Source organism: Pollicipes pollicipes, unplaced genomic scaffold, assembly GCF_011947565.3.
Source record: "Pollicipes pollicipes isolate AB1234 unplaced genomic scaffold, Ppol_2.1 Scaffold_3087;HRSCAF=3621_pilon_pilon_pilon, whole genome shotgun sequence".
Lineage (NCBI taxonomy): Eukaryota > Metazoa > Arthropoda > Thecostraca > Pollicipedomorpha > Pollicipedidae > Pollicipes > Pollicipes pollicipes.
In genome coordinates this window covers 35,419,326-35,489,634 of record NW_023596225.1, presented here as the reverse complement: position 1 = coordinate 35,489,634, position 70,309 = coordinate 35,419,326, and the positions used below count along the sequence as shown (strand labels likewise).

Genomic DNA, 70,309 nt, shown 5'->3' with positions numbered 1-70,309 from the left:
AAATATCTGGCAACCGGTAACTGACTGGTAACTGAAGCGTGGCGCAGGTACCACGTTTGCCGTGTATGTATAATTCTAACTGACGTGGCTAGATTTTTGCGAGAGAATCTTAAGAAATTGTACACTGCATTACACCAACAGCATGTATCGGCTGAAAGCAAACAATTTGGTACATTTCATAGGGGACTGGTAGTATAGTTTCAAGACGCCGCAGATTTCGACACACGGCCTTTCGATTCAGGATCCGGCATGTTACAGGCTGAGCTACTGAGACCACTGGAAGAGCTGTGAAAGTCGGGAATTTCACGGCGTACGGCGCACGAAAATTTGGCTCGGTAAGCCGTGGTAGTTTTGCTTCTCTAGACAAGCAATAAGTAATGGATCGGCTCAAGGCAATTCAACAATATTTCGTTTCGTACCAGGTTCATCGCAGTTGGCTTGGTAGACCTCGACGAACAGCACTGTGAAAAGCAGGCCTTTAACACGTAAGCCCCATGGGCAAGGAGGAAAAGTACGCCGAAGAGTGGTTGTACTACCAACGTACTTCCGTGGGGTCTAACCTTGGGCGGCGCCGGACGGGCGAGGCGATAACGGATGTGGAAGTTGTGGGCTGCTATGTGGATGTTGCAAAAGTGAATCCAGTGAAGCCAGACACCCTCGGCAACCGGCATCGACCGATGCCGACAGCTGACAGCTCACAGGTGTGTCGTGAAATCTACTTTGATGAAAAGTAGGTAGCACGGACAGTTAACAAGAGGTTTACGCATGCAACATTTACGCGCGGATCCACAAATGATTTGTTCACAGCCCAATGGCTGGCCGAGTGGACTGGGTCCGGGCAGGCTTGGTAACTTCAATCCAGGGCATGAACAAATTCGCAGTGATTAAGGGTTGTAATTGTGACTCGCAGGGCCACATGGCTGTGTCGTGTCATGGCTCAACCTCCGTCAGTGAAGTGTTTTGAGTTTGAGATCGGTTTCTTGGCAAGGAGAAAGGGGAGGGGGGCACAAGGATGGCAAGGCGACCTACCAAAAAAAAAAATCGCCGGATATTACCCATTTGCTGATTAGACCACGCTTTTATTGGATATTTTTTATTTTTACCTTCTATAATTGGGGCATTGTGCAGAAGCTACCGTAGAATCAATTTTTCCTGAATTCTGCAGTCAATAAACGGAAACATAACGCGTCAAACAACTTCAGAAGACAAGTCGCCGGTGTTGTTCATTTTATGCTAGGCCAGTAGATTCTTTCTAAGCCGATAAGACCTGATGCTTTGCCAGAGTTTTTCCGGGTTGTAAGGAGATTTTAAGGATCACACGGATGTAAATTGTAGGTAAAACTAGATCAACAGTCTGCAATACCATGGCCAAGCCATTTCTTCCTGAAAGTGTTAAACATTCGGTCAGAATCGATAAGTGATACAAATCATGTAACGTGGTTTTGAGTTTTGTTCAGTTTTGGGCATGCTTGTTCGTAAAGCTTCACAAAAACCTCGACGTCAGGCGTTGCAGTCTCCGTAGACTGCGCGCCGTCGGTCCTACGGCTTACACTAATCTGTGGCTAATGGATGGACGAAAATAATGACGCGTCTGAAAGAAGTGCCTTTAAACGCTTTACAACATCCCATTGATGTCCAAAAGATAGTCCAAACGCATATTGCACATTTTCGATTTTTATTGATGATAAGAATGAGTTGGCCTTGGCAGAGCAATGAAGCGCGATTTCCAAATATAACGGCCGTCAATTGGCTCTCTGTCAATGTTGTGGAAGGTACCATGACGTGATCAAAAAATGACGTGTTAAGAAGCATATTTATTTCACAAAGAAATTGTGTTATCTCAGGCAGTCTTTTCCACCTAAAAGTATTCCAGTAGTAAAGGCAGGGTTTATTTCATCACATCTGATACTTGCTTTGATACCTTCAAATGTGGAACATTCCATTTAACTTAGCATTGGGGAACCTCTGCCCCCCCCCCCCCCCCCCTCCTCCCTGAGAGTACATGAAGTGACGCCCCTGCAGGCGATGCTATTCAATGAGGGAGCGCTTGCTAATTCACAAATCACAATGCTTGCATATGGACTGGCTATGGTTCCAGCAGGTCCGACATATTCAGTTGATGGAACTTCATTGACTTGCGCGCTTGGCGACCTTCATAGAAATGCTTCTTACAGTTTTTTTTGGGAAGAATGCTGGATACAATAAATTGGAACCGCACCTGCGTAGTCTTCTTAAGCCAATCTCCTTCAGTTACACGGATCGAGTCATACACGAAACCGGTTTAAAAATGGACGCCTATGCATTGATTTCATTGCACTTAACAGATCATTCTACATTAAGCGTGCCACTAGCCGTTTTCACGATGGATTAACTCGCTGAAAAGTTTGCAAAAAGTTTTTGGCATGTTTCTACGAAGTCCTAACATGCATTCGACACTCTGGCCAGAGAAAAGATTCTGTTACGCAGTGCCATTAACATGTAATAGGTAAACCACGTAAATCCAACTAACAATAAGTTTACTATATCAAACGGGATCACTCATAGACATTTCTTCATCCCATAGCTTTAGTTCGACCAAATTCTAGGAAATACGTGGCCTGACAATCAGCTATGTGAATCGGTCGAGGGCGTTGGATGCTGGCTGTGTCATTATTGTTTGCATGGGTGCTGTTTGGAGCAGCGCAGGCCTTGAGGATCATTTCATTCAAAGATCATTCAACTTGGATTATGATGGCGTATGTAAGCCCTGTAATCTCTGTAAATACTGTAAGCAATCTCTGAAAGTACTGCAATTAAGCCCTTTAAGCATGATGAGCATAAGTATCTATGCAAGGGGACGATACAAGGATACGAAAATTTGTTCTGTCGTGTCTGCCTCAGAAATGCTACCGAATGTTTTAAAAAAGTTTTGAAAAGTTTTGGTGCAAAGAGATCCAGCGTCTTACCTGCTTATAAAAGCATGATCTTCCTTAAAGCCAGCCATCCGCAACATTATGACAATGGGCGTCTTTTTAAGCAAGCACGTTTTAAATTATTGCGAAACATTGCTAACCGAGTATCGCCGATAAAAAGTGTGAGTTAAGAAAAAACTGAAAGTTTCAAAGACAATTAAAAAGTGCTGCACGCAATCCTTTATGACAACGGCTGTTCTTAGACCTTTGTCAGCAGGTGCATAGGTAGTCACATAAGCATAGCATAAAACACACAAGCATAAGCACGCTGCAAAAAAGACATATGCAAGAGTTCAAACGTCAGGTACTTCGCATAATGTCATGAACATGGGTCTTCATTTTCTGTAATTTGGTAAAAGTCGTGCTGTTTGCACTCCGATAAACCTGAGCTCATAAATGAACACGGGAGAACACAAGTGCGTCCATGATGTGTAGCAGAACATTGCCAGGTAACGCGCGTTTGGCATTTAGGGGAGCGAGAAAGATGTCAAGACAGCAACTCATGACATGCTTGACGCGCAACTCACAGAATGATACAGGACCCATGACTTTAACTAGATTTTTTCACACTATCTGAGCATCGGAGAAATTTATCCGGAAACATGACGGTGTGTAAGATGACTCACGGATCTGGCCATGTTGGGACCTGTCTCCACAAAGTAAAAGTTCCGTTGTCCGCCATTCGTTGAACTTTTCAACGTGCTCAACTGCTCACCTGAAGACCGACGGTCGCCGCTAATGCGGGAAGTGGAGAAGGGCTGTTGGATGCGCTTTCTTGTTCACTAACTTAATGATAACTGGTCCAACGCATTCATTGTGGGGATTTTTTATGATATCCTTTACATATCTCTTCCTTGAAGAACGCCCCGGAACGCGTGGACAAATGGTCTTCGTTCGGATACGCGTGACCGGTTGGTTGCACAAATCGACTTTTATATTTACCAGCACCACTATCTCTCCTATTCTCTGTCAAATGGTGCTGGTGGTGTGCTGTCGTGGTGCTGGATCACTTAGATCCGGTCCCGGCTTGGAACCCACAGACAGTATTTTGTTCGAAATGCAGTGTTGCAGGGTCACCGCTCCTGATCAGGCAGCCTGCGCTCAAAATCCTTAAAATTTGCACCGCACAGTTATTCAAGGACTGCGCTTCCTGGCGCTGAAAACTGTACAATGCTGCAATCTGTGGTTCGATAAATATTGCCTTATTTAAGGTGTGACTGTCGAGCTAGGATCCTGTCTGGCCGATCAAGCCGAAAATGATCTTACTGTTCAGTGTTGGAGTACTACTCGCGCAGGCTACGACCTCGTTCGTGATTAACAGTATCCCAAAGAGATGCGCTTAAAACGTGCTCGATACTGCAACGCAATCATGCAAATCGCTGAGTTTTTATGGGTAATGAAAGTTGCACCATTCCATTCTAATCAAATTTCACTTGGTTAAAAGCGTGGAAGACCAAAAAATGCCTGTGTCTATAAGAACCAACGTCGCTTTTTCCCTTGGAATTTAGTCACGGTTGAACTTAATGACGTCATTGACTGCCATAATGTTCCAAGCTGCTTCCGTCGCACGAGCCACGACTCGGATCGCCATGTTACCAGAATAACAAGCGACCACTGGTTTGTCCGATGTCCGGGAGCACAAAGCCGGCTTCATCAGAGCCGAACCGGTCGGGTCGTCATTCCGCTCGGCAATTAGTGACAGGGCTTGATTTGAAAGCAAAAATCCAGAAAGCGTGCAAGAGGCGAGCCAGCCGCTGAGGAGAAAGCATTGCTCAGGCGCGCTGCACACAGGAAGGGGACCAGCTCACCATGGCCGCCACCATGGCCGCACGTCCGCCTGGCACGGTGACCTTTAGCGGCACCACCCAAGGGGGTGCTGAATTCGACTGCGTCATGATTGGGCCAAGCGCCTCTTCTGCTAAGATCCCCTTACTATGCGCCATTGATGGTGCTAATATGACTCGAGTCCGCAACTTTTGACGACTTTTTCGATTGCGCTGGTGGACGGCTATCGCCGCACCCCCACCCCCCCCCCCCCCCCCCCCCCCCCCCCCAGGATGAGCGGACAGGGGTGGGACTAGGCCAATGTAGCCGGCCAAGGTGACCTTACGCTCAGTGTGCCGCGCCTCGTCCCCAGATGTGACCTGCCGAGGTGGCCTCACGCCCAGTGTACCGCGCCTCGCCCCTCCCCCCTCCCAGAAGCGTCACGCTCTAGCCTCGGACCGGCCTGGCCTCGGTGGAAAATGGTATTGTTCCCTAGTCCACCCGGTCGTTTGCAAGACAGTGTCGATCTAAGACATCATGTGAGCCACATTAGATTGTGCCAGCATATGAAATTCTGTTCGAGGTAGCTCACCGCATACGCAACGCCTATACCAGTTCCGTATATTTGAGAACACATGTTGGTTTGAAGGAGTTATTCATGCAGCCCATTAGTACCATTCAAGTATTCAGAGACATATCTCGTTAGAGGCTAAATAGGATGCATGCCAATTGTTTACAATTCAATTGCTTTATTGCATGCGTTTCAGCTCAAGTTTTCTGGGCGTCTTTATTGTTCTTGTCAATCATTCCTTATCAATGATAAATCACGAGTGATTACGCCTCGTAACGCTACCAAAGACCCGAGTGTGGGGCCAGTAAAACCAGCGCTAACAAAGGACCATAAGCGGCGATATCTCCACGGCCGCGTGGTCAGGGCTGACGCGGACCTGCCGCGGTGAAGGTGAGGCGGGTCACGCCGCTGGCAGTACCGTGTCACGCTCCGCCCCCGCCTGATCAGTGGAGCTCGAGGTTAGAAAGCACACGCCGCTGGTGACGTGTTAGTTCTGGCGACGGCGGCGCGCGCAGACTCGCCGGCGGAGTCTGCTGTGTCAGCGATCTGCCGGCGCCAGCACTGTCACCGCTGATGGTGATGGTTATGAGCGCGGGATTGTCGGAGCACTTCTCCCCGGTGTCTGGCCGCGCCCCGTCTCAAGCTGGAGAAGGCGCCGGTCGGCCTACACGTTGGAGTGGTAGTGTGATGCACCTTCGGCTATCGCCTTGCCGTCTGGGTGACACACTTTGGCGCATGCATGACCAGTACCTTAAATCAGTTTGAATCCGTCTGTCATCCTTCATGCCTTTCTTGCTCTTCTCAGCTTTCGCTTTGCTTTCCTGCTGCTTGAGCTTGTTATTCTCCCATATCCAACTTTTCTATACGTGCCTACGTCTTTGCCTGCCTTCTCTCTTTCTCCCCGCGCTTTGGCCCGACGCCTTACGGCCACAAATCCTTTGCCATACTCCGAGCCCTTAAAGGTCCAGCCTACCCGAGTACCATATATCCAGCCACACAGGTGTACAGGCTGGTGTGCTACGGCTGCATGTTAGTCGTTGATACTGGCCGGTCCAACGAGGTGCTAACGGGGTTATGTTATTCCAAGACGGCGAAAAGGACATCCCTTGGCCCTGTTTTTGTGCTCCTAGCGCGGTTCTCGGACCTAGCCGTTCCCTGTTTGACCCCGGCTCTGGTCGTTGACCGGCGGCTGACCCAGACGACCGACCGACAGCGCCGGCCAGACACCCGGCCATGGCCGGCCTGCTGTATCGGTAAAGTCGCCACTTCCGCCACTGCTGGCAGCCTTTTGTCGAACGCCGCTACGCGACCTTTTTGCCGCGGCGCCTCGACAGACGAGCCGTTTTTGGACCGTGCGAACGTGATGAATCGCCGCGGGGTATTGCACTGTGCCGGCCACACGCGGCCGCCATGTCTCGGAGACAGGCGCTGGTCAGCGGCTGAATGCGCCGCAAGAAGGTCAGTTGCGCGAATTGGGAGGTAATTGGCAATCCACTCTTGTTGTGTGTCACGCGTTCAGAACGATGTGGTTGGCCCTCAAGACTTGCCACACATGCAGTAAAGGCAGCTCATGGGTATCAAAATGTGAAAGACAATTGGGCCTGCGGTGGATGAATCGGTTCGGTAATGGAACGTGGACAGAGACACGCGGCACCAGGTGCATGCTATTGGTAATTATACTTGTTGGGCATGTTGAAGGTATCGGGTCCTTTAACGCCGCAGTCGCCCACTTCAGCTGTCATAGGGTCCGACAGTGCGACAGTTCGCTGCCCGTCCCTTGTCACGCCTGAAATTTGCTTTCTGGCCGCCACTGTGTTTGGCACTTTTGAATGCTTCTCAGTGAGGAGAACGTTTGTCGTTAGGAAGTTTTCCATTTTTCAATGTAATTTTTTATTGGATAGGAGATGCTGACTTTTCAGTTTGCTTAATTTTATATGCGTGACGTGGTGATTGGCACTCGCACCCCTGAGCTATGACATTTTCTTGCATAATTATTTGTGGCATTTGGAGGTAGTATTTTATGCCTGGATATTTTTTCTCGCATCTTTTAGGTCCTCCTTATTGGTACTCCTCTTTCGTTACGTGTCCTAGATCGTCCGCCTCAACTGTAATTTCATACGTTTCCGGAAAATACGATCACCGGGCCAACGATACCATTTCTTTTTTTAAACACTTTTAATTTGCTGCCAGCTTTTTAGACAGGGAGGTGAATAATTTGAGTGCATTGTAATGGACCAGAGGGCTTTTCGTCTCATGTTCCAGTTAGGGTTTGGGTCTAAAACATATGTGCACGTTGGTACTTTTTATCGGAGATCACATAAGGAAGATCCACACATCTATATATTAAAAAAAGAAACTTCGTTCAAACATGTAGTAAGGACAAAGCCGAGGAGGAATATTTATAGCAAGCATTAAGGTGTTCTGATATTGATTAGTTTTGATAGGCGTCTGTCAACTGTATTGGCACATTAAATGCACGAAATTATTTTTTTCGCTTTAGGGTGCTGTATGCAAACGCATCTGAACAATAGCACCAGCGGGAATTGCAGTACCGAGAGCGAGACAAACAGCAGCGATGAGAACTCGAAGTACAACTGGATATGCATAGCCCAGGAGTCAAAGACACTGATCACGTGACAGATTACTGGGACCGCAATATAATTTTAAAAATCTGCTTCGCCTTAACATTTCTAGATGTACAGTGAATGCTATGCGGAAAGGGCAATTCCGCGGGAACACAACAGCTGCACGTCCTGTGTTGAAATCAGAAACATCGGGCGTCGTGGTCCCTCAAATGTATGGAGCGTTCCACCTGTGGTAAAAGGCGGCAATGCCATTATGTTATAACGCGCCTGTCCGAGCCATGCACAATGGCGGCATGTCTGCGACTGAGAACAGCACAGCAACCTGCCTCCTGAATGACCGAACAGCGCCCTCTCCCCCCCCCCTCCCCATCTCCATATTGAACAAGGCCAGGACCACGCAGCAGAAGTGCAATAGGACGCGGCGCAAGGCAAGCATGCCAGTGTAGTTCTGTTTCCCGGGTTGTGGTAAATCGGATGCTACGTCGTGTTTAGCTTTAAGGTGTAATAAAATGGGAACATCGCCAGGATTGTTATTCTGAGCTCCGCACATTGGTATTACATGAAAGGCCAGAAGCGACCGCACATAAATAAAGTAAATGATCCGGCCCATCCCAACAAAATTTCTGGTCGATATTAAGGTGCTTTGTTTTATGCGAAGGCCATCAAATATATTTAAAATCACCCAGTTCCCATAGCCACAGTTGACCGTAGAGCATTACCTCAAAATAACACGTGCTTTTGTTGAAAGCTGAATGGCTGTAATTAGATCTCAAATCTCATCGGTAAACTTTTTTCCTGCGCGGAGGCGCCGACTTATGACACCAAACGCATCGCCGCAAAAGTGCTTTGGCGTCTTCAAATATCATCGGAGCAGCCCGTTGTAGCCAGCGGGCGTCGTCACGTGCGACTTGTCGCACGGTCGTGACCTGGTCCGACCACACACGTCCCCGCCCGAGCGTCGACCCTCGCCGACCATCGCAACACGGACGCTACCTTCCCCAGCTGCTCGCTTCCGGCGCGCCGTCGGCCGGAGGCGACGGAAGGGGCGACCTTGGCGATTGGCGGCCGCCGCCGCACACCTGTCCGGCAGCGGGCGGCCGGCGGCGGGCGTCCGTTCCACGCGGCCGCGGCACGGGGGAGCTGGCGTATAACCGCTGCCCCACATCGGCGGAGACATCGCGGTCCCCGCGCGCCGCAGAATGGGAGCGCGCGGCGCAGCGCACCGCCCGCGCGCGGAGACGCCGCTGGGGAGCGGAGGGCCCGGCCACAGCGCTGGGCGGCGGGGATTGACACTGTATTCCGGAAGGACGTCTGAGTCGTAACAGGCCATGATGAAGCTGGGGCCTGAATGCGGGCTGTTCAACAGTTCTTACCGCACGCACGATCTACAATGAAAGCAATGTGTTCTGGGGCAGCAACATTCAGCATTTGCCGACAGCCAGCGTGCAAGTTGGTTTCTTTCGATTTGGTTGGTTTTTACTGAAGCCCATCTCTAGATGTATAATTGGAGCATGTTTAAGACGTACAGGACAAGCCGTAGTACTAATTAAGTGAGGCAATCGCTGAAATTAACATTTGAACCATAAACAACAGTACGTCAGAACGCGTGAAAGATGGCACGATAAGGAGAATAATGCTTCATCCGTCACTTTCGAAAGTCGCACTTCCTTATGGTACGCCAGGCTCATGATCGAATACAGGAAGCCCGGAGGATAGGGGAATACTATGAAATTTCCTCGTCCCCAAGCCCACCATCGGTTTGATTAAAGCCAAGGCTTATGGTGTCCACGTCGGTGCACGTCTCCAACGCAGCATGAATGACAGCACCGGTATTTCCCATCTCTAGAGCTCCCACGCCTGTCCCGTGCCTGGGAGCCCGAAGACGACCCCGCCCGACCGGTGCGGCTATCCAGATCTCGGGCCGGATCGGGCCGGGCCATAACCCAGGCGCGTCGCCGGCGGGTCACCGTTACAGGCGCCGCTAGCCGGTCTCCACGGGTGGCCGCCGGCGGCGGCGGCGCGCCGGCACGGGCCGCCTGCGGTACTGCTCCCGCCGGTACGGGCCGCCCGAGGTGCTGCTGCCGCCGGTACGGGCCGCCGTCGGTACTGCTGCCGCCTGTACGGGCTGCCCAAGGTGCTGCTCCCGCTGGCCGTGTCACCCGCGGTGCTGCTCCCGCCGGTACGGGCCGCTCGCGGTTCTGCTCCCGTCAGTACGGGCCGCCCGCGGTACTGCTCCCGCCGGTACGGGCCGCCCGCGGTACTGCTCCCGCCGGTACGATCCGCCTGCGGTGCTGCTCCCGCTGGCCGGGCCGCCCGAGGCGCTGCTCCCGCCGGCCGGCAGCCGTTCGGCGAGCCGACGCCGCGCGGACGGGGCTCTCAGTGACGGGAGCCGCGCTGACCGCACGGTGGTGGACGGCTGTCTCAGTGATGACAGCGGGGCTGACCGCGCGGTGGTGGACGGCTGTCTCAGTCATGACAGCCGGGTTGACCGCACAGCTACGCGGGTGTCCGGGGCAGCGGTGGGCGGGAAATTGATCCCTGATCTACGCGACTCTAAGCGTAAGAACCATGACATATTTATATCTAACGCGTGACACTTCAGTGGTTATCATATAATATATCATATCATATCATTGGAATTTTTGATCAGTAACGTCCTGGAAGCTGAAGCGAAAGAGCGGGTCCTTTATGATATCCTAATGTATAGTGTCTATGGTCAAAGTAACTGTGGAAATCGTCTAGCTGCTCCGTTGTTTCCATGCCACAGGCGTTTGTTTCACACCACGTAACGCGGGGACATCCTGTGGGGCTGCAATATTGGCATGACTCTTAACACTGCACGTTTGGAGACTGGACTAAAAGGACCAAATCAGGGTGAAACGGAACGCATCTCTCAATTTGCTCCTCGAGTGGTCTTTGCGGTTGTAAAAGTAGATAATCCTCCAGAATTTCACGTTCTTCATGGAGTAGTTCCGTATTGCTGTTCTGTTCCTTAGGTACAAGGAAGATGGCACGTGTTACTGGGTTTCACCAATTTGTTTCCGCTCTGGCAGGCAGCGAGTCAGATTAAATGGCAGTGACAGTGGGCGGCAAAAATAGGCGCCGCGAATTGTCTGCACGTGTTGGAAGTTATTCTAACTCCAACCATCCCGACTCTGCTGTCGTGACCTGTACGTTACCGTCTCTGCTTCTACTAGAGTGGAAGAGGTCAAATTACGGTGGCGGATGTCGGAGGTACTGCTTGCTAATCACGGCGGCTCGGTATATGTATTGCTCTAATCTTTGTTTTCTGTCTGATTTTTAACCCCGAGCCGACGGGTGGGGAAGTCCGTCGGAGCTGGTTTTTTGTACGGTATTCAGCTCGCCGCCAAAAGCCGCCACTGTATTGAAAGCTTCATGCCTTGGAGCGGAGCGAGCATGAAGGGAAGCGCCTTGGTTCGACACTTATGGTCTTGGTTTTCTGGCACACAGTTTGGTCGCTTTGGTTGTGCGACTTGGCCGCCTTGGTCCTTGGAAGCCCTTAGCTTCAAGCACTCAGGGAAATCACAAAGGACTTCCGAATAAACTAAGAAATAGGTCCCTCCGCAAAGAAGCTCTGCCTAGCGCCAACGCATGAAGCCAGGTCAGGTCAGACCTGATCAGAGGGCCAAAAGAAGATGTGCCTCAGAGAAAAAGTTGTGCCTCTTGCTCCGAGCCGAATCATATGCGTGGCGTCAGATGGAGAGCATTACGTCTCACATGCTCCCGTCTATGTAGCTGCAGAACAAAAAAGGTCTTCGCCACGGGTGTGGAAACCATAAAGACTACTTGCCGAACATGGTGTCATTGTTTTTCAGTGGGGTAACGGTGTTCTGGTGCCACGCGTGTAACATTCTTCGTGTCACGCTACCGTGGCAGAGGTCATTTTGCAATACCCACGTATGCAATCCTGGGACACGCTATCGTTTGAAATGCCTACCAGCTCGCGTCCAGTGCCTTTTTGCGGCCTTCGAGCTTGTTGGAATAGTTCCAGACCAAATGCTACGCCGTGCTGTGAGCACCATGCAGTGGTTTTACCACATTCTCTCTTGGGCCGTGATGCGTGGTTTCCCAGGTGTTTCATTCACTTGGCGCGCATCACATGCGGTACAATATTCTACAGTGGTTTGCTCAATGGCGTCTTCTGACCAGATTTGTACTCGATTTAAATCTTTTGCTCTGGCTCTGGATCGGCTGACAGGTGACTCACAAATGATGACACACAGATGAAACAGATGACATGACTTATAGCCGTTTCATTTTTGTTCAGCTCAATTCAGACTCATTGCTTATGTTGAATTAGATGGCTCATGACCCATACGGCTTGCCAAATCAAACATGCGATTCAGTTCTGGATTGTTGCGCTATGGCTCGTGAGCCATGTCACACATTTATGTACAGATGCATATATATATATATATATATATATATATATATGTATATATGCATATAAATGAGATGGAAAGTAGGTACAAACAGCCTAGTAGCAAGTTTGTACCCTGACCCTAGCAAATGCAGTGCAGCAAGTACCTGTCCTGGAACCTGTCACCAACCAGCTCAGCTCTGGGCCAGCACATTGACCTGGCACCCACGATCCAGACCCACCAGTGTACCCCATGTAAGGTGTCTGTGCGCTTAATATCCTCGGGCTGCTGGCTAAAATTTGGCAAACTTTAGGTAATGGCCAACAACATTGTGCTTGTTGCTTAGAAATCACAATAGGAAAATTTTTGCTGTTGCAAAAAGCTGCATAACCAGTGCTGCACGCTGTCCATTTTAATACGGTAAAATGGACTTTTGATTTGTCTGGGGCATGCTGTTTTTCCTCGTGTTACCATCTTAAGTTGCGCCATATAACTCACGCATACGACCTCGTAATGATCGGCCCAGGATCTAGCTCACGAAAGGTATGAAGGATGTGATTCAGCTCATGGCTCAAACCGACATTTTTCCTAACGAGCCGACGTAGCTCGCGGCTCACCAAAAACGATTGCCTCATGAGCCGGTTCACAAGTTGGCTCAAGTGGAACACAAACCTGCTTCTGACCATGCATGGCTAGGGCAAGGGTTGTAAAGAGGTTAACAATACCATGCTCAGGACCATGTAGAGCACATCCTGCACAAGGCATGGCTGAGGAGGCGGAACAGAATGGCTGACTCCTGCTGGGTCACAGCAACCTTCATAAAAGGGATGAGGCCATATCCTCGTAGTCGTTTGGTAATTCTTTCCATGCACCATGGAAAGTATTTGAAAAATTTCCTTGACAAATGGAACAGCGGTGTTTCCTTGGTTCCTGCGGCCATACATTTAAGCAGTATTGATAAATGCGCAGCTATCAGAAACAGGGAAAGCTGCAACTGGAATGATCAGTGGGTGAGTGGGCGGTAGCGCGGCTGGTGCGGTGTCAACACTTAAAGTGAGCCTGATTGTTGTCTCTATCGAGAACCGGAGCACATTGCATTTTAAGGCGGAGCAATCGCCCGGATAAGCGGCTCCCAGAACTCAAGGGAATCCCAAAGCACCCGCGAGTAAACTAAGTGCAAAAGTCTAAGCAGGCCAAGGTCGTGAATCGGGCTCTGCCAAGCACACGCCGATGGGCAGCTGATCGCCACATCGCACGCGCTGCTGGGATGTTTGCTCCAGTTTACGCGCTCCGTTTAATTCAGGGTAACGTGCGCGTGCTGCCCTCAGGCCGATTCGTGCTTTACCGGATCCCGTGTCGAGACGCCCTCGTGTGAGCTTCCCAACCCTCGCCCCCCATCCGACTCGCCCAGCGTTGAGAAGCCCTTGTCATACACGTTTTTTAGTGTCTCGGGTTGTGCGTGCGCTTATGAGCCAGTTCTGCGGAGCGCTGTGCGGGTTCGTTTCATGGTCCTGCGATCTGTAACTGCCTGGCTTTCTCTGTGCCAACTGGGCTCTCGTTAAGCCGAAGCGCGGTCTCCGTCACTGAAGCGATGCAGACGGGCAATGCGGCGACCGAAACCGCAGCTGACTGGCGTGTCGGAGCGTGCCGTGTTCGGAGCCGGGATGATAGCGCTCAGCAACGGCAGACGAGTCCAGAACTGAGCGGATCCCGCGAGAAACGCGACTGGGAGGACAGCTAAAACGCACCGGACCTCACTCGGAGTTCATGATGCCGTCACTCACGTAAAGCCCGTTTCGAACGGTGTCAACCATGCATAGAGTTTGAACCGTGCAAACGACAGTTCGCGACGCCACGAGGTTTCGACCAGACGAGACATTTCAGTTGTACGGTGTCTGGTGTCGGCTATCTGACGCGTTATAATGCGACGGACACGTCGTCAGTTACCTGACACGTGAAAGTGCAGAGGATACGCTTGTCAGTTACCTAACACGTGATAGTGAACTTGATACCCTTGTCAGTTGCCTGACATTCGACAGTGGAGAGGATACGTTTTTGTCGGTTACCTGACACGTGACAGTACACATGATACCCTGTCAGTTCCCTGACACATGATAATGCATTTGATACCCCTTGTCAGTTACCTGACACGTCATAGTGCACGTGATACCCCTGTCAGTTGCCTGCCATACGGCAGTGGAGAGGATACGCCTGTCAGTTGCCTGACACATGATAGCGCACATGATACCCCTGTCAGCTACCTGACACGTGATGGTGCACATAATACCCCTGTCAGTTGCCTGACACGTGGAGGTGCATAGGACACGTGCCCGGTGATGTCAGGCCGCTCGGAGGAAAATGTCAGGAGCAGCGTCAGGCCTGCCATACCACAGGAAGCCCCACTCCCTCAACGCGCTGCGTCCACTTGAGAAAATTAACCTACCACCAAGGGTAGTGGAATAAACGCACGCGAGCTGCATAATTCGGCGCTTTGGTCGTGATTATCTAATTGCTATTAAGATCACTTTGACGACGTTATAACGTCATAAGCTTGACATTCAGTAAACGTCTTGTACGGGATTAACACTTGGTAGCGTAAACGTAATCGTAAGAGGAGCATATATAATATGATCTGCCCTCTGTAATCACTTCTCACTGTGGAGCACTGCCTAAACCATGTAATGTGCACTGCACAGGAGGCATGCGAAGTACATCAGCACGCTCCTACGGGCCGCAAACCTGAACAGGCTCGTCGTCCCTCGAAAGCCCCCAGTCCACGGAAGTGTGCCAGGAACAGTTCTCGTAATGGAACGTTAATGGAACGTAACTGAGCTTTTGGTGTTAATTAAATACACAAGACGCATAACACTACTGTAGCGATGTACTTGATTGTATTCAACGCTATGTAATTGCCTCAGGCGTATTAAGTGCCCGTCCGTGCAAACGTGACCAGAAGCCTTTTTGCAGGTGCCCAACTGAAAGCTTAAGCGCCTCGTCTTCCAGGAAACCCTTTGTCGCGTCGATGGAATGGGATTTAGTCTTTACAAAAACGGGCATCCGGTGATTAGGCGGGCTGGCCTAAAGCAGAACGACGCCGGGAATCTGGTCGCATACTTGCCCCAGATGCATGGGTATTCGTACTGCGTCTTCCTTTAAATCATGCGGCTGTCTGGAGAAAGACAAATCTATTTCAAAAATAAGCCTGTGCCCATCATGAACTAAAACAATAGACAGCGTCATTACGTTACGAGGGATCATAGGACACCATCAAGTTCGGCGCGGTTCCAGCCCTCTTGGTTCGGTTGCCTTTGCTCCGAAGTAACTTGAGGTGGCATTGCCTGACAAGATTTAAGGTGAAGGCCCCTGACTAAAAGTTTATTTCCTCACGTCGCAATGAGAACATTGTGCGTTAGCACGTCAAGTCCGGACTCGCGTTAATTTCGGCTCGACGTAACGTGAATAAACGTTGTGAGGTGTGTTCACTGGTTGTTCTTCACTGGATGTCTCGGGTGATCATGCTCCGGACTGAACTACCAAAGCATTCGCCGCCACCCCCGCCCGTTTCACATAAACACTGAAGATGCCGCCGCTTGAGAGGGGCGACGCCGGCCTCGCCTCACCTGACGGCGTCGTCGTCCCGGGCCGGCAAGCTTCGCTGCGGTCTCTCGCTGGCGGGCTCGGCCGATGCGTCGCTGCTCCAACCTGTCCTCGCTCTCCGCCAGGGTCCGGGGTCAGGGGTCACGTACGGCGTGCGGAGGCCGGGGCGCGTGTCGCACGTCTCGGCGGCACGTGGCGACTGGCGGTGGCACGCGCCGCGGCGCCAGGCGGACCGCGGCGCCGTCGTGGCCCGTCGAGCACGACCGGCCACGCCAGGCCGACGCCGAAAAGAAAAGGTGAAACTGGAGCGCCGCCGCCTGTTGAGCCATCAAGCCCCCGCGGGTCGCCGGGCCCCGGCCGCGGCGCCGTGTGAAACCAGCGGCCGCTCGGCTGGAGCGGAGCGGGCCTCCCGCCGGTGCCCCCCCCCCCCCCCCCGCTGACCCGACCTGGGGCAACGGAGCAGGCGGTCCGCCTGCGGCCCGTGGCTGACGATGACCTGGAGCAGCGGAGCTGGCGGTCCGCCAATGCCCCCCTCCCCCCCCCCAGCGCCTAACGCTGACCTGGATGGCTTCTTGGGGTGACGGCTGTTGGAGCGGCGCGGGACCGGGTGAGCAGAAGGATCGAGAAACGTCTCCCGTCTCCTCTTCCTACGCAGTTTCCAGAGAAAAGTGTGACATGCTGAATGTAGGCCGAAGACAGCGGCAGGGCCGTCTCCGAAGACTCGGGACCCTCTCCCCAGGCTGCCACCACCCATGGCGGTGACCGTTGATTACGATCGGCGACGTGCGCCGTGGTCCGCAGATCCAGTGAAGGCTCCCCGTCCACAGGGCCTTGCAGTCTGCACGCCTCCTGGCAGAACGCGGCACGACTGAGCGTCTCCATGCTGGAAATGGGAGAGCTAGAGACGCACGACGTGGAGAGGCGTGTAGAATTCCCTATTGGCCAACATCCCGAGCGAGGAAACCTTTCGTGGCAGACCCGAACAAGGTTCAGGTAGTCATGCTCGTTAGGCGTTGGCTGGTTTTGAAATCGTCGCCATGCCCAGACACATGAAAGTCGCTGAGTGGATTGTATACAAAGCAGGTAAAAGGCCGAAATGATGCTTGTTCGCGGGGTTTTCAGCGGAGAAAGGTTCTGTTACATGCATTTCGTAACCAGCTGCCGGTGCCGATGCGTCAGCATGCGTTCTACATTTGATGACGAACCGACCCTTCAAGCGACCAAGCTATGGACCAGCGGTAGTGGTGACATTTTCTACAATCGCTTGGGGAGGGGGTGGGGGAGGCTGAACACGTGCTGAGCAAACCAGGTTGACCTAGCCTTCTCCCCAAAAATCCCTTATTTGTTCTGGATTTCGGTCACTTTAAATTGCGTCGTCAATATAAAAATGAAAGCAAATGCTTTGCAAATATTTCGTCGATACCAAACTTTCTTTGCTGCGAAGGATTCCATCCAAGGCGATGTGAGGCTACATTTTTGTGGAAAGCTTAAAATAGCGTTTTCATTACAGAAAAAAACATAATAATTCGAGCGTTTGTGAGAAACGAAAACAATTGTCATTCATCGTTCATTGAAGGTGCCCAAAGGGATGAAAACGACTTTTTGTAGAATGGCATGGCCTGACATGCATGGCCCACACTGAATTCTTAATGTTTCAGGTCGATTAGTTGGAGTTTTCGTGTAGAAAAGGCGATCCCCAGCACATCAAGAGGTAGTGGTTAAGCGACGGCATGAAAAGGATCCATTATATTGAAGAAACTCGATATTTTAAAGCTGTTCTCATGGTCAGATTTGTTCGCAAAAGTAGATCAGCACCACCACAATAGTTCTTTCACTCTCGAAGAAACCGCACAAAATGTGTTCATTCCATTCTTCGACACCTTTTTTGTGGTACAGCCAGGTGGAAAACACACCGTCGTCATGTACTTTTAATTGTTCCGTTCCGCAAAGTACTTTATTCCGTCCCGTAGCTCAGCTAGTCAGAGCATCTGCCTTCCGATTCACAGACCTGTGCCGGGGTGGGCCCGAACCACTTAAGCCTGTCGTTATTTGTCCCCGAATGGGACAGCTTACGGCCAGTGGCAGAGGCCGTGCCAACCGTAAGGTAGCGTCAGAGGGCTGGATGGACTGTGCCGAGCATTGCGGCACGTTAAACTTGCGCCGCACAGTTCTGCCGTTGACCCGGGATTTTGTGATTGGGCCAGGGCTCACCAAACGCTACTCAGCGTGGGTGCTTATCCCAAAAATGCGTCCCAGTAAAGGGTTTGTGCTAATCTTAAAACAAACTCATAGCCGCCCCAATAATGCTGCAGCAAATTTCACACGCCTCATGGCTACCAAGAAAGCAGTTCTCACATCACAAACGGGAATACGGCGTGTACATCTTCTGGTCCTTAGTCACGTGAACTTTGACGTGCTAAACTAGTCCTTCTTTCGCGTGTGAACGGATACCTGGAGCACTGCGTGACGTTTCCCGATTGTACTGCAAGTTCTCGGTTTAACAATACATCAAGATTGCAAAGATGTAAACAGCGTGAAACAGACCGTGTCTTTGTGAAACTACCGTTTATGCAAGGTGACCCAGAGAAAAGCTAACGCACGTTTGACCGAACAACAAGTGTTTTTCTCGTACAATCAAGACTGCAGTGTCGTTAGAGCGATCATTTCGTGGCAAAGCGTAACAAGAAAATAGTGATCGTCATCAGTGATCTTACATTCATCAGATCACGATTCCACAGAAGGAAGCTGTTTGAGGGCGAGACAGAGTATCGTGTCAACGCCAGCTCAGACCGCTACATCGCAGCCGCACTGACACCCTTCGAGGCGGGCCAGGAATGCCTTCGTGGGATCGAATGGCGCGAGGAGTGACTCCAGCATGACAGGCCAACACCGCACACGGCTCGGGCTCCACTGGATTGGTTCGAGAATAATTTCGCTTGAATGCATGTCAGCTTAAGACTGCTGTGCTTTGGCGTCTCACGCAACCGCTCTGTCGCCCCCTAGGCGTCACGCTGCGGGGTAACCTTATGAACCATGTCAACACGGACAAGTCAGCAAACTTCGAAAAATTCAAGGCCACCTGAGACATTCCACGACAAATGGACGGGGGCATAAGCCCAGCATTTAATATTTAGATGATAATTCCTCCAGAGGGCTGTCTTACGCCCTGAATCTAGTGGTGCGATTTTAAGGAAGGTCAGAGAAATGGCTGAAGAGCTATATATAGCCTCGGGAATTCTTAAAAGGTAGCTAACAAAGGCATCTTTAATAGCCTATAACGTGATCAACAGTTATCGAAATTGCAAAAATACTCCGCACTGCTAGGCTTGCAATTGGACAGTGCATACTTTGGCTATTTTCAAATTTTCTTCACCTAATTTTCATAACGGTGACAACGTGATCAAAAGTCACATTATCTATTTTGACCTTTTGGAGATTTGCTATGTCATTTTGTTGAATGCAGAATTAGCACCTATTTTTCATCACAAGAAGAAATGAAAAAAATTGTCACATCTTTCCAAACAAGGCGGGCTTTCGCTATGGCTCCAAGCGTACTCATTCTGATATTTGTATGAGATGTAATATTGCTGAAGCAAAAGCCATTGTTATCGAGCATGTTATAAGGTGAGAGATGTATCATTTGAACGCATGTCCTACAGGTATACAAAAGTTTCTGGATAGGGGGGGGGGGGTCCCTGACTCCCGGCAAAACTGAGCATAGATTTCCCTGCGGTAAAATACAAATAAGCAAGGAAGAACCACATGAGGTACAAACATACGAGCATTCACGTTTCTAATTCCTACGAAGAGCACGGCCGCGTTGTTGTTGTTTATTGGAGTTTAGGGGCGCGCCGACTGCGGCGGTCATTTGGCGCCCATAGCACGGCCGCGTGACAATGGCAGTGTCACAAAGCTAGGAAGGGGGGAGGGGGGGCGCAAGCACGGTAGCCTGACGTCGCCATGCGAAGGATTGAACAACATCGCATAGGTTGTATCTTTTGATGCAATGGAAGGAGGATATATGTCAGCATTTCCTCAGACACAGATGGATGGTCAGTAAGCTGTTTTCCAGCCCACTCCTCACGCCGCGAAAATAAAAAGCCACGAAAGCAGTGGGTTGCCACCTCACTTGTCGAGGCACAAACAAAGGGTGCTCCCGTGTACACGGCGAGGAAGAGTCTTCAACTAAAAAAGTCATATGATCTTTTGCCAGAGGCCCCTAAGGCGACAACAGGCCTGCACAGCCCTGACGCAGGCAAGGAGAGGGCAAAGCTGTTTTACGAGTGGGACCAGGTCAGCCGGATGTGTCCGGGCCAAGACGTCGGTGTCACGGTCTGACAACTCAATGGAGCCGAGAGAGAGTGCGAATAGGAATTGTCTGGGGCAACTTGTGTGAAGCGCATGACGTTTACAAGCGGGAACACAAACCCCTTCTATCGGTTCCTTGACATCTGCCGCAGCTCCTCCGAGGCACTGCGTCGTGGCCAGCAGCATTGGTACGCATTCGGTATGTGTGTGCACATATCACCAAAATCGAGTGCTGCCTATATCCGCCACGGTATTCCTGATCTGGAATACCCTGACCTTGATCACGCTATATATGGCACGGAAACACCGTGACTGCGTGATGGGGGGGTGGGGGGGGGGGGCTGTAAGGACTGCCCCGGCGAGGAGAGAGAAACGAACTTTTTTTAGTCATATCCCCTCGTACAAGTCACAGGATAGCAACGAGGACGGTACAATCCCTAATTATAATGTGGATGGTGAGATTATAACAAATAAATAAAAGTACAAAATAGTGGATGAGCACGGATCGCTGTGTATTAGTGGAAATCATCGGCCAAAAGAAGACAGCATGATATCTCTCGCCCAGTAAATCGCAAAACTAACCAGGCACCACTTTGTAGCTGATGGGCAGGGTCAGTACTTTACAGTACGCCACACAAGTGCTACTACCAAGTTCAAGACACAGCCCAAGGCTTCCACTGCCAATCCTCTCAGTGCGCTGTGCACCCGTTCGTAGCATTCTAGCGGGAGGAAGGTGTGCTGTGCCATCAAAGCTACTGTCTCATCTCTGACCGTGCAAAGCATAGCACCGCCATGATGCATGGGTTTCTGCAACGGCTTGTCACAGACCTTCGTGCCAATCCAAGTTTCAGTGTACAAGTGTCAGACCAGGTGTCCAATCTAAAAAATGTGTATTTTACAGGCGGCAGTGCTCAGGAGCGGATCCAGGGGGAGGGTCACGGGCCATTGCACCCTTTAAGCCCTGAAGGGGCCCCTGGGCTTCGAAGGAGTTGAAAGCCGGCGGAACAGATGCATTTCTAAAATACAAAACGTGGCAAAATTGGACATCTTTGAACTACATCTTTGAACTACATAGCAAATTTTAGGCTACCATATTTTACCGGGCAGCTACGACCCACACCAATGAATTTATAGCATGCAGTGTGGACTAGACTGCACCGTAGACGTCGGAACGCTTAAAGAAGTGTCACACAACAAATTTCACAAATAACTAAATGCCATGATTGTTATGCCAGATAGTCATTTACAGCTATTTCTCACTGGTGCACAACCTTACCTAATCGACTAATCTATGCCATTCCGCAAATGAGGCTGTCCAGCTTCCCAAGATTACTCGTCCCTTTCAACATTGTTTCCCCGGGGAAACGGGGAATTTTGGGGTCATTGAGGAGGCATCTGCCTCAACAGCCCACAAAGTAGATGCCAAAATACGACCTGGATATACGCTGGCCGAATTTTAAATCTAAATCGATGGCTCAAGCGCATAAGGCTTTTCATACGCCTAGATTTCGTTGGCTGCTTTAAAAAAGATTTGTTGCAACATTTTAGGATGGCCATCATATGCATGACTGACTGCAAACTGATCGTTCGCAACTGATCGGCTGCATTGCCACATATTTGTGAATCAGAATTACTACTTATTGGTGTGTAAGACATGTTGGACACCTGAACAGTATCTTTTGCCGAATTAGTTTCCATTACACCACAACACCGCAGAAAAAAAAAAACATTTGGAAAGCTGCCTTCCTAAGGCATGAATTGGTCTAACGGATATTCAGTTGCCCACATTCAGCGTAGCCGACTTGATCTGCTCTTGTATGTAGGCAGGGGCGTAGCCAGAGCCTTGTCAAGGGGGCACAGGGTTAGCAAAAGACCCCTGGTGGTCACCGCCCTCCAAAAAACAACAACTCGCCGGCTATAGCTTGCTGCTTAACAGGGGACACGGTTGTCTTCGTTTTATTGCTATTTTTACCTTGTAACAAGAACAGAAACAAAAGCCAAAACCTATCACGAGATCAATTCTGTTTGCATTTGGAAATAAATAAACTGCAGAAATCAGGTGCTGAACGACTACATGGAATAAATCACCGGTAGCCCTAATTTACACTGGTTCAGTGCACTCTTCTAAAACCTATAAAATGCAGAGACTTTGACTGAATTTCTTATCCTAGTGCTACAGACATGTTAAGGACCCCGCGAAGGTGGATTGCAAATCGAAATGGGTCAACAATGTATATTAACATGTCAAAGCCATGTTTGTCTGTATATGTTCAACATTAGGTCGGAATGAAGAAGTGGTACAAACTATGTAACATTCTCTTGAACATGTGCGCCAGCAAATTTTTGCAACAAAAACCTCGACACCAAGCGCTGCAGTCTCCATGAACCGCGTAGCGTCAGTTTAGCGGTTAATACTGAGAAGGAGATCAAAAGAGAAAAGAAAAAGATACGAGGAAGAAGCGTGTGGCATGCAGGAAGAAATCAGATATCGTTGGGAGCTCCGAAGCAAGATATCTCCAGGGTCTTACCAACCCAGGTACAGCGCTTGTGCGCGCAAGCAAAAAGACGCAGTGCCGGGTTTCTTTCCAACTGCAGGCCGGATGGCAAATGACGGTTCCGGCACTGTGAGGAAGACAAAAGACAACAAACATGGCTGATAGCATCGAGAGATGGTCAGCCTTAAACTAATTAGCAATAACACTGAACCGTGGCCAACGGGTGAATGAAAATAATGACGCTTCTGAACGAAGTACGTTTGAACGCTCTACGACACCAAATCTTATATTTCAAGGGTAGCCTGGGCATATATTTCACCTGAGCGATTCTTCAATTGATGATACGAACGGATTGGCCCTCACAACACCACGAAGTGGTACTGGAATCTGGTGGTGGAACTGGAATAGTGGAGGTAGAATCTCCATCTTCGTGTTGCTGTAATTGTTAAACTCGGCACCCGCCGTCTGGTGCTACTAGCAGTGAGCAACGCCGTTCGGTTTTATGAAAGCTGCAACCCAGACCACCACTGCCCTTGCTCCTGAGATTGCAGGGGCCATGTTCAAACCTTTTGATGTGATTTGTTTCAACAATCGTTTCTGCAAAAGAATGAATGCTCCCAGAGAAACACTGGAAGGCCTTGTTCATTTTTAAACTCGCTTCAACCCAGTCTATTCGACAATAATCAGGCTCTTTATTTCCTTGTGGGCAAGAGGCCCCTTGAGTAGAACACTAGGGACACATCACTGTTCCCGGTAAAGGACTGAAGGGCCATTTCGTCCCATCGCAGGGTGTCTTCCGGCTGTCATTCTGGCGACATGGGGCGGGATTCCCTGGTTGATCCGGAGGTCCTTAGAGGGATACATCATAATTCATCGTTCTCCTCCATGACACGGGAGGCCTTCTGACCCGCGCAGTTGGCCCCGGATCAACACAGAAACCCTTAATGATGCAACAACATTCCTGGTCGCCGCAAGTGGTTCAATAAGTGCCACATGGACCCTAGTTCCAGATTTTTTTAATCTTCAGAGTTATTGAGGACCCCCTGAAGTCCTGTAGATTGCAAATTAAAATATGGTCCCAAATGTATATTGGCATAGCTAGCCAATGTTCGTCTTAAAATGTTCAACATTTGGTCAAACTGATTACTGAGAAAAACTAGGCCCTTAGAGGAATAGTATTAGAAGGATTTTGCATGTCTCGGTGACATGGTTTTAAACATGCGCGCTCGCGAATCGTTGCAACAACAGCCTCCACGTCCAGCGTTGCAGTCACCGTGGATCGCGCAGCGTCGGCCCCGCGGCTATGACTCTCAGCGATGGTCAATGGGCAAACGAAAAAGATGAGGCAGCTTGAGAAAGTCGGGTGGTGAGCTAGATAAGTCGGCATGTATGTCTAAGGTAGTAAAAGCTGAGCTAAACGCTTAAGTAAAAAGCCTGACAGTGGGGATGGATAGTTAACATTGCTGCCCCCACCCGCTTTCTTTGAAAAGTGGAAGGGGTCATGGCCGCCTGCCCCCCCCCTCCCAGTTGCTTTGCAGTTCTTCCGAAGTAATTAGCTAGCATACGATGCAAATTTGTCACGAAATTATCTACCTTCCTGAAATTAATAAGCATTACGAACCACGACCGCTTTCGCGACAAACAAGTCCCGCAAAAACATTCTTCACTGAGTCCACATCTCCCAGTCAGCAAGGAACTGAACTGAACTGAACTGAACTCTGAACAAGTTGACTAGAGATGGGCTAAGGCAGGCGCCGACTGTCGTTTCCACCAGGATACCTTTGACTCATCTCATCAGGTCACTCTTTGATGGGTTAGGAGTCAAAGCCGGGGTTCCGCGCTGCGTGAAGATAGGAGTGTCGTGAGCAACTTTACCCGAATTCCAAGACTAATGAATTTGTAGGCCGAATTCTCACTTGCGAGTTGCGTGGACATCATTTTTGGTGGAAATCGCAGGACGCATAATCATCTGCAAAATGTAATCTGCATGAATGACGAGGCGACCTTCCCACTATTGCTGTTCCTTTCATCTAGCCTCAGCAGTGGCAAGCCTACAGCAGTTCGAGTAGTAGGGAATAATAAGGTATGGAGCAGCCCATTACTGTGATAACTGACAGTGAAAAATATGACCAGCCCTTGGGTTTATAGGTAGCAGCCAATCTTTCACCGATTTAAGTATGGGGTTTAGGAATGTAGGATGCCTGTGCCATGTAATATCCTCCGGTTCATTGCTGGGATTTGGCAAACTTAAGTTCAGGATCAACCATATTGTTTGCTGCTTAGAAATTACGATAACGGGCTCTGCGCTGATTTTGCCAACAAAAAGTTTCATGATGATAATGCTGCGTGCTCTTTATTTTAGCACTCTGAAATGTTAATTTGTCTGGGCACGCTGTGTTTCCTTGAATTATCATTTTCATTTCAGCCTCATGACTCACTAGCACGTTGTTAGAAATGTGATCGATTGAATCACACACATTGATGAAGTATGTGATTCAGCTAATGGCTCATGCCGACAAGTTTCCTAATGTCCCGATCTAGCTCACGGCTCACCCTAAAATGATAAAACTCAAGAGCCGATTCATGATTCAGCTCGAGTCGAACACAAGTTCCAAGGGGCTCCTTACCCGGAGAGAAGCAAAGGTTCTCATTATTGCTGAATAGCGTGGGTCGAAATGAGTTCAAAAGTGAACAAAGTCATCCCATATTTGCCTTAGAACGTTCATTCTTTTGCAAAATAGCCTGTTTGAGCCTGCGCGCTTGCAATCTCAGGAGGGAGGATGGGATGGCCGGGGTTGCAGTTTCCGTAAAACCGAACGGCGTTGGTCACTACAAGTACGGGCTACTTGCAGTGACCAGCGCCGTGAGCAGGCGCCCTATTGGCTACTCGCAGTGACCAGCGCCGTGAGCAGGCGCCCTGTTGGCTACTCGCAGTAACCATGCGGCCTATTGGCTACTTGCAGGAACCATGCGGCCGGCGCCGCAAGCGTGACATCAACCACCATAAAATCATGGTTCCGATTGTCTCTCATAATTGGTTTGCACTGTTCGAAAATTAGACTGGGCGTATCTTTTGACAACTTTGAGGTTGTCCTCTGGACAGATTAACAACAACTAAAAATGACGATTCTACCTTTGTTCTTCTAGTTCCACCACCAGATTTCAGCTCCATTTCGTGTTGCTGTTCAAGCCAATCCGTTCTTATCACCAATCCAGAAATCGAGCCGGCGAAATGTACGCCTGGGCTACCTTCCAAATATACAGTCACACACTCGTTAGCCACAGTTCAGCGTTAGTCACGGAACCGGCGACGCGTGGCCGGGGGAGACTGCGACGCCCAGCATCGAGGTTTTGTTGCCTGAAAATTGCGGGAGCGTATGCTCAAAACTACATTACAAAATTTCCATCACTTACCCATTCCGAGTGAACATTGCTTATTTTCAGACAAACGTTTTCCTACGTGATACAAATTGTTGACCTATTTTGATCTACAATCTGAATTCGCTCGTCCTGAATGTCTCTAGAATCCAGGTCAAAATTCTGGCACGGGGTCTGCGTTATATCAGTTTAAAACGAGTAAGCTGGACCATTGTAAAATGAAGAGTGCCGGCGATTTGTTTCAAACAGTCGTTTAACGCATGATTTTGCAGATAGTGTTCTGTCCCAGTTAGAAAGAGTAAAAATGATAAACAACAAAAAAACATACCCTCATTTACAATTGGGTCATATCCGGTGATTTTGTAGGGAAACGGAGAGGGAGAGGGGGACGGAAAGGGAGGAAGAGAGGGAGAGAGAGAGAGAGAGAGAGAGAGAGAGAGAGAGAGAGAGAGAGAGAGAGAGAGAGAGAGAGAGAGAGAGAGAGAGAGAGAGAGAGAGAGAGAGAGAGAGAGAGAGAGAGAGAGAGAGAGAGAGAGAGAGAGAGAGAGAAAGAGAGAGAGAGAGAGAGAGAAAGAGAGAGAGGGTAGATTGCGCCCCGTGCAGCGATAAGCTGATCCCATTGCTGCCGCCAGGCTTGGACCGCTCGCTGAAAGGCCCCCTTTTTAAGCGTGCCAAGCACCACTCGCGATCCGGCTACATCTCCTCCACGGCGACGAAACAGCAACGCTGCGGCTGAAGCCTCATCTTTGGGGAGCGGGACAACTCACAGCGGACCAATTCCTTAATTAGGGGCATCAAGGACGACGATGATGTTGGTACGGCCCAAAATTCGAGTGTTGTAACGCAGTGTGCAGGGGTGTCGTCATGTTAGATCACTTGGCGACCAACGCGCTTCCTGAGAGGAGCGGGGCAGGAGCGCGACAGTGCACACTTGCCGCTTATTTTCGACACTCGCAAGATGCGCCCCACGAATTCGTCCTTGGACGAGACTGACGGTGCCGAGCTTTAGTGCACCGTTCTGAGGTGTTGAATGGACAACAGTCTGCCCAAACGACCGGATATGTGGCGCAGTGGCAGCTGGGGGCCCTAGGTTGACAACGCGCCCGTTCGTATTGCGTTGCAAACGTGAGTTTGGGCCGCGCTAGCGTCATCATTGTTTCCTACCCGGCAACGGCGATTGGTTTCCAGCGATTCCTTCCTCTTCCCAAGGTGCAGTTTAAGCAGCAGGATCACCCTTCGAGATACAGCGTGAGGCGCAAGTGGTGCTTGACAAGCGCCAATAACGGAGCTCACAGGGGCCATTTCAAGCATGGCAGAAGCGCGGAGTGCGGTGTAGCGCTGCACCACGAGCATTTTGATCGCACCTCGTATAAACAGTCCCTTCTATGAATGGTAACTGTTACTCGAACTGCCGACCCCACTCCCGTTCGACACCAGCTGCGCATGTGGGTGGCTCGGCTCGTTTTGTCCGAGCACGCGCCATGACCACCAGCCGTGTCGCAGGCTGGAGCAGCGCTGCCGAACTGGTGCTGCATCAGTCCCACAAAGCGCTCGACGACGGAGGGATGGTGACGTCAGCGACCGCAGGGTTCGCACGCGCCACATCACATCGACGGGAGGAGGGCGGGGGTGACGAAGAGGGGGATGGTGACATCAGCGACCGCAGGGTTCCCACGCGCCCCATCATATCGACGGGAGGAGGGCGGGGGTGACGAAGAGGGGGATGGTGACGTCAGCGACCGCAGGGTTCGCACGCGCCACATCACATCGACGGGAGGAGGGCGGGGGTGACGAAGAGGGGGATGGTGACGTCAGCGACCGCAGGGTTCCCACGCGCCCCATCATACCGACGGAGGAGGGCGGGGGTGACGAAGGGGGGATGGTGACGTCAGCGACCGCAGGGTTCCCACGCACCACCTCACATCGACGGGAGGGATGTTGAAGGGGAGGGCGGGGGGAGTCGGCGACCGCAGGGGTCACACGCGCCGCCTCACACCCCACACAGACGTACAACAGCATTGAACAGCCCGGCCCCGGTAACGGTTTTTTCAGTACCAGCTGCCCATTAACACAGCCATTCCAAGCGTAACATAAATGAAACGCTACGAACGGCTGTGCGCAAGCGCGCAGTGTTCCCATTACTGCCCAAGCATCATTGGAGTTCTTCAAACGTCGTACGAAAAGAGCGTGTTGCATGTCGTAACTTTATATATATCATCGAATATACTCGGGGCAGATATAAATATAAAATACAACGGCTGGTACGAGAACATAATAGAGCATAACACGCAACCCGACCTATCCGACTGGATCGCTCACCGTTCGCCGAACACAGACAACAAACCAAGAATTTCAGAAGCGAACCAGAAGCGCCACCATCAGGGACCACGTGACCCGCCAGCAGGCGGCCGGGCCGCCACAGAGCTCGCCCGTCCCTACGCGACCCTCGCCACGTCTCGGACGCCGCCTGTCGTCCCTAATCTCAGCCAGGCTCCGACGTCGGGCACGCCGCCGTCGCAGCGTGGGCGTCCACGTCCACCTGTCTCGGCACGTACACAAACACGCCTTGTGCGCTAGCGGTAAGTCCAATAAATGCCAGTAAGCTGCTGATGCGCCTGTGAGTTGCATGGATAAAAATCACAACGCGGAAGGCAGCGCCGGCCGACGGCGGCGCTGAGTATTGGGAGGCGCGCGTGCGGCGCCACACCGCCGCCCGAGACGGCGCCGGGGGGAGGCGGCGGCGCCAACGGCACAGGCCGCCGCAGCCGCCGCGCTGACCGACGCCGCGCGTTTGAGCTGGGGCTCGACCGGCGCGGCCCGGCGGCGTCACACGTTGATGACGTCATCCAGCGAGTACGCCTGGTCGAGGATCAGGTTTGGCACGGGCGACGGCGACACGCCGTCAGCGATGCTCGGCTCGCTCGGCGGCGGCCCGTCAACTGAGCTCTCCAGCAGACTCTGTAACGGCCGGGCGGCGAGGAGTCAGCGCCGGGCCCGGCGGTGGCGGGGGCACACACAGCGGCCGGTAGCGTAGCCTCGTGCGGCGCTCCTCACAGAGGTCATCGCCACACGAAAACACAGCCCGGTGGTCGCAGATGGACAACCTCCACCATTCTTACCTCGAGTTCTGCCGACGTTAACCGTTTGGGTTGGCGTTGGGCGCTGGGCGCACCGCTCCCATCTAGCGGCCGAGGCACAAAGCGTTAGTCCCGGATCGGTCCGCCCACAAGCTCCGTCTTCATGCGTTAGGTTCGGTGCTATCGGGCAGCTACATACAACGGCCGACAGGGGGCCAACAAATAAGCGGATAGATACATCAACGCAAACAAACAAAACAAGGACTGACCACGACCCTGCACGGATGTATGCTTACCGGCAGTGCAGCATCCGCACCTTCATCCCCGCGAAATGTGTCCTACCCGCTGTAAAGCGCAACACATCCCAAAAATACAGCAAATAAAAGTTTGATGCAAGCAAACCAAACAAAAAGTAGCGGTTCTGCGCACTATTTAACAAATCGGCAAACTTCGAAAAACACTGACAATCGGAGGAGCTGTAAACGTACATAAATGTACTCGATTTAGAATACTTGGGTCAGCTGTGGCACAGCCCAGTTCAAAATTGTCTGCACTTTGAAATACGTCCATTTCCGGTCAAGACGTTTTCGTCGGTTTGTTCGAGGCATCATGACTTGGACGTTTCGAGAAGGGTGGCCGTGTCCACACGACTCCGGGTCATCAAAGTACAAAGTACAGGGCAAAGTGCATCAAATTCCTTCCGCAACCAGAATGTGCGCGGCAATGCCACTATATACAATACCTATACGCTGAGGCATTCGTCTATGTTCAATTCCCCAAACCACGCCGGTGCCATGTACACACTGTGCGGTGAGGATGTGCCGGTGCCCGTCCGGACACGGACTGCGTGCCGTCGCGTGCGCACGTCACGCCGCCTTGCCTGTTGGCGAGTCGCTAGCGCGGCTCGAGCTGTTAGCTGCGGCGCCGTCTGCCATCTGCCGTCCGGTCCACGAGTCAGAGCTTGGACCGACGTCCGCCGGCGGCGTCTCGTCTCCCGACGTGTTGCCGCCACCTGGTCAAACCCACAACCGCCACGTCACACCGGCGCACTGCCGGAGCTCCGCGTGGGCCAATGCACAAAAACGCAATTCACACTGAGCTCCCCACAGCTCAAGCAAAGCAGCTGCTTATATTCAGGTTGTAAGAAAGCAAGTCCATATGAGAGCTGTTACCGTGGTTATGTGGTGCAACAACTGCACGACCAGCGGGCACATCATCAAGACACAAGTTCGGCGTCTACTGAAATCTGCTGTGACCGAAATCTCCAACTGACATAAGCAGTCCTAAAGATATCCCCTTGTGACTATCAATGCCAGCGGTACACTAACAGAATGCCTGACGCCGCGCGCTACCGACATACCACAAACGTAAACAGGGAACAAAGTCATGCTCACACATCCCACTCTCCAGTACAAACCCGCTCTGTAACCAGAGAAACCAACCAGGAGTCGGGCAGTCGCTCACAGAATTTTCGGCAAACCAAAAACAACACAGACGGCTGGCTGAGGCGGCCTTCAAGCGCGGCACCGCGCTTACGTCCGCGGTCGCTTCCCTTCAAACCCCGTGGCCATCTGAGACCCGCGCTGCAGGTCAGACGGACTTCCTTCCGTGACGGTGGACAAGCAGCCAGAGACAACAGCAAGTCAGCTCCCAACGCATGCTCCGTGGTGTCAACACGCCAGCCAGCACTGGCGTGCTGACAGCACAATGCCAGCACAACACGCAACGCGTTACGCATTAATATAAGGACTCGTGCAACCGCCAGCGGGTGGCGTCCCATTCGAGGTGCAACAGGGCAGATATATCCCTCCTTTTCGAGATACTTCACCTAATTTCGCAATTTTAAACTAGGGTAACCCTGCATAATAGCTTTACCCTTTCTTCCATTTTCTGAACCCGAGCACCCGGCCTGGCACCGGGCGGATCTCGTGCCTGGTGCTGGCAGCGCCAGTGGGCCGCACCGCGCCGTCCGCGGCGCTCGCCACCCGACCACGCCTGCCGCCGGAGCCACTCACCGGAGCAGCGGGTCTCAGTGCGGCCGGCCATGGACTTGGGCCGCGGCTTCGGCCCTAGCGGCGGCGGCTTGGCCAGGCCCGGCACGGGGGACGCCTGCTTAGGCTTACTGGCCAGGCTGGGTTTGGGACCTAGAACAGGCGCGCGGCGCGGTCACAGGCGCGGCTGGTGCCCGGCCAACCCCTCACACACGCGCGCGCACACACGCGGGAGACGAAGCGCACGGCGCGGCCAGCGGGCGACGCGGCGGCCGGCCGGCGGCCAGGCCCCGCACCGGGGACACGGGAGCCGCCGGCCCACACGGCCGGCGGCGAGGCGAGGCGAAAGCGAAGCATGCTCGGGCGCCGAGCTGTAGTCACCGGGCGCTGGGCGTTAGGCGGCGTCACAGAGCCGGGCCGCGCAGCCGGCACTCACTGATCGACGGCGGCCCGTGGTGGCCGGCCGACGGCGACTTGAGCGCGGCGGCCAGGGCGGCGCTGCGACCCTTCACCTCCTGGAGCGGCGAGCGCTCCTCCAGCTCCTCGGGCGTCTGCGGCGGCGGACGGCCGTCAGTCGTCCCGCACGGCACAGCGGCAACAGTCGTCACTGAGGGCGGCGCCTGCCACTCCTACTCGCCACCACGCGCAGCTCTTGGCCATGCTCGACGCCAAACTTATTAAACCCGACTTCGGCGGCGCGCGTGTGATATGCATGCACGTGCCATAATACAACCGGACCGTTTATCAGGATCCCCTTTCCCAAGCCTTGAGCGCCCCCCCCCCCCTCCCCCTCCCTCCCCCACTCACGTGTTTGGGCGTCAGACTGGCGCGCTTCTCCTGTTTGGCGCGCATTTCCGCCAGCAGGTCGGTGCCGGCGAGGCCGGCCGGGCGGCGCAGTGCCGGCTCGGCGCCCTCCTCAGCCGGCGGCACCACCGGAGGCGACAGCAGGTGGTTCAGAAAGCTGTCCGCACTCCCTGCGTCGCGCAGACGGGCGCCGGTCAGTACAGCCGGCCACGCACAGAGCGGCTTCCGTCTCGACGCCAACCAGAGAATACAGAGCCACTCACATGAGTGAACCGCCGCGCGTCGCGGCAGAACGGCCACAGCACCAGCCGCCCGACTATTCAGAGCGGGTATCGTTACACCATGCGGCCGGGAGCGGCCGAGCAGGCGAGAGCGAGGAGTGGATCGGCCCCGGGGGGACGCCACCGGCAGCGGCCGTACGACACCACCATGCGAACTGCCGTCCAGTCACTCGAGCAGCTCCGATGAAAACGAGCGCGACGGGCGATGTCCAGCCATGCGTACCACAAGCGATGTCTATGCCGCCACCAATCAGCACGGTGATTTTCGTTACACAATTGTGACCAGCCAGCCCAGCTGTTCGGTAACTGACACCGGAAGCACCTAAACGGGGCGACCTTTGACGCGACAGCGACGTCCACACGGCCAGAGTGGCCGACGACGGCCTCTCACCGGAGCCGGCCGACGAGTCGCTGTCGGCCGTGTCGGCCGGCTTCCTGGGCTTGGCCGGCTCGCCGCCGTCGCGGTCCTCCCGGCTGCGGGCCACACGATCCGCCGCCAGCTTGCTGAACACTGACGAGATGCCCTTCTTGACACCGCCGCTGCTGAGGACAGGCCGACGCCACCGGTCAGTCAGACACTGCTCGTCTGTGGAATCACGGCAAGGACGGTGGCCAACCGCTCCCAAAACTAGGCCAACATGCGTATAGAACCAAACAGTTGGACCGGCGCGCCGTGAAAAAGCTAGAGCTTTTTGAGACAATCCAAGTCCCGCTATAACATAAGCAAATCAGCAACGCTGTTCAAACATGGGGCAGCGAACTGCGGCAGGGCGCCCCCGAGACGGTAGAACGAAACGGGCCCATTCCGGCCTAAGTACGAGCCCCGGTATGTTCCAAGTGAGACAGAGTGGCGGCCATGGCGTCACCCTCTTCTTCTCGCGGGTGGGCGTCGTCATCGCGGTGGGCGGGCGTGCGCCCGCGCGCGCCCAGCCCAGGTGGGGTGTGGTTGGTCGGCAGACGTGGTCATCAGCTGGTCTGTGGTCAGGTCGCCGGCGGCGCACGTCAGACAACCTAGCCGCACACAGGAGAACAGAGAGAGAGAGGGTCTCGAGACAGAGACGAGACAGAGACAGGAGAGAGAGGACAGGACAGAGACAGAGGAGAACAGAGAACAGAGACAGAGACAGAGAACAGAGAAAGAGACAGAGACAGAGACAGAGACAGAGACAGAGAGACAGAGACAGACAGAGCAGAGACAGAGACAGAGGACAGAGACAGAGACAGAGACAGAGGACAGAGACAGAGACAGAGACAGAGAACAGAGACAGAGACAGAGGACAGAGACAGAGACAGAGACAGAGACAGAGACAGAAGACAGAGACAGAGACAGAGACAGAGACATAGACAGAGAGACAGAGACAGAGACAGAGACAGAGACAGAGACAGAGACAGAGAACAAGACAGGACAAGAAGACATGAGACAGAGACAGAGACAGAAGACAGAGACAGAGACAGAGACAGAGACAGAGACAGAGACAGAGACAGAGACCGAGAGACAGAGACAGAGAGAGAGAGAGAGGAGAGAGAGAGAGAGAGAGAGTATAGAGAGAGAGAGAGAGAGAAGAGAGGAGAGAGAGAGAAGAGAGAGAGAGAGGGAGAGAGAGAGAGAGAGAGAGAGAGAGAGAGAGAGAGAGAGAGAGAGAGAGAGAGAGAGAGAGAGAGAGAGAGAGAGAGAGAGAGAGAGAGAGAGGAGAGAGAGAGAGAGAGAGAGAGAGAGAGAGAGAGAGGAGAGAGAGAGAGAGAGAGAGAGAGAGAGAGAGAGAGAGATAGAGAGAGGAGAGAGAGAGAGAGCACCAGCAGATCAGGCAGATAGCGTGTGCAGCCCGACAACACAAGCACCGCAAACACTATGCGCTGACCGCAAAGCTAAACATAACAGCGAAACGAACACGGGTTTATTTTGCTGCCTCTGGCATTTTGCTCCACTCCACTCCCCGGACCCGTCCGCCGGCCGTCACGCACCGCACCCCGACTGCCAACGATCACACACCAGGAGCCGGGGTGGGGAGCGCCACCAGCGGCGACACGGACTCCAGGCCGTTACTGACCGGGACTCGGAGTCCGGCGAGGTGAGCGGGCTGCTGGGCAGCGAGCGCGCCGGCGGGAAGAACACGTCCAGGCCGGTGTCGACGTCGGCGCCCTCCTCGCCGACCACGGGCCGCGTGGGCGCGCGGCTCTTGGCGCGCCGCGGACGCGCCTTGCCCAGATGACGCAGCTGGTACGCCGAGGCCGGCAGCTCGGCCACCGTGTCGACCTCTGGCGGCGCGGCGCGCACGCACCGGTCAGATCCAGCGGCTCACAGAGCCCTGTTGCAGCCAACGCTCGGACGCAATGGGCATGAAGGTGCGCGCCGGCACGCTTTCGAAACGAGCGTAAACGTAGCAAACGCCTGAGACATGGGCGCGTCCCAAGAATGAGCTTGGCATGGTGTTTCTACTGAGTTTGTGATTGCCGCTTGGGTTGATGGAAGCATGGGCTTAAATCTGACTAACAGGATGTGCGAAACCAGTCCCAGTGTGCGGTATAATCAGTTGATGGTAGTTGCATTAACTTTTTTACTGCACGTCATACACTATCTATCCATGAAAAACTTCGTAAAAGGGTCTTGTGACAACTGACCTCCAAGAATCTTCATTCAGATTTGGCGGAAAGTAACTAATCCAATTTTCATAGGCTTCGAATAGGAATCAGTGCCAATCGCAATCAATGTCAATTGTGCTGCAAAGCTTTGAACACAAAAACAATGAATTCACGTGAAATAACCAAAACATACAGACTAATCATTCGCTTCCACGGTCTAGCTCAACAAGTCAAAGCTAAAAAAAAAACGTTCAAGATAACGAGCCAAGACCGTATAACTGCGTACAACGAGGCTAAAAACGCTAACAGCCGACACATGATGCTCATTGATTTGTTTGCAGCTGGCGTACCAGGCGCGTGCAGTGTCTTGGACGCATCTCTTGCTGTGAATGGCCATTAAGCGCGGGTCACACACGGGGACGACTGGGAACAACCTTCACAACAGCCAAACCAATATTAACAGGCTGCAGAATGCACACATGCACGCGCAGGTGAAGGCACAGTGCAAAAAGAGGCAACACAAACTGAAACAGACCTTGCCTTTCTGTGAACATTCCTCGACTCCAGGTGTAACATGTGATTCACCGCATCAACTTGCACAGATTTCCCTGCCCGTTTAGCCGTGTTTCGTTTCCTGAAGATGTGTCTGCCTTCCCACACGCGCACAGGATCTTCATCAGGCGCAGAGACCCGGCCACCTGGTTGGAGTAGCGACTCTTTTCCCTCTAACCAGCACACCTCCTTCAGAGGAGCACCGACCTTAAGTCCGTAGCCTGCCTCGCTAAATCTCCAATTCGTGCCTAATCAGTCAACCTACCTTCCCAAACGGGGAATGGCTCCCAATCAGTCGGCCTCTCTCTCTCAGCCGGCTCAGGAGCCGCGCAGAGTCCTGGCTTGAGTGCAAAGTCGGCCCACATTCCTCGATGGAGTCACGAGTCGGCCTACACTCCCGGTTTGAGTGTCGAGTCAGCCTACCTTCCTCCGTTGAGTTCAGGCCTCAGGCCCTCTACCGCCGCTGGTGTCCGGAGTTGGCCTATATTCCCGGCCCGAGTCCCCAGCCGGCTTTCCTCCGCCGCTGGTGTCCGGAGTTGGCCTATATTCCCGGCCCGAGTCCCCAGCCGGCTTTCCTCCGCCAGTGGCGTCCGGAGCTGGCCTATATTCCCCGCCCGAGTCCCCAGTCGGCTTTCCTCCGCCAGTGGCGTCCGGAGCTGGCCTATATTCCCCACCCAAGTTCCCAGCCGGCTTTCCTCCGCCAGTGGTGTCCGGAGTTGGCCTATATTCCCCGCCTGAGTCCCCAGTCAGGCTTTCCTCCACCAGTGGTGTCCGGAGCTGGCTTATATTCCCCGCCCGAGTCCCAAGTCTTCCTCCGCCAGTGGTGTCCGGAGCTGGCCTATATTCCCTGCCCGAGTTCCCAGCCGGCTTTCCTCCGCCAGTGGTGTCCGGAGATGCCCTACATTCCCCGCCCGAGTCCCCAGCCGGCTTTCCTCCGCCAGTGGTGTCCGGAGCTGGCCTATATTCCCCGCCCGAGTCCCCAGTCAGCCTTCCTCCGCCGGCAGTGTCCGGAGCTGGCCTACCTTCCTCGGTGGCGTCCAGACTGGGCAGCAGGTCGGGGATGCGCTCGGCAGAGACGCCCTCCACGGAGTCTGCGCCGCACACAGAGTACACTCAGCGGCCGCGTCACGCGCCGCGCCGCGCCGACCAGGCCGGCCGGCGCGCCACGCCAGGCGGCGCGCGCCACCAGCACACGTGCAAACAAAACACGCCTGCCGGCCAGCCCCACACAAAGAAAACCAAACACGACACGTCACTGCAGGTCGGCATGCTGAACCGGAGCATGCGGTAGAAGGGAAGGGGTCCAGAGGCAAGCTCTGGCCAGCGCGGCCAGGTGGCGCTTACTGTACACATCCAGGTTGCAACGGATTGGAAGACCTGGGGAGGAGTCCACGTGCCACTTACTGACGGAGCACGGACACGACGCGTAGTGACAGTGCAGGACAGTGCATTGCAATCGCCACATTAATCAGCGTTGTTTTAAGGACATCTTGTGAGCTGGCTCCCACAGAGCCACAACCTATCGCTGGCGCTCATCTTCACAACCGCGGACATCGCTGCACAGCATGCTGGCATAGGCGGCGAATGTCGTGGGTCAGCCGTTGTTATAGCATTATCATAATCTTCTCGCAACAGATCAGTTCAAGTAACTTTTAGAGTCTATAATCCAGTAACGATGCGGAGAAGCATTATTGCATGGCCTCAATCTCACGATAACCAGCCCAAGTGTCTTCTAAAGTATATAATCCAGGAACGAGACAGAGAAGCGGCACGCGAATGACACGTACCGACAACGGACTTCGGCCGCATCTTCCGGCCCTGAAGGTTTAGCTTCTTGGCATGTAGCTGGGGAGTCGCCTGGAATGTGGTCAGTATTGCGTCAGCACAGGCCGGTAAGTCAACACAGGAAAGGTGTCGCCACTACGATTACATTTCAGATGGTTTCACTTGAAAGCTAAGTGGCTACCCCGGCCATTCTCAATCTGGATGTTATGCTACAAAGTGCCCGTCCACTGTCGTAAGCCGTCCATGTGACGCAATGAGTGCAGGTATCGCAAGAACTTATAAGCTAGTCCTAAAAATGATACCCTGCTACGTTAAAAAATCAAGCAGGCAAGTGAGCTGTGCATAAAAAGAGCAGGTGCGGCCGCCACATGATCTCACCAAATTCAAGTACTCCAGCTTCTGAGCAGCACGCAACAGGAACATTACGTCAACGCAAGGCTTTCATAGATCATGCGCACGATCAGCCATCGCACACCACCATCAGGCATCATTAGACATCGTCGCTCACGGTCAAGTATCACCTTCTCACAGCGCCAGCTCGCACTTAAACAACCGACGCTGAAACATCTACAGCAAAGCCAACTCAGCGCAACAGCTTTTCACCGAGAGCAACCCCAAGCCAGGACCGAGGCTGTCAGCCCCTAGCTCCCAGCCCCCCCCCCCCCCCCCCCCCCCCCCCGACTATTTGGAATGGCGCGGTCTGCATTCCTGGCAGAGCACGCCTGACCCGTTCTTGGCTGGCGGCGCCTCGGTACAACACGAAGGGCCGCGCCAACATTTCGCGTGAGATGCCGCGATGAGGCGGCCGCGGGTGCCGCCGGCATGGCGCGGACAAGGAGTGGACTTCCTGACAGACGTCTGAGTAGCGACAAAAAGCTAATGAAATTCGAGGAGAATTTTATGACAATTTGAACGATAATTTTATTCAATTACGCACAATTTTAGCAATCGCTTCACCTGGTGATTTGTCTACTCATGGCAGCCATTTTCACCTTATACCAACCATTATCCTCCTACCGTCCTACCATTCCTATAGCTTGTATTTTGTTGCATTACAACTTTTCAGCGCGATTAAAGCGCATCGACGCTGCAAGAGTAAGGCGAGGATGGGATATAACAGTGACTGCCCGGATGACCTCCGCAAACGTACCCTAGTACCACGCCGTTATGACCGTGCGCGCACATGGGACAAAACTGCCGCCCAGAGACAGCGTTTGGCCGGCTCAGGGTTAGGGCCGGCCATGGTGAGCTCGTGATTCGCAGTCAGCTCACGTTAGGCCAGCTCCCGGCTGACGGTCCCAGCGCGCGCATATGCTGGCCACATGTTGCGAGCAAGCGGGATGAAGCGGTGTATGTGGATAAGGGCGGGCACATCAATACTACATCAGGCCACGGCCATACCGGTTGGCTAATTCCCCAAACGTCGCTAGGTCTTATAGGTCTCAACGCATCCATCCACAACCATCCACCTTTTGTCAAACTGAGGCTAACGAGGGCTGCACATCTCCACTACCCCCGCCCGGCCGCGCTGCCCACACGGCCGGCGGCGGGCGCGCACTGACCGGCGGCGACGGGTCCGAGCGCTCGCTGCCCACGTCCTCCTTGGAGTGGCTGCTGTCGGCGCCGCCGGCTTCGGCGCCGTCCGGCGGGCGCGGGTGCGACTTCAGCACGTCCGGCGTGCAGGCGCGCTTGCGGCCGGCATCTCCCGTCTGCGGACACGGGGACAGACGCGACCGTCGCAGCGCTTCGCTCTGCCGCACGACCACGCCACGCCCACGACACCCGCCGCAGACTATACCGATAACACGGCGGGTTCATCCCAGGCACACGTGACAGACGATGCCGGAGGGAGGTGAACGGGGCTGTTCGTAATGCCCGGACCTCACGACCCTTCGACAGCCCCCACAGAGGCTCAGCCAAACACTCACCGCCACCCACTAACCCTCGAACCCATTCTAAAAACAGACCACAGCCTTTGTGACAAGGCCCGCAGCCAATCCGAGCGCCCGACTGACCGCCTCCTGCCGCGCCGCCGCCCGCTCACCAGCTCCTGGTAGCTCCTGGTGAGGCTCTCGATGACCTCATCGACGACGCGGTCGCTGACCTGCGCCGCCACGGCCACGTGCAGCTCGTTGACGCGCTCGGCCAGCTCGGAGCCGGCGCGCTGCTGAAGCGCCGAGCGCACCTGGTCGGCCGGCAGCGCCAGCCGCACGCGCTCGGCGCTGGCCGAGCGGATCGCCTGCTGCACGGCCGACAGCAGCACGTGCGGACACTCGGCCTCGGCCGCCTCCAGCATCCGGTCCACGGTCGCCTGGCGAGACGGGCGGGTGGCGCTCAGTCAACGTCCGGTGGGTTCTGGGCGGGTCTTGGTGCTGATACACAGCTACAAAGGCCCCACCCAAACACCCCCACCCCACCCCAGTGCGGCTGACCCACCCCTATGTGTCGGGAAATGACCGAGTGCAGCTGACCCATCCCTATGTGTTGGGCGACGACCGATGCAGCTGACCCATCTTTATTTGTTGGGCAATGACCAAATGCGGCCTACCCACCTCTATGTGTTGGGCGATGACCGAGTGCAGCCGAGCCATTTCTACGTGTTGGGCAATAACCGAGTGTGACCGACCCACCTCTATGTGTTGGGCGATGACCGAGTGCAGCTGCTCGGCCACCTGGCTCAGCTTCAGCTCCACCGGATTGCCGGACGCCTCCCGCTCCATCACGACCGTGTGGAACCGAGCCATGAGCTGGGAACAGACAGGCCAGGTCACCGGCTGGGGACGGACAAGCCGGGTCAGCAGCTGGGGCCGCATCACGACCGCATGGAACCGAGCGATGAGCTGGGGACAGACAAGCCAGGTCACCGGCTGGGGACGAACAGGCCGGGACAGCAGCTGGGGTCGCACAAACGGCCGTCAACGCACAGACAGCCTCAGATGCCGGGGGGAGGGAGCGGGGGATCAGACGCCGACGGGCACACGTCAAGTGCATCAATGCTCGCTGACATCCTGTATTAAGACGAACTGAAATCGGTGCAGCAGACGGGAACACGGATGATGAGGGTAGTCTGAGTCATAGCACGCATTGGAGGTTTGGTATGAAACTGTGGCTAAACCTCCCCCTCACACACACATAAGCGAAAAAAACGCCAAAAAAGGAGCTGCTCTCCAATTAGACTCACTTCCTTCTCAAGGTTGGCGGAGTGGAGCCCTACCCTTCCTACCCCCTCCCCCCCCCCCCCCCCCCCCCCCAACAAACCCACAACCGAATAGAGAATAATCCCTGTACGGCAGCCCCTACCGCAGAGGTGGGCCACAACGGGTAGATTAACGCATGAGAACCTGGGAGCTGTGCAGCACCACCAATCAGCTAACCGCTGAACGGTCATGTGTCGCTCGAGAGCAGGACCAAACACAAATGCCTAACCTGTACGGGGAGAATCACACGCCGCAACGCGCTTCGAGACAGCCAGCGTGATACATCGATGGTTCACGTAGGAACAATTACATCAAGCCAACTGAGCACACCTGGCGCGAGATGTGGCGCATATTGTCCGACACGAAGACAAAACCATCCGCAATCTTGTCTGAGTGAAGATGTTGCAGGTAAACATGTGTGATTAACCGTAACGACAATGCTTGAACAATGGTCTCGCTGCAAGCCAAAGCAGCTCTGCCTAACAAATACTCTGATCACAGGGACACCCGTACCGCATAAACTTCAACGTCATCGCCAGAGATGCACCAGATGATAGGAGTGCACATACAACTCGTCCATCCAACACATACCTTCTCGCAGAACGCGTGTCCACAATGCAGCTTTGGTAAGCGACGCCTCAGCTTCCTCTTTTTCACCTTGCCGTCCTCGCCGCGCTCCACGTCTCGGTGATGCCTCCGAACCTTCTTCCTCACCAGATCGTCACCTTCCGTTCGGCTCTTCTTCAGCTGCGACATGAGCTCGCCCATGCACGACTTGTAGCCGGCGGGCAGTGCGGCGAGCAGCTTCTTCTGGATCGCCAGCGGAGCCTTGCTCTTTTTGGTCGATTCGGCGTCACCTGCCTCGGCTTCACCGGCCGCCGGACACCCGCTAACTTTCACTACCGGACACTTGTCCGTGATCCGTTTCCGAGCGCCACCGCCAGCGACACTTTCTTTCTTAGCTTCGTCGTGCCTGAACCCGTGCCGAGGCGGCCTACCACTGACTTCAGTTTGCTTTGATGGGATCCTCGAATCGCGGTCTTTCTTGACGTCACTGCCCTCCACTGCGCTTTCATCTCGCTCACTGTCTGGTCTTCTATCCTCGTCACTCTCCGAAGGCGTATCGCTGCCGGGTTTGCCGTCGTCACTGTCGGCCTTGTCGTCCTTATCACATTCGTGTCTGACCTTATCACTGTCGGCGTTCGAACCCTCTCCGCTATGCACCTTCTGATCCTTCCCTTTGTCCACCTCCGTATCCTCACCGTCGGTCGAGGAGTCGGGGCTTTCCTTCACGTCGCCGCCACCGGACGAGTCAGCCGCCTTCTCGGTCCCACTCGCGGCGGGCTCGCACCGGTCCGAGTCGTCCTCGGAGTCAGACGACGGCATGACTCGTTGCCGACTCGTTGTCCCGTGCACTGTCTCGCGGGCGGCGGTGGGTCAGAGGGACACGCAGAGCCGACTGCCTCGCAGGCGGCGGTCGGTCAGAGGGCCGCACGGAGCTAACTGCCCGGCAGGCGGCGGTGGGTCAGAGAGCCGCGCGGAGCCGGCTGCCTCGCGGGCGGGGGGTGGGTCAGAGGGCCGCGCGGAGCCGGCTGCCTCGCACGCGGCGGGCGGTCAGAGGACCGCACGGAGCTAACTGCCCGGCAGGCGGCGGTGGGTCAGAGGGCCGCACCGAGCCGACTGCCCGGCAGGCGGCCGGCCGCTGGGCCCAGGCCAGCGTTAAATATAGCCGCCGTCATCACGGCACGGCGGCCGGCACTGCTTATGGCGAGCCCGCGGGGCGCCTCCCACTGGCGGTGACGGAGCGGGCGGCCCAGCCGATCCCGCCCGCGTGCGGCGGCGGCGGTGACCGCCACCGGCTCCGGCGCCCACTGAAGCCTGCGATGAGGCTGGCCCGTGACGGCAGCATGATGTATGACGTCGACCGGCTGCCCCGTCCGCGACGTGACAGCCCCGGCGCGCAGCCGCCGAGGCAGCCATCAATCAACCGTAACGTACGTCAACAAACGGACGCACACCTCTGATGTGCCACCGCTTCTTTTGATGCGCTTCTCGCGCGCCGGGCCGGAGCGAATGCGCTATTCGCGCACAAAAGTCACGCACGAGGAGGGCCCGATATCACTTAACCCACGCTCCACAGAATAGTGCGGTCGCCAGGCCTCCTCGGCGACATGTAGGGACCACGGCTTGGAAGCCGCTCGTCGCCGCCGACCAGCGGCAGGTGCCGGTGGTCGAGACCATCAGCGGCCTGGCTCGGCTCGGCCTGGCGCGGGGGCGGGGCGGGAGGAGGGGAGGGGCGCTGGGCCCGCGCCACGGCGTCACACGGGTAAACACAGCTGGCGCGCTGGCGTCACGCAGACAGCCCCCCCCCCCCCTTCGGAGGTCTGCGTCAGGTGCGGTGACTCGCCCCTCGGAGCCACTTCCCAATCTGCAGGTGTGCTCCCGGGCGAATGTGAGGCTTTGCCGGGCGCCACGTCCGCGGCCGGTGTCGGGCCCAGTCTGGGCGAAATCTGCGCCGTGGGGCTCGGCAAGCGGCCCCACTCCCTTGTTCTGGTGCGGGCTAGGGAATGCATCCTGCCCTGACAGTGACCAAAGGCCCGGTAAAATTGGTTCACACGTGCAGGTGTGTTATTTCTCACCACAAAATCCCTGTGGCCTGACAGGGACATGATCAAAGCAGGATAAAACTTGGAGCACATAAAATGAAATCGATAGTTTAGAGAGACCCGATACCAGTACCATTTATAACCATACGTTTGGGAGAGCATTCACCTTGCTTAAAACGGAGCTGTTTTCTGGGTGTGAACAGCAGGTCTCCTTGGGACAATTAATGGGTCCTACGATCGACTGGCTGCGATGCATATGAACAGTTGCAGCAATTCATTAATGACGGATAATTTGTCACTTAGTGAATGTGACGCAAGCCCATGAATTTTCTAAAAATAATGTTCTACCTAGTAAAAATCCCTGCGCTTCGCAATGGTCTGAAGGTTTTCCAATGGTCTTTTGAGAGGCTCTGGTCGACGGTTTCAAAGCTGATTTACTGGCAACCGGCCTCAACGTTGGTGGTCAAGGTCACAAGTCAACAACAAACCTCGTGACACGAGTGAATGATTGATCAAACGACCTTGCGATGCTTCCTAAAACACCGAATATTCTTGCTATACTTCCCGGACGGTCCGTCGTTCAGAATCTACTCAGTCGATGCATTCATCTTCCGGCCACATGCACGCGGTCGTTATGCCATGATAGTAATAGTGCGCGTCCGCGCCGGGCGCACATGGCACACACCAGATCATAGCGACGCCCGTAAATCAAAATAAGTATAACCAACGCAATCGACGGTGGCCGAGACGTTGGAAGTCAGGACTTTCAAGGTCATGGAAACTGAGTGAGACGCTGTTTACATGGACCGTCGTCTTTCATCCGTATGTTCTAAAGTTAAGTATTAATATCGCGGTCAGTCTAAGACCTGCCTCTGCATCAGCGCTCGTTGGCCGAGCCCTCCAGATGGCCACCACTGACATGATCTCTTGAGCACACGATCTCTTGAGATGGCCACCACTGACATGATCTCCTGAGCACACGATCTCTTGAGATGGCCACCATTGACATGATCTCCTGAGCACACGATCTCTTGAGATGGCCACCATTGACATGATCTCCTGAGCACACGATCTCTTGAGATGGCCACCACTGACATGATCTCCTGAGCACACGGGTCTGTCAGAAGTCGTCCGTCGTTGCCAGTCATCAAGAGAAGACGGGGAGCCTGCCTGACCGGCTCTCCGCCCCGCGTCCCGTTCACACCGCCGCGACTGAGCACACGCCGCTTCCATCCCGCCGGCCAACTGGCACTGCAACCCTCATTCGTCAGATCCCGCCCGTCTGCACCGGTGCACGCTCTGGACGCCGTTCAGCGACGCAGTCCAGAGTCCGCCGCGTCCCTCCGGCCCCAGCGACCGTCCGCCAGCGGTCGCTGCCTCACCTGCTTGCAGCGCTGGGCGTCCTCGCAGACGGCCTCCGCCCGACTCAGCGGCAGCTCGGCCCGCTCGTCGTCCGGCGGCGTCTTCTCGCGCAGCGTGCGCACCTGCTCCCGGATCTGGCCGATCAGCCGGTCCAGCATCTGCTGGGCGCTGCTCAGCAGCAGACCCTGCGGCGGACACGGCGGTCAGCGGCGGCGCCCGGGGGCGCGGGCGGCGGCGCAGGCCACTGCCCTGCGACGACACACTGGCGCCGGGCTGTTGTCGCCGGCCTGACAACACGACACGAGACCGGCCACATCGACCGCGTGGTGTTAAAGAGCAAGCACACCACCGTATCCATATAGCTCATTCCAGTTGCGAGTGGTAAGCATGGCCACCCGTGGGCCGGTGCCGACATGACGCCCCGTGCGCGCCCCCACCTCTGCCACCCGCGCAGCCGAGGTCACGGCCGCGCGACCACCCCCAGCCGGCACCGGCGTCTGTCTGACCTGCTGGAGCCGGAAGGCCTGGCCACTGTGGCGCATCTGCGGCGCCATGTTGCGGTGCAGCAGGTCCTGCAGCCGGCGCCACACCGCCTCCGTCCGATCCGGCGACAGCTTCATGCACGGCGCCAGGTCGTACAGCGGCGCCGGGATGTACTTCAGCGTGTGGTTGCTGCGGCACACGTGTGCACCATCGTGAGAAACGTGTGCACCATCTATCGCTACCCAACTAGCGTGTCGTTACTCTAGCAGAAACGCAATTCATGTGTGCGCAGCGCTGCACATGTCTATATCACGGAACGGCCACTAAAACAGAAAAAAACACATGCCGCTTAAGCCTAGCCTTTATCAACAATCCCGTGCCCACCAAGACTTAAGCAGTCCGCCCCGAGCGCCCATCACCACCGGGGCGGCGGTCGGGCTGGCCGGGCTCACCTCTGCAGGCCGTAGGCGATGTCGGAGAGGCCCTGCAGACTGACGCCGTTCCGGTCGAGGCTGATCTGGCGCAGCCGACAGTTGATCTGCAGCGCCTTGGAGAGCAGCCGGGCGCCCGTGTCGCCCATCAGGTTACCGCTGCCGCCGGCCGACACAGACAGAGCCGGAGTCAGCGGGCCGTGCGGCGCTCACACCGTCGGGGGACGACCGACTGCGGGCGACGCTCACCGGCCGACCGGCCGCTCACCGGCCGGTCGGCCGGGCAGCGGCCGCCCTGCTGCGTCATACACTGCAAGTCTGCCACTGGCCAAGTCGCGGTCCGGTGTCGGCACTGTGTCCCGCTGATGATCTGACCAGACCCCGTCAGCCGTGTCCTGATGATAATCTGACCGGACCCCGTCAGCCGTGTCCCACTGATGGTCTGACCGGACCCCATCAGCCGTGTCCCGCTGATGGTCTGACCAGACCCCGTCAGCCGTGTCCCGCTGATGGTCTAACCAGACCCCGTCAGCCGTGTCCTGATGATAATCTGACCGGACCCCATCAGCCGTGTCCCGCTGATGGTCTAACCAGACCCCGCCAGCCGTGTCCCGCTGATGATCTGACCGGACCCCATCAGCCGTGTCCCGCTGATGGTCTAACCAGACCCCGCCAGCCGTGTCCTGATGATGATCTGACCGGACCCCATCAGCCGTGTCCCGCTGATGGTCTAACCAGACCCCGCCAGCCGTGTCCCGCTGATGATCTGACCGGACCCCATCAGCCGTGTCCCGCTCATGGTCTGACCGGACCCCGCCAGCCGTGTCCTGATGATGATCTGACCGGACCCCGTCAGCCGTGTCCCGCTGATGGACTGACCGGACCCCGTCAGTTGTGTCCCGCTGATGGTCTGACCAGACGCCGTCAGCCGTGTCCGACCCCACCTGATGTCCAGCGTCTGCAAGCAGTTGTTGCTGCCGAGCGCGTTCAGCAGACTGTAGAGGTCGGCCTTCAGCCGCGAGTCGTTGATGTACAGCACCTCCAGCATGCAGTCCTCCTCCTGGCGGCACAGGCGGCACACGATGTCACGGGGTGGGACAGGCGGCCGGCCGGCACAGCGGGGCCCGGGCTCAGCAGCGCGCCGCCTGCATACTGTATTTGTCTCCCCGTCGTGACAGGCACAACCAGGGACACTCAAACACGCCAGCTCCACATCGGGACGGAAAGCACCCGGACCAGGGAGTCACCCATGGCCGAGGGCGAAGTGTTGTGTCTGCTGCCCACGACACACATTATGCGCACTGTTCGGCTCCGCCAAAGGCACCACCAGCACCCTCGAGCGTACCTGAATCATCTGTACCACCGCATCCACCACGTGATGTACGTGCTTGGATTTGGTGTTGGCCATGTTGCGGCCCATCTTGAGGATGCGTACCGACTTGTTGCGGCTGACAGCGGTCACAACGCCGGCCAGGTCCTGCTCCAGGCCTGGCGAGACAACGAGCCGACGACGCTCAGTCGGGCGGGAGGCGAGGAGGCCTCCCGTACCGACACGGACACGGATGAGACAACGGGCCGACGATGCTCAGTCAGGCGGGAGGCGATGAGGCCTCCCGGACCGACAAGGACACAGACGGGCCGGCGGGCCGGCGGCGCTCAGTCGGACGGGAGGCGACATGACATCGGCGGCGGAGGGAGGTCTCCCGCCGCCGCTCGGTCAGACCGGTACGGACACAGGCGACAAACGGCGAAAGCTGCGGCCGATGGAGGCGACTGTTATGTCTGGAGATGACGATGCTGGTAATGATCGGGCTGGAATATGAACATCGCTGACACACATGGCTAACGTCTGATACTATGAGCCCGCCGCGAGACATGGGATGATCATATAAGAACATAAAATTGGCTCAGATCCAGCTGGAAGGGAGCACCACCGCATCACCAACACGGTCCGCGGCACAGACGTACCGTTTTCACTGATGTCCAGCGAGGCGATGCACTTCACGCCGTGGATGCAGGACTCGAGCACGTGCGCGCCGGGCGGGCCCAGACTGTTGGCGCTCAGGTCCAGCTCCACGTCCACCGTAGACTCGTTACAGGCCAGGCCAAGCAGCAGGTTCCTGGCGCGGGAGGACAGGCGAACGTGGCGGCGGCACAGTTTGTCGCTAGCTATCGCGTAGATGAATGACACGGCACCTGACGATAAACCGAGCCCAATCATCCAACACCGATACAAAATGGTACAATAGCTAGTACGAGCATCTTCTGTACAACGGCGAGTGGCGGTCGCGACAATCACTTGGACCGCGACGTCCTGGTAATATGTACGATGCTATTGCCATGCAAGGGCTCGTGCTTGTGACTGGGCGTGTCTATGTCACACCAGGGGCGTCAGAGTCTCTCACTTGAGCGCCTCCAGAGGCATCCGGCAGCTCGAGCAGTTGAGGTATTTGAGCGCGATCGTGCTGGTGAAGAACTGCTTGAACGACGGCGGAATGTCCTTGGACTTCTTGGTGTTGAACACATTCTTGGAGACGTCCAGCCGGGCCAGGTGGGTGGTACACCCCCGCAGGAGGGCGCCGAATATCTGCCCGCAGCGGACCGCCTCACAATACACCCCCGCAGCGGATCACGTCACAATACACCCCCGCAGCGGACCGTGTCACAATACACCCCCGCAGCGGATCACGTCACAATACACCCCCGCAGCGGATCACGTCACAATACACCCCCGCAGCGGATCACGTCACAATACACCCCCGCAGCGGACCATGTCACAATACACCCCCGCAGCGGACCGTGTCACAATACACCCCCGCAGCGGATCACGTCACAATACACCCCCGCAGCGGACCGTGTCACAATACACCCCCGCAGCGGATCACGTCACAATACACCCCCGCAGCGCATCACGTCACAATACACCCCCGCAGCGGACCGTGTCACAATACACCCCCGCAGCGGATCACGTCACAATACACCCCCGCAGCGGATCACGTCACAATACACCCCCGCAGCGGATCAAGTCACAATACACCCCCGCAGCGGACCGTGTCACAATACACCCCCGCAGTGGATCACGTCAAAATACACCCCCGCAGCGGATCACGTCACAATACACCCCCGCAGCGGACCGTGTCACAATACACCCCCGCAGCGGACCGTGTCACAATACACCCCCGCAGCGGACCGTGTCACAATACACCCCCGCAGCGGATCACGTCACAATACACCCCCGCAGCGGACCGTGTCACAATACACCCCCGCAGCGGACCGTGTCACAATACACCCCCGCAGCGGACCGTGTCACAATACACCCCCGCAGCGGATCACGTCACAATACACCCCCGCAGCGGATCACGTCACAATACACCCCCGCAGCGGACCGTGTCACAATACACCCCCGCAGCGGACCGTGCCACAATACACCCCCGCAGCGGATCACGTCACAATACACCCCCGCAGCGGACCGTGTCACAATACACCCCCGCAGCGGACCGTGTCACAATACACCTCCGCAACGGACCGCGCCACAATACATGCTCGCGGCGGACCGTGTCACAATACACCCCCGCAGCGGACCATGTCACAATACATGCCAGCAGCGGACCGCGTCACAATACAAGCTCGCAGCGGACCGCGGCACAGGTGGCCGTCGCATGCCGTGAGTACTTGAGCCCGCTCGTGTCCGCAGTGCCAATTTAACACGCCATGCCAGCTGCACCCGCAGTGCGGTCCGCCAGCCTGTGAAGCCTTCCATTAGCGTGCCGAACACACAAGATTCTTGGTCGTTATGCGTGAGAACGAGGCCCAGACAATGTCCGTCGTACTGGCACATAAGCACGGCGTCATTCCTACATTCGCACGGCGCAGAGTGGGCACCCTGTACGTAGGCAAAACACCAGCTAATAGTCACACGTGACCTTGGAGGCCGACTTTGTGAGCGCTGGTGAAGTCCCAGCGCCGATCGGGGACTCAAGGGACCGCTAGGGGACCACTGTGATGCGGGCCAGGGCAGCGGCTGCGCGCCGCGGTCGACCGGGCGCTGAACACCGCGAGCTGCTGCTCGCTCCGCTCCGGCGAATAGGGGGGTCACACGCCGGTGCAGCCGGGCACAGTGGCTGCACGAAGTAGCCTGCACCCCGGCTGGTGGGGTGAAGCCAGCCGCAGCCGCGCGGCGCTAACCCAGTCCCGGCGTCGGCGGACCGGCCGGCAGCGCCGCCGCTCACTCACCGAGTCCAGCAGCAGGTCGCAGCCGCTGACGTTCAGTGACGTCACGGCGTTGGGCTGCGCCAGGAAGTTGTACAGGTTGGTCACCTCCTCCTTCATGTTGTTGCCGCTGAGGTCGAGCGCCGTCAGCGTGGTGGACATGGTGCGGTTGAGGCTGAGCGCGTGGCAGAGCTGGTTGACGCCCTTGGCCGTCAGGTTGCAGTGGGCGAAGCCGAGCCGCTTCAGGCCCTTGGAGGCCCGGCCGACGGGGCCCGTCAGGTGTGAGGCGCCTGCGGCCGGGGCGAGAGGGCGGCGCGTGAGGGCGGGCCGGCCGACCGCGCCGGCCATACGGCAACGGTGGACGACCGCACCAGGTACAAAAACGGACCGACCGCACTGCCAAAGCACCCAATTCAAGTCATGGCCAGTATGGGATATGCTCCCTTTCGGGTTCGATGTGTCACCCGTATGCAAAACAGTGACGGCGTAAAGTTTACAACTAAATAACTTCGACGGCTCACGCAACTAGGGAGTACGATAAGTAAATCAAGGAGTAACGGTCAACTTAAATAAGTAAAATGTCAACTGATGTGAGTCACCTATGACCATCACAAACCACCATCTGGGGAGCGCGTAGTGCCACCATTGTGTAGAAGAAGTTAACCAGGCAAAGACGTGATCACAAGGAAGCGCAATACTAACAAATCCTTCGCTAAATAACGTTTTGCAAGGGACTATCAATCTAACTACTATTACAATACAATGGGGACTATTGCTATCGTGACCATTGACCTCACATATCCAGAGACAACATGTTTCATGGCTCCTTCGGAAGTACTGTAGGATGAGAGACTAAAGTTATCGAAAGGGTGACGTGAACCTTTCTGTTGCTCTCCAACGAAATGTCATAGAAGCAGATACATTTCCTCTCTCTCCCCCATCAGTCAAGGGTGAAAAAGATTACGTACATACACAGAATGAAACTAACGTTCGCCGCGAATCTCTGACTAACGCAGCGAATCAACAAATATATACAATGTGTCGTAATGTAAATATAAATGTGAGCAAGAAACGTATCACGATTAGTGGCCATAACTGACAAACGCGACATGGTTTTCGAAAAGGTACAAGGAAAGTGGAAGCTACCGAAATGCCAGGCAGATACGAGGCAAATCCTATGAGCAACGGGCCCCATGGGTTGGTGGTACACTTACAGGATCATAAAATCAGCGGCTGAGATACATAGAACTTGCCGACAATGAATATACTGGTATGCCAAAGCATGAATTGGTCATATAGGCCACTAGTCAGCTAGCTTAGCAGCTAAGTGAAGTTTGCATTGACCACGTTGCAGTGATACACAAAATAAACGAAGTTATTCTCGCTTCATTCATGCTCCTCAACGGCAGCCAGGCAGGGCTGCTCCGAAACGACAATGACATCAGCGGACAGCGCTGATGCTCGTAAGTGCGCTGCCACTGATCAGTTCCTCTTTACACAAGCAACTGGCGCGGAGACACAGGCCGCCCTGAACCGGGTTATCCGCCGCGCGTTCATGGACGAGTACGAGCACCTCCGCCACCACATATGCGCTTGCACGCACTATTACGCTCCCAACGACGCACCCACCGCCAGCCTCAACGAAAAGCAACACATAGAGCGGCGTTACGGGAGGCACCCTCTCCGAAGCGGCCGAGCTGCGAGAGATGCGGGCGTTATTCAGTGGTCGGACCGGGAGGCACGTCACGGCCGCTAGACACCACGGCGGCTGGCATGCAACGGCCGGCGACATCGCACGTGTCGGGGCGCCGGCACCGCTGGGGAGTGACCGGGCGCCGGCACCGCTGGGGAGTAACCGGGCGCCGGCACCGCTGGGGAGTGACCGGGCGCCGGCACCGCTGGGGAGTAACTGGGCACCGGCACCGCTGGAGAGTAACCGGGCGCCGGCACCGCTGGGGAGTAGCCGGGCAACGGAACCGCTGGAGAGTAACCGGGCGCCGGCACCGCTGGGGGTGCTCGCCGGTACACCTGACATGCAGCACTCCCTGATTGTCGCGGATATATCCACAACAGCAGATCGGACGATAAACACAACGCTGCTTGTACAGCCCGTTTTCTGCCGCCTGGTTGCGTTCTGATGGCCTTATAAGGCTCGTCCAGCAGGAACATTCCGGATACGGCCACGAGCCGGGCGACACAAAAACAGCATTCAGCGAGCCGGTTTTTTCATGACTGCCTGGACACGCGTCCGTTCCCGCCTGAAAGGAGCCTTCGCCGACTCGGTGATAAGCGACGCCACAGCTGCCCCCATGGACTGACTACACTGCACCAAGCACCGGATCATGCAGGACTACAACAGGGAGGCGCCCAGACTCTGTACAATGACGCCACGAAGCGGGTCACACCCCCACCCGGCTGTGGGGACATGCTCGCCGACATACACCGACACAGCGTCACGACAGTTAGTGGGTGGCGTCCAAACCTGGTGGAGTCTCGGCTATCTTGGCTATGGCAGGTACAAAATGGGCTACACCTAAAAAAAGAGCAGACAGACAAGACGACAGTGAGGTACCCGGGGCGTCACGAACACTGCTCGATCGTGGTCCGCAAGACAGGGGACAGCATGGGACCCACCGCGTCTTGAACAATAGAACACAGACATCTGGATGTCGCATGTCACTGCCAAGAGCTTACATGTCAGTTCCAATATTCCAAGAGCTAACTGAGACACCAAAGAACACCGTCGGAAACATTGCGAGGTAGCACCATGCCATTAACCAGCCATAATACCTCTTGATCTCATGTCAAAAATACCACGACTTTTAGCCATCGTGTTCATAACACCATGCGGGCGCCCTCGATTTCATCCGGGAGTGATTCCGACTTCACAGGCCGCACCGACGGCCCGCTCCGGCTGCTGGTCACGACTCGCGGCATGTTCACACGGCCGGAGCGTCGGGGCCAACACAAAAGAAACAGACCGAGACGGGCTACCAGTCACCAGCATCGCCCGCTACAAAAAAGCGAAACGCCGTCACGGCTGGAAATCCCCTCACGAATGAAAATCACCCGCTCGTATCAGTTAAAAAACTTGACATGCCACAGGCATTGATATTTAAGGGTTATTCCCCATGACGTACACGTCTTCGAACATATGGCGATAACTTACCGCGGGCCACGTGCAAACCATGCATTCCGCGGCGGTGTTTCACAAAAACAGCACCGGAACCGACACGATACCACGGTCCGTGACCGCCGGCCGACCGACTGACAGCTGCCTGTTTCCTCGCGCGTATCTTACAAGAGAAGACATCACACAGGCAGGCGCACAGTTTCACCGTCGCACAACACACCGCCTTTACACAGCGCGGTTTTTTGCCGCCAATTAAGGTACTCCTGCCTGACGGCCTCCCAGCCTTCCGTTCGCCGGGCTATTCCCGACCGACGGCTGGCCACGCGGCCGAAAACCCCTCGCCATGCGCGTGGCATTCGGTACCGACGGACACTCGAACGGCCGCAGGGACTCGACAGCGCTGGGGCTCCAGCACCGCCAGCTGCCACGGGCGTCCCCCTGCGGTACCCGCCCGAGCCGGCCCCAGGGCCGAGGCCGGCCAGCGCAGCGCGGCGCGCTTACCCTTGTCCTCGACGGCGTTGTGCGACACGTCGAGCACGGTCAGCAGCGAGCTGGTGTTGGCCAGCAGCGCCATCGACAGCTTGCCAGCCAGGTCCCTGCGGGCGGAGCGCACCGACATCCTGTCTGCCTGTCTGTTGCCGTCCGATGGCGGAGACGGCTCAGAGGGCCACGCGCCGCGCCGGGCACGAGGCAGTCGGCGGACGATTTGTGATTTGTTTGATTTGTGATTTGTTGTGTGTTCGTTCTGTTTCCAGACGTAATGAAAGAGCCTTGACCATCTTAGTAGTCAATTCGTTCCAAGGAAACAATGTACTTACGTAAACGCGTAACTTAGGAGTTACCCTGCAGTCAGACCTGAGGCATAAGTTCCCACTGATTCCTTGGCCGAAAGCGTATAAAGCAATACACCATAAACTGTATGGACGTTTCTCACTACCGTTGGACCATGGGACATACACATAATAGATCAGAGCTGGCTCGGCGTGGCCACGTGCGGCCACCCGGCCGGCCGGTCGGGCGACTCACGCCTTGAGGCCGGTGTTGTCCAGGTACACCTCCTCCAGGCTGACTGACTTCTTGAGCACGTGCAGCAGCCGCTCGGCCGCCTCGTGCGAGAGCCGCAGGTGCGAGATACGCAGCTTGGTGAACCACGTGTTGTACTCGAGCGCCGAGATGATGGGCACCAGGTCCCTGCGACGACCGACCGACCGGTGACCAACGGCGGGTCCGGTCAGGGCGGCGGCATCGGCACGCGGGCCCGCACTCATCCGCGCCCCCCCCCCCCCCCCCCCCCCCCCACTCACCAACACCCCGTCACGCACAATATGATACCGCAATTTCCGGCGCTCGGAAGCGGACAATGTTGGTGCCGATCGCACGGCCAGGCCGGTGGATGGCACCCCAACGGCGGCAAGGGGAAGACGACACCTGAGGGTCGAGGGATAGCGGCGCACTGCGACTCACTTGGGGTCCAGGTGGTCAAAGTCCTGCAGGCTGAGCTCACGGGAGTCGTGTGACAGGTAGATAGTGTCCACGTCCTGCGGCGGCAAAAGGAGTTAGTTCACAGCTTGCGGGCCCGCTGATGTTGAAAGCATGGCTGTAATATTCGTTGTGGATGCTGAATGTTTAAGCGTAAAAGGATGGTTTAAGACTCAAAGGATATGACATCTGGAAAGTTCACCCAAATCGTGGATCTACGGGCACGTCAGCAATATCTCTAACCGAGAGAATAGCTACTGCACTGAAGTAATTCAGCAAACGCTGGCACTATTTCAAACGCAAAACTTCACTATTTCGCGCACTGACAAGCGAGACGCTGCCGTCCATCCGCTGATGCAAACACTACAGCAGCTGCCGGCCGGCGATGGAGCGCGGCGGCAGGGCAGCCGCAGCGGCCGCAGGCGCAGGCGCAAGCCCCCGGCCGCCGACGGCCCACGTACCCAGGCCACCTCCTCCCGGTAGGGCAGGTTGTGGTAGTCGCACATGCACGCGTACTGGGTGGAGAAGCCGCCACACGGCACCGGCTCGCGCGCCTCCACCAGGCGCGCCACCTCGTGCAGCTTTTGCACGCGGCGCGCCGGCACGACGTCCAGCTTGCGCACAATGTGACTGAGGAACGAACTTGGTCAACAGGGTCGCTGCGACGCCACCGGGATCACACTAGGTCACACACTCTAGCGCTAGCGGGGCCCCGGCACCGGTCAGCCGCCCGGGCCCCGCTGGGCGCGCCACGGCAGCGTGCGGCGCCGTCCCGGGGTCACCGCCACTGGTGTGTCCAACGATCTGACACGGCATACAGGTGTGGTCTGGTCGCCAGCAGGCCGCCCGTTCCTGGACGGACCGGACGGACCGCGCGTGCTGCCGTCTCCGCAGCAGCGCAGAGGAGACTCGTCGCTCCACGCACAGCACCAACATGGCCACTACGGACTGTTAGCCCAACCAGCTCGGGACAGGCGCAGCTAAGCACGCCGCGAGCACTCGCTGGGGTCCTTACCGAACCCCGGCCCTGACTGCGCCCTCACCTGAGTGGCACTGAAGGGAAGATGTTCTTGATGGAGACGCCCAGATTGATGATCATGGCGTCAATCTCATTGTGCCTGTCGTCCGCCGGGATGAACGTGTAACGCTTGTCATTGACCACCAGGCAGAACTGTGGCATGAAACGCTGCATTGAACCAACTCTCAATGGGTTCAAAAATGGATACTGAGAACCACGGGCGTAGTTTCACAAACTGAGTTGAGGGAGGTGGTTGAACAGTGACAAATGACTTAATCTACCAATAAATATGTGAACAATAACATTTTCCCACCTGTGGCGCACTTTCTTACATAAATTGTTCAGTGCATTAGCGAGGAACATGATTCGCATAAGACAGTAGTATTAGCCTTCTTCCTCGGAAAAACCAGGAGAATGGAGATATAATTTGGTTGGTATTTCGGCGACATGCCTTTATCAAAACAAAAGCAGAAGTCTGTTGTTTGTGTTCTGCTTTTGTTTCGATAAAGGCATGTTGTCGAAATATCAACCAAACTAAATCTCCATTCTCCCAGCTTTTCTGAGGAATAAGGCAAACACTACTGTCTTATCTATGTGGCTCACTTTCTTCACAATACTGGGGAGGGGGAGCTGGAGCCCAAGTTAAGGAGTGAGGGCTTAAAGCCCCCTCCCCCCAACTGAATAAGAAACCACATCCCTCCCTGATAGGACCATTTCTTACAAGTCAATTTCAATTGTTGGGAGCTAAAATAATGTGTTCCAAAAGCTTGCTATATCATCTTGATAACACCTAGATGATGCCATCCATGAACCATATCTACAACTAGGCTTCATTTTATAGTGCAATTCACAGCACCCTGCACCAATGACACAAATTAGGTTGCTTACACCAAATGAGGGGCACATTTGGTTATTACATACCTCTGTTGTTTGCTTGCTTTCAATTGCCTGGATGTCCAGATAGTGGAAATGGTGGTCGATCTGCAAAAAAACAAAAACATAAAGGTTGCAATCTGTACCACATTTACTTTACTAATTAAAACCCATTAGTTGCTACATTTGTGTCTCTTAAGCCTCAACAAAATGGTTTATAGAATGACAAATGAATCGAAGAAAACACAACAGAACTTAACAGATCATGACAGGATATGATATATATATATATATATATATATATATATATATATATATATATATATATATATATCAGAAAGAGTCCAGAGCCCACACTGGCAATTACATGAGACAACAGCAAACATACCCGTGAAGGAACTTTGGCGGTCATGATGAAGAGACGGCAAGCAGAGAAGGCCTGAAACAGAGCACTGTTAAACAAACAAGAAACTAGTGAGCTGACATTACATGAGTCCTTTTTTGCATGTTCCAAGCAAATCCAAAGACTCAAGTTAATGAGAGCACCATGGCACAAAGTGACCTAAGGCAAATACCAGGACATATTCTTCTATGACATAGTGTAACAAAGAGCCATTCAAACCCTTGACCAAGTCCACCATGCATTCAGTCTGGTTACTGACTAACAATGGACTCAAAGTATGACCATCTTGTGTGGGCAGCTGTATGACTGATTACTGAGATGCTAGCACATTCTTAACAAGAATATCATCAGAAACAACAAAGAGCAAAGAGTAGACTAAAACAGAAAGCACATGCAACATTTCACAACATACCAGTACTCTGTTCTCAAATTTGTCTTGCTTGGTCTCCATTCTAACCATGCATTTCATGGATATCTTCACAGCCCGTCCCAGACAGGTTCTGATGCTCTCTGCAAAAAATGTTTGTCAGTTTATCAGACTGAAATGGCTGCAAAAAAATTGTAGAGCTATTTGTATAGGTGAAGTAATCTATCAATAGTTGTTGCATGCCTGGAAAAATTAACTTTACTGTGTTTCTAAGTCAATGGAGCCATCCAATTGCTCCTGCACTGAGACAGACAAACATATAGTTCTAAGGTGGAAGATCATCACAGGTACATTTTAATACTGCATCATTATGTTAAAAGATGCCAGCTTGATTATTCTCTGATATGAACATTCCATTTTTGAGTCAATAATTTTATTAGTATAGAGCACAATAAGCTTGAAGGCTAGGTTATTTATCTCTTTCATCCTAGAATTTTTCAGTGCAAACTGAAAAACCCTACTAACAAATAGCCCATTACAGTTCAGCCTGCACAACATAAATCCACTGTGCTGGATGCCAGCAGCCAATATAACATAGGCAGGGTTGAACCTTATCCTTGCAACAGCGGAACTCAGGGCGAGACATAATGTGGTGAAGTTTTGAATCCCTTCAGTGCTAAAAACTGTTTTTGGATGGTTGGTAGCTTCCTGCCCAGTTTCTCTCTCACCATAATAACCCTTGAAATATTGTCACTCTCCATAGCTCTCTGTGCTGAAATAAGCAACAATGAAATTGCTCATGCATCAATAGCTCAAACCTCTGAAATTGGACACTGCGCCAAACTTTAATCCTGGAATAAACTGCATACTACATTATGAAGATATTTTGCACTACATACTGATATTGTCACACTACATCACTAAAATTATTTTGGCTGTGCATGTGTGATTATGTTTTTGCTGTGAAAGCTAGGCTGTACTGGACATGTTACACATGACATGTATGTTTCCAAGTCTGGGCTACCATCCTGGCTTGGACAGTTACTCAAGTTAAGACCATTCAGATCACAGGGGCATTGTCAGCATAACAGACAATGCTCCTTAAAAAACAAGTCCACAAATCAGATATCAATCACCTGAAAAAATGGAGCATACACCTACTTCCCTACCTTAGGAGCAAGTTGTAGTTGAGGTATGGCTGGTTATCAGGGATTGGGAGCAATAATAATGAAAGCATACTTACCATTAAGATCCCTTGTGAGCACACTTCGGATTGACATGATTGCTTCTCTGTAGCAATGATTCAAGGTGACTCCCGGCTAGGTCAAATGCCAAGCTTACAATGACAGGCCACTCAAGCTTCTAAATGTATCAAAAACATGCAGGATTGAGCTGGACGTTCAGGTTAAACACGTCCCCACACCTCCTTATCGATGTCAAAAAGAAACTCATTCTCCATCCAGACAAACATCCAAAGAAAATGCCCACTTCTGGTGGGAAATTCTAATCTAAACATCCATGACTCGACCGACCATCGCCGGGCTCCCTCCCTAAGCACTGCTCCCCTTCCCACTTATGAATCAACACAACGAGAACTGGGCACGGCCTTGCTCGTCGGCACCACTCATTGACTGCCATACGCCGCCATCGACACCAAGCCCCGAAAATTACATTTTTATCATGTGTTGAGGAGGACTGTGCAAAAAATAATCAGGTTTTCAACATATTGAAACATTAAAGTAACGATAAGTCATGAACATATTAGTTTTTACGCATTATGGTTATAGCAACTGAAAACATGCGAGTAACAACCACAAAAGTGTTTCTCAACGTGTGTTCTATTTAGATCAAAATATTGTTTTAATTAATGTAGTGGAACCATGAAAAAGCCCTTAACTATCCACGGCTTGATTAAGCTAATTTGAGCGTTCTTGAAAGGAGGCGTCTGAAAGCAAATGCGAATGATGAACGCCAGCAACCAAATCACAAAACACCACAGTTAGGTTAACTAGACATGAAACTACGTAGGTTGTTAAGGGCACGCGCGAGGAACATTATTCGCATAAACAAGACAGTACTACAAGCAGTATTCCTCGAAGAAAACCAGGAGAATGGAGGCATAAATACGTTGATATTTCGGCAACACGCCCTTATTAAAACAATAGCAGAAGTCAAGACTTCCGACTTTAGTTAGTGAAGGCTTTATGTTGATCGGTCATATAATCTCAGAGCATGACTTTGACTGCAGCCAATTTTGGTGGCTTTGGGCGTTTTCGGTAACCTTTGACCTGACTACAGGTCACCATGTTCTGGAAAGTATGGAATATTGACTTTGAAGACTTTACACTATGACGCATCGATTAGCAACGCTTTATCCCGATCGGTCCCATGCCCTCGGAGCTCGCGTTGTCTGCAGCCAGTCTTGGTAATTTGGGGTGTTTCTGGTGACTTTTGACCTAACTGAAGGACAAATGTTCTAGACAGGATAGTATATCGATTGTGGCACATCTATTAGTCAAGGTTTCATGCTGACTGGTCCAACAGTCTGTGTGCATCGGGTTGTCTGCAGCTAGTCTGGGTGACATGGGGCGTGTTTAGTGACCTTTAACTCGGCCCTAAAGTCACCATATTCTGGAAAATGCAAGATATTGACTACGGCGCATTGATTGGACAACGTTTTATGCTGATCCGCACTATGGGCTCGGAGCATGGGATTGTCTGCAAGCCTTTTTCGGTTTTCTGTATTTTGGTGACCTTTAATCTAACCTAAGGTCACCATGTTCTGAAAGGATGGGTGCCATAGGCTTGGAGCGTGGGGATATCAGCAGGTTTCGTCGGCCGTGAAGTCCCTGCCGACAAGGCCGTATTTTTGCCTCTCAGCATACGCGCTGATTTGCCAAACGTGCCCGGCCAAAGCCCGGATGATTGTGCATGAGTTGTGCGGGAGCGACGTACGCCCGGCTTTGGTGCTCACGACGGTTGCGGCTCAGATTGTTCAACGGCGTTGTACCTGCATGTTGTAGTTATGTGCTATGAATTAAGACTTGGTTCTTACCTCTCTAGCAGAAATCGTTGTACCAAGCGGCATGCTCAGGTGTTGGGGGTGGAAGAAGTTCGGTTTTTCAGGTGGTGGAAATTGTTTTCAGATTATAGGCCCCCATAGGTGACGTTATACATCGAGGGCAGTGGGAGCAAAGTTCATAGGCATAACCAAATGTAACATTGATGTTCCAATAGTACAGCTTTTGGCTGAAGTCTGGCTTCAAATCATGCCAGAAACTTTTTTTAAATTTTTTTTATCTTTACTGGAGAGACATTGACCACACCAAAAAGTGCATGTTTCACTGACTGCAAAAATACCTAGTTTCACTAAAGACATGTGTTGTGTACAGCAACATGCAAGGATAGTTTCTGGGCTATGAAAGTATAGTGGCTTACATGCCCTTGTTGGCCACCAGATGTACAAGGTTTGATTCCCCTTTCTTACTATGCCTGCCCTCCATGCCAGAGTGAGAGATAGGAGATGTCATGTGGTCTCATGAACAGGGTGTGTTGTAAAGCCTGAGTGATGACAACAAGCATAGCAGGGCATGTTTGTCAGATATCGTGGGATTGCAGAGTTTTATAGAGGTCCATTCATTTTAGGCCATGGATAGCCAAGTAATATTGCTAGTCCAAAGATGATTTTAAGCAAATATGCTCTAGCAATGCTATTACTGTCAATAAAATATGCAAAATCAGCATAATTTGGCCTGATGTGAGTTGGGAGCATAGCACTCAGCACACTGATGTCCAGCAGGCATCCAGTACAGTCAGTGGAGTTTTGCACAATGGGAAAGCAGTTTTGCCCAGTGTAACCAAAAGAATACTTAAAGAATAATCTGAAATGCATGGAAATTGATGGGCACCTTTAAGGTATCAAGGCATATCTTATGGCATTATCTGTAATTTTTATATTATCTCACCTAGTGAATACTTTTGTTACCTTCATCAGAGAACTTGTGTAGCCTCATACTCATCTCATGGTGTTACATGGGCAAGATAAGTGTGGGGGTGGGCTGAGCTGAGAAAAGGCTAAACCTATCTCCAAATTACACTAAAAATTAAAATATCTCCAACTCTGGCCTCTTCTTTCACAGAGTAAGGTGAGCTAGAGCCTCCATAACTGAATGGGAAAACCCACACATCAGCTCATACTTTATGGCAATGAATGCCCTGAAACAGTTATCTCAACCTGACATCCTGGATCAAGTTCAACATTTTTTTTGCAAACATTTGATACAGTAGCAATATTATTTCTTCCAGCTATTATATAACAGGCTGTTAAGTGTCCTACATTAAGGTGTAGTCCACATTACCAAGCTGAAAGGATGCTAATGGGGGGTCTAATGGAAAGGATGCTGATGCTAAATGTCAGCATTATTTCATTTTGTGCATGTGAAGGACATTCACAATACATAAAATAACTTATAGCATGGAATGCATTTTAATAAGAGGGGGTTTTAGCATGTAAGGGATGCCTGGAAAGTAATGTAGTTGGATGAGTGATATGTGCAGTTCGGTGGCACATGGCATGCATTTAATCACAATATAAGCTATATAGGTGAAGTTGTCTGCCATTTATATCAGTTAGTACTCTTGTCTGAAAATCAGTTATATGTGCTTACTATCAGGATCATGGAGCTTCATCTTACATGTAATCCACATTTCAGTGGCATGCAGGCAGTAGTATGAGAAAGCTGCCGTCAAAAAGTCTTGGAGATACACTGCACAGGGCAGGTGTTTACACTTGCATGGGAGTGACTGGGGTAAGAGTTGGTACATTACTTGATTCCAGTTGAAGCTTGTGGTGAATATGCTGCTCCTGCCACCTGGGTTTAAGCTCATGCAGTGTATGATGTGAGCTGAAACCATTCTGGTCCCCACATTGGCAGCTAATGATGGTGCTAGATAGACTGATTTGCTTACTCTAGATAGATTGATAATGAGAGAACATGGAATCTGAGGACTTGACAGCTCAGTAAGCCTCATGGTATTGTTCACATTTCTGCTGAGGCTGAATCTTTGTTATGTTAGCTCATATTTGGTATTATATGCCATGAGAAAGATTATCACCTGTGAAGCACAAAGTCATGAATGTGTTGTTGGCTGCCCAGGATATATGAGCCCCACCAGGCTGTCACTTGTCCTGTTTGGCCATCCATAAGCAACAGCTGTCAGCCACCAGCTGTACCTGAGGCCTCCATGACTGTGACCATCTGTGGCAGGTGTGCCTGGTATACTGCGGCTGGCACGCCTACACGTTCCTCACCAAGGTCAAGCCTCAGCGAGAGCGCCAGCTGCTGGAGAAGAAGCGTCAGCTGCTGGACGAGGGCGCCGCGCCGGAGCACGAGCTGAAGGAGGGCGTGCCGCGCGTACAGTACTAGACATGCAGCTGCTGCTGGGTGGCAGCTGCCGGCAGCTGGTCATGGCCACCGCCGCCTCGCTTTGCCGACGCGCGCACGGACAAGCCGTGAGTAGCGCCAGCTTTGCTGGCCAAGACGCGCAGCACGCGCCATTGCTTGGTGTGCCGGTGCGTGTTGTCCTGAGCGCTGACGTGCAATGGCTGCCGACCGCAGTGCACAGTGCTTCAGATATGGCTGAGGAGTGAAGACTGGCACATGGGGAGCTTGCATCTGCGGTACGCAGATATGTGACACTGATGTGACGAGACGTGGGGGGCTTGCATCTGCAGTATGCAGGGATGTGACACTGATGTGACGAGAGGTGGGGAACTTACATCTGCAGTATGGAGGGATGTTACACTGATGTGACAAGACATGGGGAGCTTGCATCTGCAGTATGCAGGGATGTGACACTGATGTGGCGAGACGTGGGGAGCTCGCATCTGCAGTATAGAGGGAGTGACACTGATGTGACGAGACGTAGGGAACTTACATCTGCAGTATGGAGGGATGTGACACCGATGTGACGAGACGTGGGGAGCTTACATCTGCAGTATAGAGGGAGTGACACTGATGTGACGAGATGTGGGGAGCTTGCATCTGCAGTATGGAGGGATGTGACACTGATGTGACGAGACATGGGGAACTTACATCTGCAGTGTGGAGAGATGTGACACTGATGTGACGAGACGTGGGGAGCTTACATCTGCAGTATAGAGGGAGTGACACTGATGTGACGAGATGTGGGGAGCTTACATCTGCAGTATGGAGGAATGTGACACTGATGTGACGAGACGTGGGGAACTTATATCTGCAGTATGGAGGGATGTGACACTGATGTCACGAGACATGGGGAGCTTGCATCTGCAGTATGCAAGGATGTGACACTGATGTGACGAGACGCGGGGAGCTTGCATCTGCAGTATGGAGGGATGTGACACTGATGTGACGAGACGCGGGGAGCTTGCATCTGCAGTATGGAGGGATGTGACACTGATGTCACGAGACATGGGGAGCTTGCATCTGCAGTATGCAAGGATGTGGCACGGATGTGACGAGACGCGGGGAGCTTGCATCTGAAGTATGCAGGGATGTGGCACTGGCGTGACGAGCTAACAGTACACGTGGCCCGCCGCCATCACTAACAGGCCTGATTGCTGTAAGCGTGCGGATGTTCCCGATGGGCCATCAGGGCTCGATTTGGATTATTCAATCCTCTAGTTGAGCCCACACTAAGGAGGTGTTGGCCTTCAGTGTGAGAACTCAGATACCTCTTGGTCTAGGCTCGAGTGACTGTGAGCACAGATTTGAAACGCGGATTTTGTTCATTGTAGCCAGTGCTTGTTTGATAATGTCTTTCGGATAGTACTCCATGGCGCATTGAAAGTCGATTATTGCCGGCACAAGAACGTTCAGCTGGTATTGAAAAAAAGCAGTAGCTTAAGTTCTTACTTTTATAGAATACCGAAGCCAGCTCCTTTTAAATTGACACGGATCCAATTATGGCCTTTGCACTCCGAATTGTCCGTAAAACTCTGAGCTCAGCTTTCAGGCTCAGCATACTGCAGAGACGGCAGCCAGGGAATCTAGCGTCGGATGCGGCGGAATGCTAAAGTTTCCACCTGGCTTCACGCTTTCGTTAGTGTTCATCGCGCCAACATTCCCTGTATCATGCAGTAGGATGCGTGGAAGGCCGTGCCAAGGTCACCCAATGTATGGGAAGGTCGACATCTGCCATACCCGAGCGTATTGCGCCCGTGATGCAATGCATCTCTATCGGGGTGTTGCGAAATACCATGAGCACCAGGATGTGACCACTGCCGGGAAAAGAAAATCCAAATTCCAAAATATCAGCGGAAGAAATTTCCATTCGGGGTTCGGGGCGAGGGCAGATCACTGCCCGACCACGCCCAGCTTACCGCCAAGGCAGCCGACGGGCGCCTCCTTTAAACGGGAGCAGTTCGATGGCGAAACGCGAATAGAGCTTTGGAGTGCATTATTTACTAGGTGGTTAGGGGGACTCTCCTGAATGACGTGTGTGGGGGGGAGGGGGAGGGGGCTCTGGCACGTGCGGCGGGGCCCGCACTTTGTGATGAGGGAGTCGAAGCAAAACACGGATAGAAAAGGACACTATGAATGATTAACTGCTTATTGCTCACTCTGCCACTGACCTCGGATAATTCGGTACGAACGGAGGAGAGGGAGAGATGGCGTAAGTTGAGTACAATTAAGTGCTATGTAATGTGGGCGATTGACAATAACCTGTCGCAACCAGGCACTCATAATGTGCCATAGGTCAGAGGATTTTTACTGAGAGTCCACGCTTGGTTTGGTGTACAGGATAGAGGAGATGGATCGCCAAGCAGCGTTGCTGAACAACGCTAATGTGAAATGAATATTGAGAGAGGCACTGAACGGCCGCCCCGCTGTTTACATTCCGTTCTGCGTTAGGTGTCGCATAGAAGCGTTCCGTGTTCGTGACGCCCACTCATAATGATAGCGTAGACGGCCATCGCTCTTGTTTAACGAACTATGAAAAGGGACCCAGGTCAACACTGGTAGGTGATCGGAATAAGTCATTGGGTGGGGATAATTGTACCAAAGTAAAAAGTAAGAGACAGCATGTGACACAGTGATTCTGAACTTCTGGCACATGTCATCCACAAGCGCGTCAAGCTGAAGGGAGAGACCGCCTGGAAAGATATATGCGATGTGAAAATCCTGAGGATAGATGCTTGGGGGTGTGGTAGATTGTATAGGCATGGAGGTGCATTGTTTATAAATGGGGGTAGATTGCATAGAGAAATGGGTAGATGAAATGTGAAATTAAGGGACCAATATGAGAGTTGTAACGCAAACAAATACGCGGGTGCGTAACTCATCCAAGACATATTTGGCGCGTGGAGAGAAACTCGTTGGGTTGGCTGTCCGGCGTCGGGTTGGCTGTTCGGCGTCGGGTTGGCTGGTTGCGGTTCCGCGGTGGGTTGGCTGGTTGCGGTCCCGTGGTGGCTTGGCTGGATGCGGTCCGGCGTCAAGTTTAGCGGCTGCGGTCCGGCGGCGGGCTGGTTGGTTGGGTCCGGCGGCGGGTCGGCTAGGGCTGCTCCGGCGCCGGAGGTGACGCGGCGGGCCTGTTGCAGGGGGAGGCCGGCGTGCCGAAGATGCTGTGGAAGCTGGGTCGGCTGAACCACATCGCCATCGCCACCCCCGACCTGAAGAAGTCGACAGCCCTCTACAGGTGAGCGCTGTCCTCGACCCACCCGACGGCGCGTCCCTTCAAAGTGGTGCGGCTGGGCTGTGCATGTCCGAGCTAGGCTTCCTCCCGGTTTTGTCGGGCTTTGCAAGCTGTTGCTGTCGTTTAACTTACGTATTTTTACGAAGGAGTTTTGTGTGAATTCTTGCGCCTGACGAAACCGAACTGTAGTTCACCAGGCGTGCTCGTTTATGGACGGGGTCTAGCAACTATAAGGAAATGTTTTGCAGATTCTTGACGTTTTGAGGTAGTGGTCAGGTCACGAGTATAGAAGGTTGAACAGAACCTTAAGATTGGAAAACCAGACTGGCATGAAAGACAGAACATGTTAGAACATTCGGAGACTTGCTATTAGCAGACACCGCGATTACTGATTACCCAAGCTCCCACTTCTTGACACTGGATACACGGCTCTTTAGGAAGGGCTGCTCGAAACAGACGGCTAGGTCGAGTGGTGTCGATGACCCGCCCAGAGCATAAGGCTAGAAAGTGGTTTGCGGCAGAACATCAGTGTTCAGAACGAATTTGGAACGAACATCACATTATCGCCGTCTTCGGACATGATTTCAGCGGTATTTTTCTAGGTTAAGCATGTTTGGAAATAGTTGGCTAGTCGTTGATCCGAACGCTATCTTCCTTAAGGGAGATTTTCTCGGCACGGGTCATTGAACCCTTTCGGCTTAGCCGTCAGTTCGGGTAAACGTTAGCACGGTCACGTGTATCCTGTGTTGAAGCCGGAATGACTGCACTGACGTTCGTGTTAAGTGTATATCTAGCATTGTAAAAGCCACGAGTCGTCGAGATCTTTCGGCCTAACCGCCTCCATTCCAAGAAGCCGTAGCATAGCAGTGTGTTGGGTGTTGGATGTGTTAGGGTGTTTGACCTTGAACGGTCATTGTAATGTCTTTAACGGCAGTCGGCTGAGCTTTAGAGCATTGGCTGTCTAGCTGCCTGTGCCTCAGGTTTTTCTGAATCTCGATCACGACCACTGCTTCGAAACGGCAGTCATTGCCATATCATTTCCTAATGGTTGGTGGACGTCGTTGACTGCTCATACCCATCGGTTGATGGAAGATCGGCTGTATTAAGAATACAAGCTCATCGTGCCAAAAAAAACATTCGGCTAGTGCTCAATAGTTTTCAAATGCAGCTGTTTTGTTTAATGTTTTGTTCGCGACGTTCTGTATTAGAGCACTGCTAATCAGAGATTGTGGCGGCTGCCATTCCCAACGAACAATTACGGTTACCTTGATCACATTATTATTTAATCATGGAAAGCTAGGGTCTGATCCGTCCCAGGACTGATGCGTTACTGATTGCCGACGTGAGCCGCATCGTTACAGACTGACTGTCTAATGAGCACCAGAGTCGGAGATTGTTGCGGCTGGCATTCCCAACGAACAATTACGGTTACCTTGATCACATTATTATTTAATCTTGGAAAGCTAGGGCCTGATCCGTCCCAGGACTGATGCGCTACTGATTGCCGGCGTGAGCCGCATCATTACAGACTGACTGTCTAATGAGTACCAGAGTCGGAGTTATGGAGGGGAGGGAGGAGACTGGACGGAGTCGGGTCAGGGCAGTTCTCAGGCAATCTCGACAAACGTAACCTCCGATGCACAAACATTTCACGACCCATAGTGGTATGCATGTAGCTTTTGATTGAGCTTGTGTTGTATGTCGACCACCTGTAACGGGCCCAGCTGCGTGGATGTGTGCATAACCGTTGTGACCCTGTGACCCAGGGACGTGCTGGGGGCCGAGGTCAGCGAGCCGCAGGCCCTGCCCGAGCACGGCGTCCGCACCGTGTTTATCAACCTGGGCAACACCAAGCTGGAGCTGCTGCACCCGCTGGGCAACGACAGTCCCATCACGGTAACGGCCGCTCTTAACGGGCGCCCAGTGACACATAACAGTCGTTTCCACTAGGTGGGAAAGCGTCCTTATCAGCTTGCTTTCAGTCGTGGTAAATGTATCGCCCAAGGTTTTTCTGACAGTGTTCAACGTCGTAGTCCTCGTGTATGACCGTCAACAGTGTTTATGTCCAGCCGCTTGACTTGTGCACACGTGCCACTTTGTCGGTAGAACTTCCTGAAGAAGCACCCGTCGGGCGGCATGCACCACATCTGCATCGAGGTGGACAACATCGAGGAGGCGGTGGCCGACCTGCAGCGGCGCCAGGTGCGCTGCCTGACCGAGCGGCCGCGTACCGGCGCCCACGGCAAGCCCGTCGTCTTCCTCCACCCCAAGGACTGCGCCGGCGTGCTGGTGGAGCTGGAGGAGGCGTAGGGGGCGCTCCGTCCGCCCGGCCGAGCGGCTGGAGAGGGCCGGCGTGTCGCCCGATGGCCGGGCCGGGCTAAGCGGCGTGGCTGCCCAGTACAGTGTGTGAGGCGTCTGCCGTACGTACCAGAGTGCCGTCTCTTAGATGAATTTGTATGGCATGGTACTGTCAGGTGTCGGTGAGAATAAAGTGTGTGTACCTGACTTTGTTTGTGAGCAGGTGGCGGTCGGCGGTCTGCATTTTTTCGCGTGATTTATAGAAGTTAGGTACATGTCAATAGTGTTCACGTCAAGGTTGAAGAAGTCGCTTTGTCCTGGTGAGGAGACAAGGAAATGCTAAGTTTGGTTTCGTCTGCGAAGTAGCAGCTGGGCGGCGTTTACCCGGCGCGCGCTCAGTCTCTAGCAGACGGAATCGGCGAATGGGGAAGTTCTTTCAGCCAGTCACATTTGCTCAAGGGTGGGGGGGGGGGGGGGGAGGGGGAGATAAATTCATTCACGCTCATAAGTATTTATTCGCTTCTTGCATTGCGCTGAAAACTGAGTGCGGCCGTAAGGAAGCCGTCAGTTCGGCTAAACGGTTATTTTGGGGGTTGATCTAGCAAGCAATGCGTTTTTCAATTGTGTGCGATCTTGCAAATATTCGCGCCTTAGCGCTCAGATTGATAAGACTTGAGACTGCTGCCGATATTATTACCACATCAGAAGCGAAACATCGCCCTCTTGTGTCCTAAACGACCGCCTGATTTTGTCAATACAGTATGGTGCTCTACGAAATGGATATATGGATCACATTCGGATCAGCGCGTCAAGTTCTGTGTGATGAGTTGGGAGCCATTTTGACAATTGACCTTCAATAGACATGGAAGTACTGGTTGAACGACGTTGTTACGTAGACGTTGTTGACGCAGACGACGTTGTTACGCAGACAACAGTCCAGTGGTTGATTTATACATTGCTTAACCAGTACCCCTGCATATTGTAGTTCAGCTCTTGTCAAAGTAAAACCTCCCAACTCATGGAAAGTCAGCAACTCAGGGTTTTCTTCCTCATATCTGTTCTCTCCAGATACTATATATATATATATATATATATATATATATATATATATATATATATATATATATAATATTGCTTAAATCTGCTTATGACATGGATTTTCCCGTCTTTTGACCTTCCATTTAATTTTGAGGGATGACATTGAGCGGTTAGATACGAGGTGATTTGATCACAGACAGCGCCAAGTTGTCCCATGCCCCAGTGTCAATGACCTCGTAACTCACAATAAGTCCACCGAGGACACTCTTCTCCGTAAAATGCCTGAGAGTTTGTCAAGTGACACGAGACCACTCTGCGGTATTGTCGTTGGAGCAGCGACACAAAGTGAGCAGAAGAGCAAACCCGGGTCAAAACAGCGCATCAGAGTCGCTCGTAGAATGCGCTGTCGCCACAATCAGTCCTCTAACACGCAGCGGCGGGTCATCGCCACCGTGCTCAAAGACAACTTCGAACTGACATCAAGACTGGGCATCGAACGCAGCACCTCGTCGATTGTATAGTGCATACAGTAAAAGCACCTGCGGCACGGGGCTAGATTCAACGAGTGAAGCGGTGGAACGCAGCAACAAATGTGTGCTTACCTTGTAAAGGCAGGCTCACTACAGCAGAAATGCAGGAACTTAAAACATTAAATATACAGTTGAGCAGAATAATATCCGGGCTGGAGAGTCTGATTATGCAATAAAGTAAGAAAGTTTGCAAGGGAATCATCCCACACATTCTTTGTACAGTTCCGGTTCAGCCAAGCTTACAGAGCAGGTCCCAGCTCGGGGATCCGCTCCGTAAGCTTGGCTGGTAGATCCCAGCTCCGAATATTTAATTAAGGGCCCGATTTGAGGGCCCAAAGGGCCCAAAAAGCCAGCCAGAGGTCTTATTTGGGGTCACCGGTCCGCGGGGTCAGGCACTCAAATGCTAGCCGGAGGGTCCTGCGCGCTGTTCAGGGGCGCGCTGGGTCGATAAAGGCCAATATTGCGGTCAGACACCATCAGTGATGAACAGTCGGCTCAGTGGCGGCACAGGCCTAAGGGCCCATTTCCTAGCCGGCGACAAAGCTGGAACCAGCGATTTACATTGCTCGGAGCCCCACAGCCCCCAACAGGGAACCGGTGTTGTAAGGGGGCGCCGAGCCGGCCAGAGGCAGGATTCGAGGAGGCCCGAAGAGCCTGAAGGGCTCACCACGTCCGACAATCTAAGGTCCGATTAGAGGGTCTGAGGGCATGGCTGATCGAAGTGTTATTCAGGGGCCCAGACCTGTGAAAACGGACCCCCAAATAACGGTCAGAGGGCCCTTTGCGTCGATCGGGGACCCCTGAGTCGATTTGGACCTATATGTCGGTCAAGTATCACCGTACCACGTAATCGGCTCCGTGCCCGGTTGATTGTGGGCTGATTGTGGCGACGTATGGGTCTGAGTAGCCACTTCCCAATCAGCCATAAAGTCGGGGCCAGTGATTTACATTGATCGGGGGTCTTGTATCTGTTTGGGGTCCACAGCGCCTAACAGAGGCCCCTGTGCTCGGAAGGGCCCCGAGCCGATCAAGGGAAGTGTTTGATGAGGCCCGAAGAGGGCCCGGGCGGCTCACCGGACCCGATAGTCAATGCCCAGTTGGGAGC

At 53.7% G+C, this 70,309-nt stretch overlaps 3 protein-coding genes across 9 annotated transcripts; 1 reads left to right on the top strand and 2 right to left on the bottom strand.

Moving 5' to 3' along the window:
• Window positions 1-28,820: 28,820 nt before the first annotated feature.
• Window positions 28,821-33,080, bottom strand: LOC119090070 (translation initiation factor IF-2). The gene is made up of 8 exons (XM_037212865.1): window positions 33,065-33,080; window positions 32,576-32,812; window positions 31,907-32,073; window positions 31,536-31,650; window positions 31,124-31,252; window positions 29,989-30,120; window positions 29,151-29,212; window positions 28,821-28,989 (listed from the first exon to the last, which is right to left on the bottom strand). Exons 1-8 carry the CDS (start codon window positions 33,078-33,080, stop codon window positions 28,858-28,860), a joined length of 990 nt encoding a protein of 329 aa, XP_037068760.1. The 3' UTR covers window positions 28,821-28,857.
• Window positions 33,081-34,098: 1,018 nt separating this feature from the next.
• On the bottom strand, window positions 34,099-58,222 carry LRR (capping protein regulator and myosin 1 linker 1 leucine rich repeat protein). Of its 5 annotated transcripts, none has more exons than XM_037212285.1 (25): window positions 57,906-58,222; window positions 56,708-56,805; window positions 56,281-56,331; window positions 55,941-56,000; window positions 55,045-55,172; window positions 54,463-54,631; window positions 53,987-54,060; window positions 53,549-53,713; window positions 53,024-53,118; window positions 51,872-51,922; window positions 49,414-49,679; window positions 47,586-47,767; window positions 47,149-47,300; window positions 46,526-46,668; window positions 46,125-46,240; window positions 45,202-45,339; window positions 44,773-44,938; window positions 44,287-44,451; window positions 39,732-39,848; window positions 39,146-39,412; window positions 38,664-38,810; window positions 37,480-37,500; window positions 37,104-37,173; window positions 36,661-36,693; window positions 34,099-34,440 (listed from the first exon to the last, which is right to left on the bottom strand). In XM_037212285.1, the coding sequence occupies exons 1-25, from the start codon at window positions 57,940-57,942 to the stop codon at window positions 34,139-34,141; spliced, it is 3,213 nt and encodes a 1,070-aa protein (XP_037068180.1). In that variant the 5' UTR covers window positions 57,943-58,222; the 3' UTR covers window positions 34,099-34,138. The 5 variants fall into 5 exon arrangements, with proteins under 5 accessions (XP_037068180.1, XP_037068178.1, XP_037068182.1 ...); XM_037212283.1 differs by lacking the exon at window positions 36,661-36,693 and adding an exon at window positions 36,339-36,407; XM_037212287.1 differs by lacking the exon at window positions 37,480-37,500.
• Window positions 58,223-59,570: 1,348 nt separating this feature from the next.
• LOC119090529 (methylmalonyl-CoA epimerase, mitochondrial-like) lies at window positions 59,571-67,843 on the top strand. 3 transcript variants are annotated; one of them, XM_037213346.1, is made up of 6 exons: window positions 59,571-59,628; window positions 61,375-61,470; window positions 61,930-62,174; window positions 65,244-65,341; window positions 67,105-67,234; window positions 67,445-67,843. In XM_037213346.1, exons 3-6 carry the CDS (start codon window positions 62,091-62,093, stop codon window positions 67,646-67,648), a joined length of 516 nt encoding a protein of 171 aa, XP_037069241.1. In that variant the 5' UTR covers window positions 59,571-59,628; window positions 61,375-61,470; window positions 61,930-62,090; the 3' UTR covers window positions 67,649-67,843. The 3 variants fall into 3 exon arrangements, with proteins under 3 accessions (XP_037069241.1, XP_037069242.1, XP_037069243.1); XM_037213347.1 differs by having other exon boundaries at window positions 59,595-59,613; XM_037213348.1 differs by lacking the exon at window positions 61,375-61,470 and having other exon boundaries at window positions 59,605-59,628.
• The last annotated feature ends 2,466 nt before the right edge of the window (window positions 67,844-70,309 follow it).

Excerpts from the sequence above, each read along its gene's own strand:
- LOC119090070 (XM_037212865.1), bottom strand. Across the intron at positions 31,651-31,906 it reads CCAGTCTGACGCCCAAACAC|ACGCCCGAGGAGCTGGAGGA; the intron begins GTGAGTGGGGGA and ends CCGCCGCCGCAG. Across the intron at positions 30,121-31,123 it reads CACTGAGACCCGCTGCTCCG|GTGGCGGCAACACGTCGGGA; the intron begins GTGAGTGGCTCC and ends GGGTTTGACCAG.
- LRR (XM_037212283.1), bottom strand. The coding sequence starts at position 57,942 with ATGTCAATCCGAAGTGTGCTCACAAGGGATCTTAATG. Across the intron at positions 54,632-55,044 it reads TTCCCTTCAGTGCCACTCAG|TCACATTGTGCGCAAGCTGG; the intron begins GTGAGGGCGCAG and ends TTCGTTCCTCAG. Across the intron at positions 45,340-46,124 it reads TTGCAGACGCTGGACATCAG|CGGTAACCTGATGGGCGACA; the intron begins GTGGGGTCGGAC and ends GGCCGGCGGCAG.
- LOC119090529 (XM_037213346.1), top strand. The coding sequence starts at position 62,091 with ATGCAGCTGCTGCTGGGTGGCAGCTGCCGGCAGCTGGTCATGGCCACC. Across the intron at positions 62,175-65,243 it reads GACGCGCGCACGGACAAGCC|GGGGAGGCCGGCGTGCCGAA; the intron begins GTGAGTAGCGCC and ends GGCCTGTTGCAG. Across the intron at positions 65,342-67,104 it reads AAGTCGACAGCCCTCTACAG|GGACGTGCTGGGGGCCGAGG; the intron begins GTGAGCGCTGTC and ends CCTGTGACCCAG.